Raw genomic sequence first — 52,681 nt, 5'->3', positions numbered from 1 at the left:
TAGTTTATTCCTTGTTGGTGGTGAGGAGTAATTTTATTGTACAGATACACTATAGTTTGTTTATCCATTCACCAGTGAATGGATATTTGGGTTCCAGTTTTTTACTATTGCAAACAATAGCATTCATGTTTTGTATAGAAATATGCTTTTATTGCTTTTGGGTAAATACCTAAGAGTGGAATGGCTAGATCATATGATAGATGTATGTTTACTTACTTTAAACATCTTTTTTTAAATTGATTTATTGAGGTATAAATTATGTACTTTAACATTCATTCATTATAAGTGTACAGTTCAATGAATTTTAATATTACAGAGTTGTATAATCACAATCCAACTTTTGGCAATTTCCATCACCTTAAAAAGACCGTTGGTCCATTAGCAGTCACTCTCTGCTTCTACCCTAAGCTCCAGGCAAACACTAATCTACTTTTCATTTCTATAGATTTTCTGTTTTAAGCTTGAGGGCTGGAGATGGAGTGGGCTGGCAAAGGTGTGTTTGTGTGTGGAAGGACTAGGGCATGCTGCAACAGAACTACCTTGGGGGGGACAGCTGGATTTGGTATGGGCCAGGGCCCAGGGCAAGCTGGGGTGGCCCTACTAGTCCCTCTAGAGCTCCTAGATCATGCTTAGTCCATGCTATCAAGGTGGAAATGGAATGTAAAAAATGGCAATTGCTAGCACCCCCAACCCAGGAGAGAGAGCTTTCCAGCAGTTCCTTGTTTTGCAGATGCTCTAGAGTTAGTAAATAGGTTTCTTTAACTTATAGTCTCATTGTCCCTTTAAACTAGGTGCTCCTTGAAAGTTTTGCTGTGCCAAGATGGGGAAGCCTTATTGACTTGATGTCCCTACCTACTTCAGATTGCTGCCTGGGGGGTGGTGTTCCCATAATTATTGTGTCACCATCTGTCTTACCCTTCTCTCTGTGGTCCCTCTATCATTTGTTATACAGAAACTGTTCAATCAGCCCTCAGTTCTCTTAAGGAGAGATTGCTGTATATGTAGGCATTTAAATTTTGTGTTTCTGTGGGTGGAGAGGAGTTCAGGGTCTTCCTATGCTACCATCTTGGACCACTTCATTTTTTTTTTTTTTTTTTGGCATATGGATATCCAATTGTATGAACACTATTTGTTGATAAGACTTCCTTTTCCCATTGAATTGTCTTTGCAGTTTTGTAAATAATCAGTTGTGTACATATGATTAAGTCTATTTCTGAACTGTCTATGCTCTATCTTTATGGACATACCACATTGTCCACATAAATGTAGCTTTATAGCAAGCCTTGCAAGTAAGTAGTAGACAAAAAAATTTTTTTTCAAAATTGTTTTGGCAATTTAGGCCTTCTGAATTTCCATATAAATTTAAAAATCAGCTTGGGGTTTTGATTGGGATTGCACTAAACCTATATACCAACTTGGGAAAAATGGACATCTTAACCATATTATGTCTTTTTTTTTTAAGTTTACTATTTGTTTTGACAGAGAGAGAGAAAGAGTGAGCACATGAGTTGGGGAGTGGAAGAAGAAGGGAGAGAGAGAATCCCAAGCAGGCTCTGCTGACAGCACAGAGCCCCATGTGGGGCTCAATCCCACAAACTGTGAGATCATGACCCTAGTCAAAATCAAAAGTTGGATGCTCAAAAGACTGAGCCACCCAGGCACCCCAACCATATTAGATCTTCTGACCCATAAACGAAGTATATCCCTCCACTTATTTAGGTCTTCCTTAATTTCTTTCAGTTGTGTTTGGTTGTTTTCAGTTTATAGGTCTTGCACATCTTTGTCATATTTCTCCCTAAGTATTTAAAAATTTTTAATTGTATTATAAATAGTATTTTAAAAATTTCAATTTCAAGTTTTCTTTTATTATACAGAAATACAGTTGATTTCTGTGTATGGATATTGTATCATTCTGCATCCTTGATAAATTCATTAGTTCTATTAGCTTCTTGGTAGATTCCATTGGATTTTTTGCATGGATGATCATCTTATTTTTAAATAAAGGCAGTTTTACTTTTTCTTTTCCAATTTGGATTATTTATTTCTTTGTCTTGCCTTATTGCAATTACTAGAACCTCCAGAAATATTCTGGACAGAAGTAGTGAGACTGACTTCCTTTTATTGTTCTTGATCTTAACCAGTCTTCTATTCAGTCTTAGACTATTATGATTCCAGCTGTAAGTTTGCTTTGGTCTATGCCCTTTATCAGGCTAAGGAAGTTCCCTTATAGATTGTTTTTATCAGGAATGGATGTTAGATTTTGTCAGCTGCTTTTCCTGCATCTAGTGAGATGATCATATGGTTTTTCTCTTATAGCTTATTAAAATAGTAAATTACATTAATTAATTTTTGAATATTAAACTAACATTGTATTCCTGGGATGAACCCTACTTGATCATTATATACCCTTATATCCCTTTAATACATATAATACATATCCTTATATATATTATATATCTACTTTTTATATTTGTGGGTTGATTAACTAAAATTTTAGCATGAAAATTTTTGAATTTTTGTATCTATGTTCATGAAAATATTGATCTGTATTTTTCTCTTCTTGTAATATCTTTGGTTTTGATATCAGTGTAATGGTTGCCTCATAAAATAAGTTCAATAGAATTCTCTCCTTTTAATTTTTTGACAGAGTTTGCTTAGAATTGATATTATTTCTTCATTAAATGTTTGAAAGAATTTACCACTGAACTGAAGTTTTTTTGTTAAAACATTTTAAACTATAAATTCACTTTAAAAAATGAATATAGGGCTATTCATATTGTCTGTTTCTTCTTGAGCAAGTCTTAATATTTTGTGCCTTTCAAGGATTTTGTCTATTTTCACTGAAATTACCAAAATGTTGTCCATAGTATTCTCCTTTTCATCCTTTTAATATCTTTAGAGTCTATAGTAATGCCAATTCTCTTATTATTAATATTGGTAATTTGTATTATTTCTTTTTGTTTTTCTGATCAGTCTGGCTAGAGGCTTATCAATTTTATTAATTTTTCTCTAATATCTAGCGTTTGGTTTCATTGATTCCTCTATCATTTTTCCAATCTACTTAATAGATTACTACATAATTTTATAGTTATCTCTTTCCTATATCTTGAAATATCTGTACTTTATCTTAAAATACTTTTTAATGTTTATTTTTGAGAGAGAGAGAGAGAGAGAGAGAGAGCACAAGGGGGGAGGAGCAGAGAGAGACAGGGAGACACAGAATTCAAAGCAGGCTCCAGGCTCTGAGCTGTCAGCACAGAGCCTGATGTGGGGCTTGAACTCACAAGCTGTGAGATCATGATCTGAGCTGAAGTTGGACACTTAACCGACTGAACCACCCAGGTGCCCCTATCAAATTATCTTTTGAAGAAATATGGGTCTTTTCATTTTTACTATTAAACTTTTTTACTTATAATGTAATATTTTATACTTATAAAATACTATATGTAACTTGTAGGTAAAGAAGTATAATAAAATAAACACCTATGAAGTTGGTGGATTACTTCTATACCTGTCAGATCTCTTTAATTCTGATTCTTATCCTCCCCCAACACACACACTTTATCTCTTACAGGGTAACTTCTATTAAAGTTGTAGAGAAATTTGAGCATGTTTATCTATGTGCTAATTGTACTTAAGAAACATTGTTCTCAGTTAATATCAGTCAGGTTTTCCTGCCTTTTAAAGCTAACATTCACTGAGAGCTTGCAATGTGCAAGGCAATTCTTATCAGTGTCCTAAGAAGCAGGTGTTCCCATCATCTCCTAGTGGTTGAAGTTTGCTTGAAGCCACATTAAAAAGAAAACCAAACTCTAGCTTAAGCACACATGGATTTATTTTTCTCTCTCAATAATAAAGTTTGAGAGGGAGGGAGCCAAAACATAAGAGACTCTTAAAAACTGCGAACTGAGGGTTGATGGGGGGTGGGAGGGAGGATAAGGGTGAGTGATGACTATTGAGGAGGGCACCTGTTGGGATGAGCACTGGGTGTTGTATGGAAACCAATTTGACAATAAATTTCATATTAAAAAAATATATATATAAACAGAAAAAAAAGAAAGTTTGCAGTTAATACTACAAGACTAGCACAGCAGAAAACAATGGCACACATGTCCCGCTGTCTTACATTAGGCTCCCTCGATGTGGACCTGAGTTAGGGATTCATGAGCATGCAATTTACTAAGGAAATGTTCCCAAGAAAGATTGCTAAGGGAGTTGGGCAGAACAGGGATGGGCAGGAATCTAAGTAAGAATGTGATCTCATGCTTATGTCCAGCAGAGGGTAGCTTCAGCATGAAGCCTCTAAGAGAATTTTTGAGTGAAATTTAAGATAGAGTTCTTTGACCCAAGCAAAAACTTCCAAAAGTCTCGTGAGGCTGATGGGAGGAATGCAAACTAGCAGAAATTTTCAACTCTCTGTGCAAGAGGGCAAAGCAACATCAGTACCATAAAAATTCTTGTAAGAAAAACTGTAAGTGATGGATATTGAAAGTGCACAGAAGATGGTGGTGGTGGTGGTGGTGGTGTTTATATGGGTGTATGGTACACACAGAAATGTAATAAAATAATTCAATATAAAGGGATCCAAGGGGATTTGGGTAGAACACCATTATTGTTAACAACACCAGAGTTTTTCCATATTTCCTTCCTACCATTTTTAATGTATTGACCTTTATCCCCATGGTCAGAAGTTGGCTGTTCTACATTCAGCCTCATATAGGTAAGAGGTCTAGGTCTAGGTCTAGGTAAGAGGAAGGCAGGGAGGGTGAAAGACAAAAAGTGCATTTTAGTTGAATATGTCCCTTTAAAAAAGTTTTTCTTGGGGCTCCAGGTGGCTCAGTCGGTTAAGTGTCTGACTTTATTTCTGGCTCAGGTCATGATCCCAAGGTTGTGAGATCGAGCCCCATGTCAAGTTCTGTGCTAAGCATGGAGTCTGCTTAAGATTCTCTCTCTCCCTCTGTCACTCTCCCCCACTCGAGCTGGCTCTCTCTCTGTAGAATAAATAAATAAATAAATAAATAAATAAATATAAACAAAAGTTTTTCTCAAACCTTTATCCTGCCTATATTTTATTGTTCAGAACAGTGTCAAGTGGTTACCATATCTACTACATGGGAGTCTGGGAAGGCGTAATCCTGTTAAGAAAGTGGGGATAGTGGTGTTGGATATTAGGTAAACAACTACAATATTTGGTACCTTCTTACCTTACAGAGAATAAACAGAGATTGAGAGAGTTCACATAATTTGCTGAAGTTGCACAGCCTGTAAGCAGTAAACCAAACCTATGTTCTTTTTTAAAAAAAATTGTTTTGTTTCCTTGTTTCTGTATGTATGTATGTATGTAACATCTACACCCAATGCAAGGATTGAACTCATGACGCTGAGATCAAGAGTTGCAGACTCTCCTACCTGAGCCAACCAAGTGCCCCCAAATCTATGTTCTTACTATGCTGGGTAGTGATTCATGCATTCTTTTTATGGGAATACCATATGGGCTAGGGACTATAATTGGACTTGGACAAGTGTTTCATCATCTTGGCACCTCAACAGGAAGTACCTCATTGATTCTATCTCTACCAATTTGGCTTTAACTTTTACCTCTTGCATCCATTTATCAGAGTCCTAAGCCCCCTAATCCCAACCCTGACTGGAACCTGTAGAAGGAACCTATATAACATAACCTTGAGGATGGATACATGAACAGATCAGGGTGGGCAGTAGGGTAGAGAATTCACTCTTATTTCTCTAATGTGAAACTCACACTGATCTATCTTACCTTTGTGCAAATGTGTACTGCAGAGTTGGAGGTTAATACATAAATTGTACATGTTTTAAGTTCCATGTGGACAAGGAGCATAGTTTAGTTTTTTTGGGGGGGGGAGGTGCTTTCACACTACCTAGCAAAGTCCAATATGCATGACATGTATTAAGGGAGCAACTGCTAGAGGACAAGACTTCTGGGCTGTATAGGTCATTGTATGATGGTGATGGGGGAGGAATTTTGAGTACCCTTGTTTAAGATTTTTCCATCCATCATGCAATTTCTCAGCATGAGGCATAAAGGTTGAAATTGTTTTTATTTTTTGGCTTTTTTTTTTTTTTTTGCAGATGTGGTGGTTATAATTCAATTTTTTAAGATTTTAATCAAGCTGTTGCATTCTTTTTTTAAAAAATGTTTATTCATTTTTGAAAGAAAGAGAGAGAGAAAGATGCCACAAGTGGTTAAGGGGCAGAGAGGGAGACACAGAATCTGAAGTAGGCTCCAGGCTCTGAGCTGTCAGCACATAGTCCAATATAGGACTTGAACCCATGACAGCGAGATCATGACCTGAACTGAAGCTGGATGCTTAACTGACTGAGCCACCCAGGCACCCCGTCAAGCTGTTGCATCCTAATTAAGTTAGCAATTATTTTTTCAAATTCCCTGAATCTTAACTCTTACTTCATTTTTTTTCCAATTCTAAGTCATATTACTTATTCAAATAAAGTTTTCTTGACAGTATTTCAAGGTATCCAATAAATACATAAAAATCTAATGAATATAAATAAAATGAGGGAAAAGTAAGTTTTGGCATAATTGTTATTCTGATACAATGAAATGGAAAAATTCCTTCCAGTTATGTCTGTGTTATCGACCATCAAAACACATGAAAGTAAGTGACAAAAGACCATCACACATTTAAATATTTTAAATAATACTCAGTATAGTGATGGTACAAAGTATTTTTTAGAAAAGGAGAATTGTACATGAAAAGTAAGATAACCAGGTTGAACGATACCTAAATGATCAGAGGTCAGGTTAAATTTCCTTTGGCAGGTATATGTTGGCTGTTTGATTTGGGGTAAAAGTCACCAAATAGCTCATCTGTGCTGGCCAGTATGATGGGCACTGGGAATATAAAGGTGTAAAAGACACAATCCCTTTTCTGGAATATCTTACTTAATTTTGAATGACCAAAAATATCAGACAAATGACCTACTTCATATACCAACATTGGTGGAGTAAAGTGTACTTACTTTCACTTAAAAACTTCAGAATATTGAGTCATTTTATGATAAAAACGTGGCCTCACAGACTTTTGAAAAATACAATTTATTCAAGAACTTAAACAATGTAATAGATATATCTGGTTACTTAAAAACAATAATTTTAAGTATATCATAGAGATGCATATGATTAACATTTAGTGTTTTTCAGAGCGGATGATATAGATGCTGCGTTTATTTTTGTCTCCATAATAAAATTGGCAATGAAAGCATAAGAGACTCTTAAAAACTGAGAACAAACTGAGGGTTGATGGGGGGTGGGAGGGAGGGAGGGTGGGTGATGGGTATTGAGGAGGGCACCTTTTTGGATGAGAACTGGGTGTTGTATGGAAACCAATTTGACAATAAACTTCATACATTGAATAAAAAAGAAACTTGAAACAATATACAAAAAAAATAATAAAACTGGCAATGTAATGAAAGATTTATTATTGTTTATAATTGCTTACCCTCACACAGTAATTCTCAGCCTTTTTATTTTATTTTTTATTTTTTTTATTTTTATTTATTTATTTTTTCAACGTTTATTTATTTTTTTGGGACAGAGAGAGACAGAGCATGAACGGGGGAGGGGCAGAGAGAGAGGGAGACACAGAATCGGAAACAGGCTCCAGGCTCTGAGCCATCAGCCCAGAGCCTGACGCGGGCCGCGAGATCGTGACCTGGCTGAAGTCGGACGCTTAACCGACTGCGCCACCCAGGCGCCCCTCAGCCTTTTTAATCTTATGTTCCACTAGCATTATAATCTAATAGATCTCAACAATTAAAAATTAAAAAGCCTACACTTTCAGAAAAAGTTGCATTTTATAAGTATTGTCATTAGTTTTATCATTTATTGTCAGTGTTAAGCCTAGGAAAAATTATAGTAGAATTAAGGCCTTAAAATAAGCAAAACTATTCCTTTAGTAGTTGAAAAATCTTATATGGTTGAGTATGAATTTTATTACCTTAGTAATGTAAAATGCAAAGATGTTTAATAAAAAAATATTGCTCTTTAATAGGCTTATATGAAATTCTACAACATCAGATAGATGAAGTAAAATAAAGATGGCATCCAGATATCAGGTGATTTGTAATGAAGCTCAGGAGTCACAAAAGGTATATCAAGAACACATTTGGTCAAAAGAATAAAGAAGTAATAAAATTCAAACAAATATGCCATAATAAGTAGGGTAATCGGAAAGCTGGACAAGAAAAACATTTGTATACATGGGAAGAAAGTATTAGAAGAAATTTTGTCCAGGGTGATATGTATATCAAAAGTCATAGATCCCTGGAGAATAGGGTCAGAAAGACATAGTATACTACAAACATCAGGAAGAGTCAGTTATTGAAATTGTGATGTTAATCCTGTGTCCTATCTAGGCTCTAGTAGATTAGAGGATTTCTGAATTCACTGTGGTACTTGGATCCCATGGTACTTGGATGTCCTAAAATAAGTTGTGTCTCAGTGCTTTTAAAAAAACGTTTTAATTTGTTGGATATTCCTAATGATTTCAATTATATGTCTGAACTAAAATTTATTTCATTTCCTAATAGAAGAATGTTTTGCTTAAACTTAACTAAGTCTATAAAAAATCAGCAGTTTACAAACAATTAGAGGTAAAATTATTTACTTTACAAATACTGGATTTATTTTTCTTAATGTTTTGACTGTCTTTGTCATTTCATATATTTATATTATCTGCCTACCTATGTAGGTAGGTATCTGAAGTTTTGGACATCTTCAAACAAATTTGGTGTTTTATTCCAGTTGTGAAATGGTCAGTCCAAATAGATTTGGTTGTCTTTTCACCAATAGCTTTAGTGTTTGAACTCATTGTTTGGAACCAGGGAAAATTATGTCTTTATGTAGCTCTTTAAAATGGATCCCTGTCTAAAATGAGACTTGGATTAAGGCCCTTGCTTCTCCTCAGAGGTTTCAGCTCTAAATATGAAGTTCTTTCTGTACTGAAAGTAGAAAAAATTAAAGTTCAGGTTGTACCTCTTCTGAGGTCTCTTTAGCAATACCCTATTGAATATGTAATGATACAGAAGGAAACAAAATGCAGAAATGAAAGACCATAAAAAAGTATTTACACATAATGAGAAAAACATTCCATAGCATACTAAGTACCCTCCATTTCCCTTGAATGTTACCTCTTTCTTTATTTCTCGATCATTTCTCCAGTGGTAGCTATTTGAGTTATCCAACACAAGATCCACAGCTTTCCACAACATTAAGTTTAAGAGAGTTTAAATATGATATTCTCTGTACTAAAATATTCAGTTTGATCCTCTACTTTAATTAGAGCAAGGTGGTTATCCTTTACTCCTATAAACACTCCAGGGTCATTCTTACATTCAAATGAAACACATTTGGAAGACTTCCTATGAAGGCGGAAGAAGGCCTGGTCTGGCAATGGTTTTTCACATTTTTGTAGCTGAGGAAACAAGAAAGAAAGCAATCAGTACGTGAGTGGGAAATCCATAGTCAACCTCACCTCCCTGTGTTAGAAACTAAAGAGAAATAATTATAACTTGGTATTTCTAGCAAGGCTACTTACTAAGTAGGGGATGGGAATGGGGTAGGAAGAAGCTAGTAGAGGGCTGGAGTGGGGTGGATTTAATTTAATTTACTGATGGTCTACATACTTTGAGATACTTTGTAGCTTAGAATGACTGGATTTGGATACAGCAGCTCAGGATTTGTGCCCCACTTTTTCCATGTACTATCTCTGAGTCCTGTGCACATTGCTTTACCTCTCAAGCCTCAATTTTTTAGCCTAATCTGTTTTCTACATGTGAGTGATATAAATGATTATTATTTCAGGCCAGTAAGTGTTGGGAATGGTTTGTTATGCAGTAATATCTGACAAAAACAATAATTCTATCATAGAATTACTACAAGAATTAAAGGAGACTGCTTGTAAAACATTTAGCATGGTATTTGGCATATAATAGAGTTCTGTATGGGTTAGCTCTTACTACTGAGTAATTATATATGCCAAACACTGTTATATACATCGAGGAGCATTTGTTAAGGAAGATGTGGGGTACCATCCAGTGTTTATGTTAATACCTTACATGGCTGTAGTAGTTAGATTTATAACTTTGTATTTATGTAATTTGTCATCTATATTATACTCTTATGTTTTCTTCCTGGTCTCTATCTTTGGCTTGTTTGTTCCTCAAAATGTTTATAACTCTTCATCATAACCAATATTATACTAACATTTACTAACTGAAAAAGACTGAGTAGAGAATCCTATGATTAGAATGTAGATTATTATTTATAATGATAATTGTAAATCTTGGCAGATGGAAATATTTATGACTTTCCCTTTAGCAGGCTTGGAGTGTAAAATTACTTTTGCATTTGCCTAAGAAAACTATTTTATTAAGAAATGCTTCCTGGAAAAACAAAGTAGTTCCTAAAGCTGAGTAGATAGAATTTCAGATCATTCTGCATAGTAGCACTTTTCAAACTTTAATGCACATATGAGTCTCCTGGAGATTTGTTAAAACACTGATTCGCATTCAGTTCTGAGGAAGCCTGATATTCTGCATTTCTAACAAATTCGCAGCTGATTCTGCACTACTGGCAGAGCCCAGACTTTCAGTAGCAAGGCTATACATGCCATTTCCCTCCCTTCCTTATTCCAGAAGCAAGTTATTAGTAGTAACTGTGTTTTATGTACAATAGCAGAAACAAAACTTTTTCCTTGAACTGTGCCAAACACCCAAATCTGCACAAGAGTGGAGTCAATTATGACAGTTAAGTGCATATTTCTATTACCTCCACAGAGTGTTCTTTGTTATTGGCATGCAGCAGGAAGTCTTTGTCTTTTGTAGGACTCAGATTTACCAATAACATATGGCCATCATCAGCATCACCTTGCAATTAAAAAATATGTAAATTAAAAATAATAAATTAATTTAAAAATCTAAATTATAAAGCTAAGAATTGAACAAGTAAGTTCAATTTAATGAAATGAATTTAACACCTAGGAAAAGAATCCAAGATGTGATGTAAAATAATTGCTTCATTAACCAACATGTCTTATAGAAGTATTTGTACCCAAATGAAACTAAAAAGTCACCGGATAATTTGGGGGTAATGTTAAGCTCCCAAGGAGTCATTGGACAATTTGGGGGTATTTTTAAGCTCCTTAGTTTTCTTATTTGGTTTCTAATTGTAGAATTATGACTCTATTGGTTATTTGTCTGGGTGTCAGCTTCCCTGTCTCCATGTAAAGCCACTGATAGTTTTCCTTCAATATCCCAACTACTCTCCTTGTGTAATAGAACATTTCCCAGTCTGTTTTCTTGTAACTAAGTGTAGCAATGTGACTAAGTTTTGACCAATGTGAGGTGAATGGAAGTGTCACGTGCAACTTCAAGGTTTTGTCCTTAAAGGGAAAGATAATTCATGCATCTGTCTTCCACTGTCCTGCTGATTGGGCATTGCTGAGGTAGCAAGTAATCTTGAACCATGTAGATGTTGGCAGAGTGACAAAGAGAGAAGGATCTTGGTCCCCGGACAACTTGTTGAGCAGCACTGCCATTCTCGTCCTGGCTAAGATAGAAATGAAGTTTTGTGTAGCTTAAACCACTATTATTCTGGATCTTTTTTAAATGTAAACCTTCATCCTAGTTATTAAACTGCAAATGGATGGGATGGAATAAATCCTCTAAGAATCTAAGAGATAACCATGAATGTGGGCTGGAGAGAATCTTCTGAGACTGCCTTCCTTTTTTATGGGGTCTTTTGGATTTGTCCTTGCCCCAAATTCAAGAATTCAAGTACTACAGCTACCTAGTCTTCCAAATTACCTGTTTCACATGAGGGAGGTTGGAAATCATAATAACGGAATAACACCTTATCTGAAAGAAAATGCATAAAATCCCTTCAGTGAGATACAATTTTATCAAAATGTTTCAGTTTTAACAAATACATAACGTCAGACAATATTCTCTTTTATTATACATCAATTAAAGAAATTTTGTGATTTTAAGGAAGGTCTCAAAAATGTATGAATATGCTCTGATGAATTCTCTAACACAGTTATTATTAAAATATTTAACAAATTGTCCATAACACTGGTATATTCTCTTATTTGAGATTGTACTTTGGTGATATTGATAGGACTGGAAAGATATAGCAGGTAATTAGCAGTAGCAAATATATGTGGTCTGTTCATCCATTTTTTTAAAGTTTATTTATTTTGAGAGAGAGAGAGCACAAGTTGGGGAGGGGCAGAAAGAGAGAGAGAGAGAAAGAGAGAGAATCCCAAGCTGACCTGTGCTGTCAGTGTAGAGCCTGACATGGGGCTCAATCCCATGAACGCTGAGATCATGACCTAAGCCGAAACCAAGAGTTGGATGCTTAACTGACTGAGCCACCCAGGAATCCCTCTTCCATCTTTCACAACAGATACCGCTTCTCAATATCAGCATCCTTTCCTATTAAATCCTTACTAAGCTTCTGAATTCTCTTCAACTTAGTGATATTTAGGCATGTCCGCCAATGTATTGGAGTTAGCACACAGTATGAAATCTATGTGTCATGTCTGAAGTAATACATTATTTATGGCTTGGTAAATTTATTTTTTACTTTACTAGTTATCATTATATCGTTATAGACAAAAGGAAATATTCTACCTTTCTCTTGGTCTTTTCCCAAGTCTTCTACATAGATCTCATAACTTCCATCCTCAAAAACGAAAGTAATAGATTGATCATTGTATGTGCTCAGGGAAGCAGAATATTCTGTAACAAGTGAAAAGCTTGCCATTAAAAATTCAAAATATCTTGTTCCCATGAACAATCCTCAGCAATTAAAAAAAACCACTTTGTTTAAGGTTTTTGTTTTTGTTTTTCCAATTTGAGCTGTACTTTGTCCACCATTGTTGGATAGATAAAAGCCTTTGGTGCAAGCTTAACATAGCTCAAAGGCGGAGGTATGTCGCTTGAATGGGATTAAAAATGCTGGTCTCCTTCATGAGGACTATAGGAGGTCATGTTAGTGTGCTTATGGGAGGATTTGATGGAGAGAAGTAAGCTGGAAAAGTGACAGACTTTGCCGGCTTCCTTGTTTCTTATGGTCAAGGGGACTGTGGACAAGAAGGGACTGTATTTTGAGAGACATAGTTAAATGAATACCCATCTGTAAGGTGTGGAGACCCATTCTGTCTTCTGGCTAAATAACAGAGACATTTACAGCAGCACTCTCAACTTTTAAAACAATGTCCCAGCACACATAGAAAATGATAGTATTTCTATGGCACGCTGGGGTAAACTGGTGTAGAATTAGGACTTATGTTGGTCCTTGAAGAAAAAAAATCATTACATTTTCTTTATATTATAGAATTGTGCTAAGAGAAATAATATACAAAATAGAAGAATGTTAAATGTTGAATGTGTATATGAATTTCTGAAGTAAAATTATTTAAAAGTCTTTATTTAAATTTTAGTTAGTTAACATACAATGCAATATTGGGTTCAGGAGTAGAATTCAGTGATTCATCACTTACATACAATACCCAATGCTCTTCACAACAAGTGCCCTCCTTAGTACCCATCACTCATCTAGACCATTTCACACCCACCTCTCTCCATCAACCCACAGTTTGTTGTCTATTATTAAGAGTTTGTCTATTATTAAGTGGTTTGTTTCCCTTTCTTTTCTTACCCCCTATGTTCATCTGTTTTATTTCTTAAATTCCACATGAGTAAAGTCATATGGTTTTTGTCTTTCTTTTATTGACTTATTTTGCTTAGCATAAATTCTTAATGAGAAACTTCAGTATGTTTCTGGAAACTTAAGATATTTATATCAGGAGTTATGCTTGAAATGGCAATATGCCATTCCTGGTCAAGTTTTCTTAATGATCTCCTCATTTCTTGATAGTTACCATCAACTTGGGGTTTACTTGCACAAGTAGGTGATACAACCTAAAACCAATTTAACAACTATTTAAAATGTTTATGAGCTGAAATTATATTTTAAAAATATAATAGTTTTTCATTTTCTTTCATTGTCAAAATGTTGAAATTTGGGGAGGAAATGTGTTTTTTTTTCCCTGAAGGATTATGTATTTTCCCCAGGAATAATGTATATGGGATTCCAACCCATGACAAGCATTTCAAAATAATGATGGAGGGCTAACTATAGAATGCACATATATTGTTAGAGCAGCTACACTGTGACTAGTTTGGATACCACTAAATGGATACAATGACAGAAAATGGACAGAAGTTTCTGTTACACAAGTAGGCATGGACTTGAAGCTGTTTCCTGAAGTGGCACTTGCCATGGTCCTGTGTCTTACCTCCCTCCTCACACCCACACCATGCCCATCACCAGGCATACCTTGGATACTTGGAACATCAGTTGTTCCAAAGCATTTCTGGACCATAGGCACACCAAAGGCTAAGCCCTCCACAGGCCATTCCAGCTGCTGATGACGGGCAGTGAATACTAGATGTTCTTTATACTTTCCAGCTGTAGGATAAGGAGTGGATTGTCAGTACCCACTCTGCCCAAACCCCTTACCCTCACTTTGAGGATTCTGAGTCAAAGCTGCTTGCTGACAGTGATGACTGACCCCAGGGCTTTAGCCACCCTACAGTCTGAAGGGATCAATATTTCCTGGCACACTTATACCACAGTAGGGTACACTCATTGGAGTCCAGATGGGAGAAAACTAGTGACCCATGGTCTCAACACCCAAAAAAAAACAACTGCTATTAACATTTTAGTTTAATACCTTTAAATGAAAAAAAATGTAAAATACTGTAAATATATTTATAATTTAATATCCTCTGTTTTCACTTATTATGACATGACTATTTCTACCATGCTATAAAACTCTTTATATGTCCTTTTGAAAATGGCTAGAAAATAGTTCAGCATCCTTACTATTTTTCAGAAGGAAAATTTGGTCGAGGGAAAAAATTATATATCTAAGATTGGTAAATTAGGCTAATAGATGCTCATTACTATATTGAAAAATTACCAGGAAATGTAGTTTCCCCTTACCTCTTCTTGTTGAATGTCTTTTGGTGGTTTCTTTCTTAAAATAACAGGCTGTCTTTTTTATAAGGCCAGAACGTAGCTGCATAAAGTACATTTGGCAAACTTCTTCAGCCTTCTGCTGGGATTCTAAACAATTGAAAAATTTTGATACTGTTTCATTCCATCCATATTTATCTTTTTACAAACCCTGAGCATAGCAGTCCACGAAAGCAACTAAAGATCCACAGTATCTTATTAGAAAGCTTGGGGCCAATTGTGTTTCAAAATTCAGAGTTTTTTATTTAAAAAAAATTTTAATGTTTATTTTTGAAGGATAGAGAGGCAAAGCATGAGCAGGGGAAGAGCAGAGAGAAAAGGAGACACAGATTCTGAAGCAGGCTCCAGGCTCTGAGCTGTCAGCCCAGGACCTGACATGGGGCTCAAACTCACAAACCATGAGCTTATGACCTGAGCCGAAGTCAGATGCTTAACCAACTGAACCACCCAAGTGCCCCCAAATTCAGAGTTTTTTTTAGATTTTAGAGTTGTCAGGTAGAGTATATGCTGTATATATGTAGTACTCCCAGCAGGGACTAGGGCAGCACTCATAACCAAATATTAATTCATGATTTAAAGTGAAATATAGGAAAATTCATATAAAGTGAAATAAATAAAGACTTCATGTTGGTTCAGGTCAGGATTTAATTGTCACATGAGTTCAGATTGTATTTTATTACCAAATGAGTTATAAAAAATTTTAGGTCCTTAGAAAAAAAATTTGGTTTTCAGAATTCCATATAAGGGAGTGTGGATCTACATCAAGCATATATCAATCTTTGCCTAACTTTTGTGATCACATGAAATCTATAATCTTCTTTTACTTATCTAGAATACACTTTTAATAATTTTAGAAGAATGGCTATAGTCTCTAGAGGTTATTGATATTAAAAATAAGTGACCCATGTCTTCAAGCTTTTTTCCTTTATTTTCTTCTAAGAGTTTCATGTCTAACATTTAAGTCTTTAATCCATTTCAGGTCAGTTTTTGTGAGTTCTTTTACATGCGGATACCCAGTTTTCCCAACACCATTTATTGAAGAGACCATCTTTTCTCCTTTGAGTATTTTTTTTTGCTCCCTTCTCAAATGTTAGCATGTCTACAGTGGGCCAAGCACTGTGCTAGTAATTTTACTTACTGTTTCATTTAATCCTTTACAATAATATTACAAGGAAGTTATTCTCCTCATTTTCCAAATGATGATCAGAGGCTCTGAAAACTCTTAAGAGGACTCTGATACTTATCAGAAGGAGGAATTAGTGAGTCATGAAAAAATATGAATGACAAATTTGGCTTTTGCTAGTTATTTTTTAAGCAGTAAAGGGAATCCCCCCATAACACACACACACACACACACACACACGGCTCCAGGGCACAGCTCTTCACTTTCCTGGTATTTCTCTGTCTTCTGTCTTTTATTTTATCTTAGAATTAGGGGCAGATTCTTGTCTGATTTGTTGCAATGAAAGAATAGCTATTGGTCTTCCCAGAGGCCAAACTGTGTTTCCAAGAGTGCATGTTGTGAACCTTTGGAAGGCATCAAGTTACCTTTATGAGGAGTCTGGGAAAGACAAGCTGGTGGACTCTGGGTCTCTCTAAGGAGATACTCTATTTGGATTAGAAGGGGCGCCTGGGTGGCGCAGTCGGTTAAGCGTCCGACTTCAGCCAGGTCACGATCTCACGGTCCGTGAGTTCGAGCCCCGCGTCAGGCTCTGGGCTGATGGCTCAGAGCCTGGAGCCTGCTTCCGATTCTGTGTCTCCCTCTCTCTCTGCCCCTCCCCTGTTCATGCTCTGTCTCTCTCTGTCCCAAAAATAAATAAACGTTGAAAAAAAAAAATTAAAAAAAAAAAAAAAAAAAGAAGACAGTTGGTTTCATTCACCCATTCCAAATGAAAACAAAACCAAAGAGCAACTCAGCTGCTATTTATATCCACATCTCAACACTAGATTAGTGTGATCTTGGCCAAGCATCTTAACCTCATTGGTCCTTGGGTCATGTGCCAAATCTGTCTCAGAAAATTGCTAAGAGGTTTAGGTGAAATGACTAAGTAAAGCCCAGTTCCTGGCCCATCATGGATTTTCAAACACACTTGCCCAAGGTTACAGATCTGGTGAGAAGTTGTAACTCAAGTATGTCAGGCATCAAAGCTACTCTTTCCATCCACTTCCATCTAAGAAAATGCTACACTGCAATTTTAGGAACTAACATAATACAAATCCAAATTAAGTTAAAGTAAAAAATTTAATCACCTATTTAGTAATTCTTTCATTTAGTCAAAGAAAAAGTCTCAAATAAAAAATTAAATTTTCGGGGCGCCTGGGTGGCGCAGTCGGTTAAGCGTCCGACTTCAGCCAGGTCACGATCTTGCGGTCCGTGAGTTCGAGCCCCGCGTCAGACTTTGGGCTGATGGCTCAGAGCCTGGAGCCTGTTTCCGATTCTGTGTCTCCCTCTCTCTGCCCCTCCCCCGTTCATGCTCTGTCTCTCTCTGTCCCAAAAAAATAAATAAACGTTGAAAAAAAAATTAAATTTTCTACTTGCAAATTCATAAAAGGTTTCTCAGAGTCAAACGGAAAAGAAATTTGTAACATTTGAGTCATGGCATCTCAACTTTTAGTGTTTTGGTAAATGAATTATCAAGCAATTTGTATCAATACACCCAAATTTCAATTATTCAGTGATTCAGAAAATGAAAATTATGATTTTAGGATCCATTCTATGATATATATTTTTTGTTTGCTTATTTATTTTGAGAGAGAGAGAGAGTGAGTGGGAGAGGGTCAGAAAGAGAGAGGGAGAGGGAGAATCCCAAGTAGTCTCCATACTCAGCTTGGTGCCCAATGTGGGGCTTGATCTCATGAAACATGAGATCATTATTGAGCTAAAATCAAGAGTCAGACACAACAGACTGAGCCACCCAGGCATCCCTCCTCCTTTTACTTCTCTAGAAGATTTGTCTTCCTGATATACTTTTGAAAGTTAAGTAAACTTTTGTAACTTACTATTTTGAATTGTCTATATCTTACCTCCAATTCAGATGGGCATCTGCCTTTAGGTATCTTCAACACTCTGAATGGGGCAAGTCCACTTATACTAACATCTACATTGGAACTCCCTAACATTGCATCAAATTTATAAATATCAACTGTAGTATCACATTTACGTAATGCTTTTACAATTGCAAGGATAATTTATAAACCTATGCCAATGCCAGCATTGAACTTAGTTTCCTGACGACTAATTTAATAAAATACTTTATTAAATGTTTCACATTGTCTCTCCAGAACTAAAAGGCATAAGATGATACTGAAGGCATGCTCATTCTTTACATGCTTATCTTTATGTTATATTCAGAATCCCATTGGACATAACTGACAGGCATGTCTAACATTGAGAGTGGACCCTGTAGGGAGCAGGATGTGGGTCTTGGGTAGTTAGAAGTAACATTCATGATATTGAGGAAGTATTATGGGTGTAGAAGAGAGGAGCTAAAGATATTGATGTAGAGGCTATCATCTAGTGGGACGAACACTAGTATAATTTATTGAGGGGTGACTACATTTGAAATATTGAAGACGGAGCACCTGGGTGGCTCAGTCTGTTAAGCATCTGACTTCAGCTCAGGTCATGATCTCACCATTCGTGGGTTTGAGCCCCGCATCCGGCTCTGTGCTGAGAGCACTGTGCTCTGTGTTCAGGGCAGCTGAAAGTATGGTTGTGAGGGTTGTGTTCTCAGACGAGAAGCACAAAGCTGGCATGGCCTTGGGGACTCTGTGGGAGAGAGTTCTCTGCTGGGGTCAAAAGGCCAACTCAAGCTTATGTAAGGGCTGTTGCCACTTCCTATGTCTCTATCCTGCCTGATGTATGAGGGCAGTGTCTCAGATGGTTTTTAAAGAAATTCTCATAAGTAATTTCATCATAGCAACATGATGAAATCCTTCACGCATTTCTGGTGAGTAAATGGGAAGGGGCTTGGAAATCTTTCTGTACTTCTGTCACTAAGAAAGCCAGACTATGGCTGACAGGAACTACATAAGTGAATCACTCATCTTTCATTTCTTCCCGAAACACCTATTTCACCAAAGTCTCTCCTCACTGCTTACTACCCTTGATTTATCTGTGGCATTTGACTTTGGCAACCACATCCTTCTCTGAAACTCTTTCTTTTCTTATTGTCATGTCACCAGTCTTCTTATGTTCTCCTTTTTTCTCTCTGATCATCCATCTCTGCTTCTTTGTTGGTTTTCTCCTTGTCTGACTGCTTCTAAAATATTGGTGTTCCTCAAAATTTGTCCTTTGCCTTTCCTCTCACTCTAGACTTTCTTTCTGGGCAAGCGTGCTCCAATGACATCTTTTTATACACTGATGACTCCCCAAACTGTAACTGTCCCTTAGTTCTGTCTCCTGAGTTTCCTATCTGTTGCTCTTTCTTCTCAGGGTATTTTGACTTAAGTTATCCTACAGCATCTCTGTATCTATCTATGTAGAGCCACCAGAATTCTAGACATCTCTACCTGGATGACCAACACCTACTCCAAATTCAAATATACTCATAAAAAAATCAACCCTTCGTTACCTTTTTCTACCCAAAATATATTCCTCCTGAAATCCTATCTTGAAAAACAGTACCACTTTCTACCATTGTCTGCTCATTCTTAAATCATCCTGAAAGCTGAGAATCATCTATTTTTCCATCTCTGTCCATGCCTCAATTTATGTGGTCTGTCATTAAATCTTATTGATTTCACTTTCTGAATGTATCTGAAATTTAGTTCTTCCTTCCTATTCTGTTGTTTTAGGTTAGGCCCTCATCATCAGTCCCCCAGATTAATGCAGTGGACTTCTAACCCATTTTTTGTTTCTATTCTTGCCCCTTCACTCTATATGCCACCATCAATGTGATTGATCTCTCTAAAATAAAAATATCCAGTGCCTGGGTGGCTCAGTTGATTGAGCATCTGACTCTTGATTTCAGCTCAGGTTATGATCCCAGGTTTGTGGGAGCATCATGCTCCACATTGAGCATGGAGCCTGCTTGAGATTCTCTATCTCTCTCTCTCTCTCTCTCTCTCTCTCTCTGTCTCCCTCCTCTGCTCATGCACCCTCCTTCTGCCTCCCTCCTCTGCTCATGCACTCTCTCTACCTTAAAAAAAAAATCTTGCTATTCCCCAATTAAATGTTTTCAATGGTTTCTTACTGTCCATAGGATAAAGTTGAGCTCCATCACTGTAACAGAAGATATTCCATGGACATAACTCAAATTAAAGGGTGTGACCTCTACTCGCTTCTATTGCCAATTATTGCCATGTAGGGATATGGGCCCAGTGTTGCTAGATTTTCAGATTTTTCAAGATATGGAGATTTTTATGCACAATCTTCTAATTTTTAAATGTTTCCTCAATTAAAAAACAACAATATACTGTTCAGGCCAGATAAAATACTTCTGCTGGATGGATCTGTCCCATGGCTCTCATACTGTGACTGGTGGCTAGATTCACTAGGAAGCTGGATTGTCAGGACAGAGAAAGTGTTGATGAATGTAGGGGAGAAGAAGTAGCAGAGGAAAATGGCCTGACTCTACAAGTAATTTCCTTGAAACTAAGAAGGAAATGAGTTTGGGGAGGGGCTTTTCTCTAGCTCATTAAGTCCTGTATCTTATTGGTACTAGGGATGAAATACTTTAGTGGTGACCAAACTCATATGGAACCTGATTGTATGTATACTTCTAGCCGATAGATATTGAGTTTTCTGGCTTTGTGATTGTATCAGATCCTGCTAGTCCAAAGGAGAAGGAACAAAAATGAGCTATTTCTTTGTTGCTTGGAGGCTCAAAGCAGTTAATTTAGAAAAATAAGATACAATATTACTTGCACCTTGAGTTTTGAGAAGTGCACCTGCCACACACTTTATAGATATCTGTTGAAATTTTATCCAACAGTGTCTAAATAATGAAAATCTTAGTGTTAAACTGAGCAATATTATTGGAAAAGAAGATCTGTTAAGGGACAATGAGAATAATGTGCTGTATTCCAAAGCCATATATATGATTTGGGGATTATCTTTATCATGTTTTTCTAAATGGTATAAGTAAGCTGTTAGGGCCACTGCACCCTTAAAGGAGAGGCTACATTTTAATTTTTGCATCAATGCCAGCAACTCTGGCATAAACTCCAGCCTGCTCCTCCATTCCAGTATCTATAAAGTGGCCACATCTCCTGGTGTACAAAGAAAACACATTCTTTATTAAGAGGACATAGAGTCAGTTCCACTGAGTCACTGTTTCTACACAGAGAGTTTTGATTCAGACACAAATAAAAGGATTAACTTAACTGCGATTTTCTGGCCATTCAGAAACTACATTTAAATTAATGTTTTCCTTGGTTACTAAAAACAGCATGGGTGGGCCACAGCTTTAGGGAAGACAGAAAACGATATTATTTACCACTGCTCTCTTCTAGCCTTAACGATGTTCAAAGAGATGAAGAGAACAAAGAACAAAGATATGCCAGTCCCCACTATCATTCCTCATCCTCTATTTTCTCTCTAGTCTTGCCAGACTTCTATTAACTTTCTTTGGTGTTACCTCTTTTGTATGGAAAACATGAGTGTAAATTTGCATAATTCTTTCCTAGGAGGATTTTCAGGATCAAAGATATTAGCTCTTTCATCTTAAAACTATGGCTACTACCTGCCTTTATTTACCCTTCAATTTATGCCAATTCCTTTGAGTTTTCAATTGGATAGAGTTGAGCATCATTTGATCAACTCCGCTTTATTTGGGGCATGTATTATTCAAATATCTTCACTTATTATTCTCTCCCTTATCAGAAGTTGCAAGTCAAGACCACAGTACACCAAAGGTGTTTTATACATAATAAATGTTTGTTGAATGAAAGAAAATCAGTTTAAAATTTTATTGATCTGGGAAAAAGATTTTGGGTTAGGTAGAAAGAGGTGTGGGTAGAAAGAAGGGATTGATATTAAGGGTTATTCATGTTTATCACTATTAGCAGGTTTAAATTACCTAAACCATTCTTGTCCTGGTATGTATCAAATAAGCAAAAGTTGGCTATATATAGTTTGTCTACAACCAAAGACTGATGTATTACAAACTTATGAGCCATCCTTCCTAATTTCAGCTCTTGTATTCTTAGTAGCTTTTGGCAAGATATCATGTATGAACATCGGAATCATAAAGATTTGATAACAGATGAATATAGTGTGTAAAACAATCAGAAATGCTTAAGTTCTTACTTCCCAACTTGGGAGATTTTACCAAAGCCTTGCCTGCTGAGCTGTTCATCTTTGCTGGGGAGATTTTGGTGGTTGAATACTCCATTTTAGTCTTCATTTTTCAGGCTTCTGTAGGTTAAAATGTAATATTAGTTCAATTGTCTCAACTTGAAAATAAACAGAAACAACTGTGCCAAACTCAATATTAATAACAGCCACATAAGGAAAGTAATTATTTCAATAATATTTGAACATAGTTTTCTGAAAATATATCTATATTGGAATATAGTCAGAGGACAAAAAGAACTGCAAAGAAATCTTAAACTTTACTTACTGGGCTTTTTGTTGGTGGTATTACTGATTTTGGAATTCTGAAACAGTTTTTTCTATACTAGAGTATAGAACAAATAAGTAGATATGTTAATGTTACAGGATTTTTACCACAGGGGAAAGGAGATACAAATATAAAATATAAGAAGCCAAAGGAAAATCTCTGTTGTGTTAAATCTGAATCAGCAGTATCAGTATGCCCATCTTAGTTTCTAAACAGTTTTTACACTAAAAGGAACCAGGACTCTAGATATGGGTTGGGAATGTAGAAGTGAATATGGAATATTCAGTAATGCCAAAAAGCCACGTGTCATTCAAAAATTTGTGAGGCTGTGTCAAAAGGACACAGGAGTCCCCTTAAAGGGTTTCCCACTGGCCAAATTTGGCATAATCTGAGCATCAAAAAGAAAAATGAGCAATTTACTATAAAGCATTTAATGCAAAAAGAAACCCACCAGTCTTGCATTTCTCAAGAATGAATGAATGAGGGATTTATTCATTATAGAAAGAATGGTAGAATTAGAAAAACAGTCTTGTAGCTCCCAATTTAATACTTGATTCAGGCAAGGAATATCAATGGTTGCTGCACCTTGACTATCAAACTGGGTGGCAATATCTTACTGAAAGAATATTGTGTTCTCTATTATAAATTGCAGAAAAACTCAAATTCTTTCAGTAAGGTACCACAGACTGGCTTCATTATCAAGGTAAGGCAGTGGTGCTGTGATTTGTGGAGAGAGCAGCATTTCTCCAGCTTTAAATTCTCCCTTATATTGCCTGAAACTCTGCTAATAGTTATTTCTACTTGTATTAAGCATTGCCCTCTTTTTCCTAGATTACAAAAAAAAAAAATCAGTTTATTCCAGGAGTGGTTATTATTTAAATCCCTTAGAAATTTTATATGAATCTGTTCTTCTAGCGGGGTAAGGAATGAGCATTGGGTTTCTGAATTAGAGGACTCCTTGGAAGATAAACTTCATACAACTTTGTTTTTGTCTCTGGACTTCACATGGGTTGAAATTCCATTGTTTTTGTTGTTGTTGTTATTGTTTAGATGGATAACATTACATGCAACCATCTTATTTACACTGGGTTTCATGAGCAAAATTCTTCAATGGTAAGAACACTTAGAAGCAGAGAATCTTTGATATCATTTTCCTGAGCCCCTAAAACAATGGATGAGTAGGCTAAGACTGAAAGATTAAGTGGCTTGCCCAGGATCACAAAAGAAAAACTGGGACCAGAATCTAGTTTCCTGATTTCCTTCTTTATGCCAGAGTTTCCCACCCTATCTCCTCTCTTCCTCCTCCAAATGTAAGAAGAAAATAATCAAAACTGGGAATTTAGTTTCAAATGCTTGGCCAGTTGTCCAACTTCTTTGAAAATAATAAATTTCTAAATATGGTAGTTAATTTGTAATCATAACATGTGGAATAGTTTGGTATTATTGTAGTTAAATTTTAAATTTATAGAAAATAGTTCAAATAATACCTTGCACACAGTAGGTGTGCAGACAATACTGATAAAATGAAAATTATAACACTCGTTTTTAAGTTTGTTTCCTTTTTTATCCAAGCATCCTTACATTCCAGGAAAAAAAACTACTCCTGGATGGACATAAAAAAAATAAAACCCAAAACAAACTGTTTCAAATAAATGTAGGAAATGTCCCTATTTATATTCCACCTCTTGTGAAGTCAGAACCACATTACCAGAGTGAAGAGGTAAGCAGTCTTTCATTGAAGATTCATAGGTACTTTAGTTTAATTATTTTGGGTAATTATTTGATCTTGTAACTTCCCCCACCACCTCTATTAACAACCCTGTTAACATGGACTATCTTTTAGCATGGGCTAATTTGAGATACATACTTGGAGGAACTCCGCTTTAAACCAAAATTAGCTTTCTGATTTAAGCAACATAGATAAGCAACTGAAATACCAATTTTACAATGCAGTCATTGACACAGAGAAAGTTAGCTGCTTTTTAAGAATCAAATGGTAAGTCAAAAGCATAGTCAGGAAATATTTTCAAATCCTATTCAAAAAGAAAAAAAGCATTTCTTTAAACAACCTACATATCTTTACTCTAAAAAATACAAGCATTCTTTTCACCTTTTTTTCAGACTTAAAATTTACTCTCTATCTTCCTATTTTAAAATCAGAAATATTTCAGAAAATATAACAATATAAACATCATTGGTTCTTTCATGCTGCCTTTCCCAAAAACATAGGCAAATATTCTTATACACCGGTTATGATAACTCACCTTAGTTATAAACGTGAAGGGCTGCTCTCAAATGATGAAGTTTCTTGTCATCAACATTTGGTAGTAGTTGATGCAGTTATATTTCAACTCCACTTATATATACACACTTGGATTAAGCAACATTGGGTGACAGCTTTTGATGAATGAGGCAGTGTAAATAGTGCTAGTTGAATGGGTTAGAATGAGTGGGAGTATATTTTATTCCCACAGCCAAATCCTAAACAGAACTTTTAGATTATTTTAACTGCAGCAATTTCAATGAGTTATACTCAGTTAATCATTAATTTTTATGAAACCTCTATGACATGGACTCTAGGTACTGTTTATTGCTCAATGTAGATCATACAAGGTCACAGACTGTTTCACTGCCTTTCTCTTTTCTTTTGGGAAGTTGAAAACTTTAGGTAATTTTTTTTCTGATTATAAAAATGATGTACATGCTCTCAGAAGATAGGTAAATGATAGGAAAGCATATATGTTGTATTTCTTGACATTCTTTTTCCAATGTAGAAATACTATGCATATCTATTTTTTCATAAAAATAGAATCTTCCAAAAAAATAGAATCTTCCACAAATTTTATTTTATAAGCTGCTTTTTTGATTTTTCAATAATACTACATCATGAATACGTGTCAGAAATATTCTTTTACAGGAAGCATTATAATTAGCATTCAATTATATAAATATCCCATAACCTATCTTTTATTAACACTTTGGTTGTTTCTATTTTTTCCCCTTTCTTTTCTTCTTTTCTAATATCACCAATGTTGCAGCTGACATCTGTGTGTGTGTGTTTGTGTGTGTGTGTATTGTGATTCTTGGTAAACCTTTGTATGTTCGTTGGTAGCACAAATTCCTCGTACTGGGATTGCTGAATCAAAGGGTTCTTGCATCTTACATGTGGATAGATATTTTCCCATTGAATTCCAAATTTTTTCAACAATCCAAGTAAATGCCTTTTCATCATTGTCTTAGCAGCAATGGTGTCATCACCTGTAAGATATTTGCCTTTCTAGTGGAATTTAAGAAACAAACGAGCAAAGGGGAAAAAAAGAGAGAGAGGCAAACCAAGAAATAGACCATTAACTATAGAAAACAAACCGATGGTTACCAGAGGGGAGGTGGGAGAGGGAATGGGTGAAATATGTGATAGGGATTAAGGAGTGCAAGCGAGATCATTTCCAGTGCTATATGGAAGTGTTGAATCACTATATTGTACACCTGAAACTAATATTACACTGCATGTTAACTAACTGGACTTTAAATAAAAACTTAAAAAAATATTTGCTTGTCTAAAGAAAGGAAAATATTTCATGGTTTTGAATTTTATTTAGTGAAATTAAGCAACTTAACAAAATGTATTTGTTATTGGGTGCCTGGGTGGCTCAGTCATTTAAGCATAGACTTTAACTCAGGTCATGATCTCATGGTTAGTGAATTTGAACCTTGTGAGTCTGAGTCCGCTGTCAGCACAGAGCCCACTTTAGATCCTCTGTCTGCCTCTCACTCTGTTCCTCCCCCACTCACACCCATGTGTACTCTCTCTCTTTCTCTCTCTCTCTCTCTCAAAAATAAATATTTAAAAATCTATTTGTCCTCAATTTCTGTCAATTATTGATTTATATGAATCCTTTGTAAATTAAGAAATGAGAGCCTTATCTCTGTGTGAGTTGAAATTTTTTCCATTTTTTGCTGTACATAAATTTTCAAATCTTATGTGGTCAAATTTAATCACTGTTTTAGAATTCCTGGATTTTGCATCCTGCTTCAAAATACCTCCTGTCTTCTAAACTTATAAATAAATTTATTATACCATTTCCTAAAATTATATCGTTTACTACTTAACACCTAAATCTTTGATACACTATTACTTTTACTATGAAGAATAAGGTATTTTTTTTTCCTACAGTGCTTATCTCCAACCTCACATGTAATCCAATTTAGACAAAGTGATGTTTCATGTGTTATGTTGGAACTAACATGCAAAAGGCTATGAATGCAGAAATAAGGAGTTTGAATTTTATCCCATAGCCAACAGGAATCTTCTAAAAGTTTTTTTAAATAAGTGAGAAGTGTTATAAAAACTGTGTTTTATGATTATATTATAAGAACTGTAATTTTATGGTTGTGTCTGGAGGAATGAAAGAAGAAAAGACAGGAAACAAGGTCAGTCAGGAGGTCAATTAAAATAGCCCAGGCAAAAAGCAGTGAGGGCAGGGTCAGGGCAATGTTAGTGAGGCCAGTAAGGAGGGGATGAAGGTCATAAGTCCTTAAATATTAGAGTGATAAAAGGCCCCAGAGATCCCTGTTCTAGCTCCACTAAGTCACTTAGCTTCTTAGTGACTGAGTCAGGATTAAAACCCAAGTTTCACTCTCAGTTCAGGGTTGTGTCCACTACAGAGCCTCCATAGCTTTTTTTGGATGTGTTTGTATCAGCTCTGGACTGGGGTAGCGGGGAGGCAAAGGGAATTGAAGGGGGTGCCCGTGGTTCATGGTAGGAAACTCAGGTGGGGAGTCCATTGTCAAGCACAGGTAATGAGTATAATGTGGGGCAGATGGAGTTTGAGATACTTGAGGTGCACTTACATGGAAATTTCAGCACTGAGCTGGAATTAGGTTGTGGGTGGGTAGGGGAGGCCAGAATTAGCTGTGTGGATTTGTCTTTCATTACAGCATGAGAGTTGATGATGTAGGAGCAAATGAGAACGTCTCAGCTGAATGTGGAACAGGAAGCAGGCTATGTCTAGATGGAACTATAGGAAATCTTACATTTAAAGAGTAAGAGAAGATAAGGAGTTAGAAAAGACTAGGAAGAAAACCAGAAAAAAAGAGGTCATATATTATGAAGACTAAGAGAGAAGACCATCTCAAAAAAAGCAACATTTGGTGATGAGCACTACAGTGACCCAGCTGGGGATTAGAGACCTTTTAGACCATTAAGCGTGGGACTCTCCAAGAAACTGCAGTGGATTGCATAGTGTAGAGGAGGAACTGAGACTTTTTCAAGAAATACAGTAATGAAAGGGAAACAAAGAGACAATGGAATCTTGCCAGAGTAGCATGGAGAAGGGAAAATACTAGTTAGACAATCTTGGGCAAGTTGCTCAATATTTCTAAACTCTCAATTTCTTCATCATAATAATTTTCTTCATAATAATTTGAAATCAGTGGGTCATTGTGAGAATTATATGAGAAGGTATATTTTAAGCAGTTGGGACAGTACCTGGCACATAGTGGGAACTTAATACTTGTTATTATTATTATTATTGATGTTTTTTATTGGAATATGGGACTCTTGGGGATGTTACAATGCAAAGAGAAAATGAAAATGAAAGAGAGAAATGAAAAGGAGAAAACTGATATAATAAAGTCCCAGAAGAAACAGAGTGAAAGGAGAGAGCAGTAGTGGAGGGGTTGGCTTTGAAAAGGAGGAGGCATTCTTCTTTCTGTAGTAGAGGAGGAAAAGCAAAAGAATGGTAGAGATGTAAAGTTTTAAGGGACAAGAACTTGACAGTCTTGTAAAAATGGCTTGAATCTTCAGAAAGTAAGTTGTGAGGAGAGTTACAGAAATTAAGAGAAGTAAACATGTGTTTTAATTTCTGAGGATGAGTAGGAAAAGTCTGAAACAGTTCCTTAGAGAATGTAAAAAAGAATTTACTAAGAAATGGGGAACCACTGTTCATGGATATCGAGTTTCAGTTTTAGAAGATGAAAAATGTTTTAGAGATGGATTGTGGTAATGGTTACTCAGCAATATGAATGTACTTCATGCTACTGCACTGTATACATAGAATGGTTAAAATGGTAAAGTTTACCACAATTTAAAAAGTGATTTTACAGGGGCGCCTGGGTGGCGCAGTCGGTTAAGCGTCCGACTTCAGCCAGGTCACGATCTCGCGGTCCGTCAGTTCCAGCCCCGCGTCAGGCTCTGGGCTGATGGCTCAGAGCCTGGAGCCTGTTTCCGTTTCTGTGCCTCCCTCTCTCTGCCCCTCCCCCGTTCATGCTCTGTCTCTCTCTATCCCAAAAATAAATAAACGTTGAAAAAAATTAAAAAAAAAAAGTTATTTTACAAAGAATTTAAAAATTGGAGTGGGAGAAGTAGAAAGACTGGAGGTTGTTTGTAAACTGAGGAATTTGGGGGAATTCCGAGGAATGTTCTCTATCTTGGAGATTGCAAAGTTCTGATGATAATGGTAGTCAAGATTAGCTTTTGCAGGTGAACTGTAGAAGAATATTAAAGACTCATCAAAACAGGCACTGGAGTCACCAAAGGTGACCTCAATAGAGGCCCCATCAAACAGAAAAGGACGTTAGGGTCTCTATCAACCTGAATGGAAAGGAATTAACATAAGTAGGTAGTTGGACCCATGGTGAGGGTTAGCAAGAGCAGTAAAAAATAAGAAATGTGTCACTTCTCTATTGTCCCTGGGAGATGGGCACACAAAGAAAGGGTGTGGGTTTTGAGAATAGTGGTGTCACCAAGGGAAGCTGCATTTTAGTTAATAAAGGAAAATAGAAGGACCTTTTTAAGGAAAAAAAGGAGGGAGATGACATTCCAGAGGAAATGACACATATTTAAATTATGAAAGAAAAAAAAACCCAAACAACCTGAAAGAAGATTTTAATCTATGAAGAAATAATATCTTGCATGGAAATTCATTAGTTGGTGATTCACATCTGAGCAACAACAAAAATGTATGAAATGTAGTCATTTCTCAAACTGCAGTGTTATGTTTGTCTCTTTGCCTGGCAGTCTTCCAGAAACTTACACATTCAACAAATATCAAGTGCCCATTACTTGCCAAGGACTATGTATTCCAACCCCATTAACCCATGGGACACTGCACGAAAATTTTCATTTCACTGTGTCTTCTTATCTACATCTGATCAACTGGAAAATCATTTATTGAATTACCAACCACCTCTCATATGTCAGGCAATGCCCTTTGATAAGCAATTTCCTTTTTTTAAAATACCAATACCCTTTATAATGTTAAGTTGGCTGTTGGCTTTTCTTTCCTGATTGTGAATTTTACTTGTAAAATAAATTCATTTGATTAGATTGATTTCTTGTGAAGACGCTTGTCATTAACATGTAGAGTTTATAAGAAATTTTTATTAAAAATACATGCTAGGGGCGCCTGGGTGGCGCAGTCGGTTGGGCGTCCAACTTCAGCCAGGTCACGATCTCGCGGTCCGTGAGTTCGAGCCCCACGTCGGGCTCTGGGCTGATGGCTCGGAGCCTGGAGCCTGTTTCCGATTCTGTGTCTCCCTCTCTCTCTGCCCCTCCCCCGTTCATGCTCTGTCTCTCTCTGTCCCAAAAATAAATAAAAAACGTTGAAAAAGAAAATTAAAAAAAATAAATAAAAATACATGCTAATCATGGAAATTTTGGAATACAAAATATAAAGTTCAATATTTGATGCCCTAGAAGGAGCTAAATGCTTTGGGGGGAAAAAAAAGTCTTGGGACATCTGGGTGGCTCAGTGGGTTAAGTGTCCAACTTAGGCTCAGGTCATGATCTCTTGGTTCTTGAGTTTGAGCCCCACATCAGGCTCTGTGCTAACAGCTCAGAGCCTGGAGCCTGCTTTGGATTCTGTGTCTCCTATTCTCTCTGCCCCTCTCCTGCTCTCACTCTGTCTCTTTCTCTCAAAAATAAATATTAAATTTTTTTAAAGAAAGAAAGAAAAGAAACATGCCTAGTAATCATTGTAAAGAAATTCTGCCCTCCTAATATCCCAAGAAAAGTCCCAAATGATGTTGGATTTGTACATGTCTATACTATACCACAGAGTGCTGCCGAGTAATCATAACAACAGTAATAACTCAAACACTTGTCTAGTGCTGCGTTAGGTGCTGGGGTATAGCAGTGAACAAAACAAAGTTTTTCCTGCCTCCTGCAGTTCACTCTCTTTTGGAGAAATAGATGTTGAACAAATAATCATGCAAATAAATCATTTATTTTATTTTATTTTTTAAAGTTTATTTTTATTTTGAGAGACCGAGAGAGAGAGAAAGAGAGAGAAAAAGACAGTGTGTGCACAAGCGGGGGAGGGGTAGATAGAAGGAGATATAGAATTCCAAGCAGGCTGTGTACTGTCAGTGGGGCTCGAACTCATGAATGGTAGTATCATGACCCCACAAATAAATCATTTATAAACAGTAATAAATAAATAAGAACTAGGCTGGTAAAGAAGATAAACAGTAGTATTAAAGTAGTGTGGTCACAGAAAGTGGCATTTATGTTGCACTCCAAGGGTGTGAAGAATATATGGAAGGGAGGGGACAGAGAGTGCTTTCTGGGCAGAGAAAACCCCAGGGTCAAAGGGTCTTACAGAATTTGTCATATTTGGAAATGAGAGGGCTAGTATGGTTGGAGCACAGTGGACAATGAGGAGAGTATAATGTAATGGTGTTGGCAGTAGAAGAGGACAGAAGCCAGGTAGGGCTGGGCCCTGGAGACCAGAAGGAGGAGCTTGGATTTTATTCAAAATTCAGTGGGAAGCCAATGAAGGGTTTTTAAGTAATATGGGATGTGACTTGGTTTTCATGTTTTAAAGACTGCTTTGGCTGTCATATAAGGAATAGATGGAGGGTAGGAAGAGGAAAGAAATGAAATCAGCAAGGAGTCTGCATTAGTTCAAGCTCTTAATAATGGTGGTGGTGATGATAATGGTGATGGCACTTACAGTGTCTTGGAAATCTGTGGGCCAGATGCTTTACATATGTTATCTCTAATTGTTACCATGACCCTGGTATTTGAGTGCCATTTTAAAATTTAGGAAATAGAGACTCAAAGAGATTAAGTGTGTTGCAAAAGACCACATAGCTAGTAAGTAGCAAAGCTAGGATCTGAACTTAAGTCCATCTGGTTATTTCTCTTATTCCATGGGAACCGTTGGTAAAATGAGGTGAAATTAAATTTTGGGTTTTAAATTCCATTCACCACCTTGTAAAGCTTACATACTTTTGCATGAGCAGAAGGTCTATGAAGGTATAGAGGGGTCATCAAAACTCTTGTTGGGTACTAGAAAATTACTGGAAGAAGACAGTGCCCCACAACTTGTCTTGGCTGGTAGGAGGGACAGGAAATGGGGAGAATGATTAAGTTTGACAACGCTATATGATTTCATTCTGGGAGATTTCACAGGAGAGCAGGAGGGAGAGGGTGAGATGGGAGGGTGATCACATTATCCTCTGTTCCCTTGGGTATAGTGGTTTCACTTCTTTCTTGGGGGAGGTCAGAAAAAGTGATGTCGCAGAAGGGGAGGTTGAAATTTGGGGAACAATGAGATAGCATTGTCCTTGTTCAAACTGAATCACTTCCTGTCCCTGACTCCCTGGCACTCTGAAAGTTTCTACACGCCTCTTACCTGGACCCAGGAGAGAACATTTCTCCCAAGGAGAGGAAACACTACAAAGAAATTTGGCAAATCAGTATATGATTCAAGCAGAACTCCTTGTGACAGGAGGGGAGGGATGTTGAGATTTTAGGAAAACTTTCTTTTGTTCTTTACTTAGCATTTGTAAAGCACTTCTATGCTTTCCCACAGTATTCCTGGATGCATTCTTACCCAGTCATTTTTATTCACTGACACTACCTACCCCTTCAACCTTTGTAGCCTCACACAACAGTAACCCCCCTACTCCCACACAGACACACTGTACATTTTATACCCATTGGACTGCTTACTATTCTTCAATTCACCACACACTTGTATACCTCCATGCCTTTGTACAAGCTGTTCCTCTTGCTAGAGATGCCTCTTCCTCTTTGCCTGGGAAGCTTCTATTTAACCCTTAGAGCCCAGTTCAAATGCCTTCATTTCCCTAACCACCCACAATCAAACAGAATTTATTGCTTCCTTTTCTTACTTGCTTATCATATCCAACTAAATTAGTTTTCCTATATCTTCTGCTGGAATGCTAGCTCCTTAGAAATAAGGGTTGTACCTTAGTCATCTTTGTTTCCCAAGAAGTTATTGATAGCAGGCACTCAGTAAATGTTGTGTACTTTGGATCTGTCCTTGCAAAAACCCGAAAAAATAGGTAAGGCAGGTGTTACCCACTGAAGAAATGTGGAGATCTTGTCCAAATCCCAAACATCTACTGAGTGGTAGAGCTGGAACTGTGAGTTGAACAGGATAGAATTGGCACTACTACATTTTGACCTACAAAGATGACAGTTTTATATGACTCAGTCTAATGAAACCCAGGTCTTCTTGTTCTTGGGTCAATGCTCTTTCTAAAGCATTCAAAGAAGCTGACTTTCTGTTTGGTCTATGGCCCTGTGGTTTTAGTGTGGCCAAACATTTCAAATTGTTCAGTTCAATGTATTGTTTTTATTCCCCTCCAGTGACCCTCCCCATGTCTCACATACTTTAGAGATCTAGCTACGTGTTGAACCAAATCTTTAACAATTTTTGAAGAAACAGAAGAAGAATGACCTCCATTCCTAAGCTTACATTCAAGATTTGCTCCCTCTCTGCAGGGCTCTTCAGCTCTCTCGGTCTTAGTTTCCTCTTCTCAAAAATGAAGAGGGTGCATGAAAGCCAGTGTCTTCCTATCCCTTTGACTCCTTCCTGTGCTCCTATACAGGATTCCACTTCAGCCTCTTCCTTCTCCTTTCTCTGGGCCTGCTTCTTCAATACCAGCAGCTGCACCAGCCCATTGCCCACCCAAAAGATGTCAGCCTCAGAAAACTGCACAAGTTCTGCTTCAGCCCTGTACCCTCCTCTTCTCCTTCCACTACCTTACAGCAAATAGCATAATGGGGTTAGACAAGGGGGCAATTAACTAACCTGGGGTCATGTCCTGGCAAAGGCAGATCTGAAATCCAGTTAAGCCATTGATTTGGGTACATTGTGTCTTAGGGCAAAATTATAGGGAAAGAGGAAGTCTATAGAGTCTGTAGTATCTATTTTCTTTTTTATGGATTCAGGAAGCTTTTAAGTGTAGAGGAAAGCAATGTATGGGAAAGAAACAACATGGAACAAATACGTCTTTGGTTTTAGTTAATTCTGAGGTTTAAAGTTGAGATCTTTTTTTGTTTACTTAAAAAAAATTTTAACTAAGCTGGACAAATAATATACAAATTATGAATTTTGTAAAAATTTAGTGGAGCATAAAAAATGCAATAGGAGTATGCAGAGTTAAAAGTTCTGTGTTTTTAGAAATTTACCCTTGTATAGTGTTTACTATGTGCTAAGTATTGTACTACATGCTTTATATAGTTAACTAATTCAATTATCATAGCAATCTTGTCAAAAGTATACTGTTATTTTCCCTATTTTACAGGTGATGAAACTGGGGCACAGAAGGGTCAAGTAAGTTGCCCAAGGTCCCTTGGCTAAAACCTGAAGCAAATGTTTTCAGAATTCATGAGGGGCTCTAGAAAGGCGTTTCTTTTGGATTTCACATCTTCCCCCCGATCCCTCACACCAGAGCAGAAACTCCTTACCCATAGTTGGTTTCTGCTTAAAGTATACTTGGTCAAGAATATTTTGCTACAAGAAAACAAATTAAGGGGGTGAGAATATGGCCTAAATCCATAACACCTGGATTATTTAACCCTGTAAAGGGAGAGTGAGGCTAAAGTCCAATTCGTATACCATCATTGGTGGTCTTGTTGGTGAGGAGATTTAGCAACATCATAAGAAGAAACCATTATACTTTAAGGCTGGAAGAGGGAATTTTCAAAACTTTTTCATGAGTAGAAACCTTGTCTGAAAAAGAAATATTGCTTAGAAACCCCAAAAGGATTTGAAAAATCAGTAATTTACTAATATAAATGTTGTTCATATGTTTAAATTTTTAATATTTGCTCATTATAATGTTAACTAACCAGAGACTTCTCTTTTCAGCATGATGGTGGATTAGTTATTATGACCAATCCTCCTTACTAAAACTACTAAAATGTTGAAAGAAATATTTAAAAAATCTTTCAAACTCATTTGTTGAACTGGAATGAAAGTAAAGAATGTATAGTGTTCAAAATACTGGGAGACAAGAAACCTTGGCTTTTTCCTAAATTCATCTACTATATTCTAGAGACAGGTTAGACAACTACATGAAGTTCAGGGCCCAGGAGATAAATTCCAGGATATGCCTAAAATGGGGATCCTAATAGGAAACTGCATGGCCTAAATCTGAACACCAAAACGGCTACACTTGAAGTGTAAGGGTGGTTGAGATAAATAAACCTCACCTGCAGAAGGGGACTGCTAGGAAGCTCTGGCACTAGATGGAGGGAAAATCATTCTTCTGAGGATGATTCCTCACGAAAAGTCAGCCCCCACATGGGTTTGTAGTTTGAAATCACACTACCTGTGTGTTTCCAAAAGCCTGAAATAGAGAATTAAATATCAAATAGTTTCAGGTTGGTAGGATCCCAAGACAAATGGGAAAGGCAAACACAAATCCTATCTTGATGAACTCAGCTGCAGCCCAAGCCATAAAGTATTCATCCACACAGAAAAATTTCCAGGGCAAATGAATAGTTTGCAGTCAAGATTTATAAAACAAATAAAAATACTTGGCAACATGATGAAAGCCACAGAAGGAACAGACAACAGAAGCCAACCTGAAAATTGATTCATGTATTAGAACAATCAGAAATGACATATTGAACAACTGGTTTTAATATCTTTAGGTAGAGTTTTAAAAATATTGAAAAAATGAATAAGGAAAATTTAGAGTTGAAAAAGATCCAAATAGAATATCTAGAAATAAAAAATACAATGTTGAAATTAAAGCTTCATTAAATAGCAGATTAAATGGCAGATTACACATAGTGAATTAGATGAAGAATCATGAATTAGAAAATATATCTGAAAATATTCATTGGAAAACAATTTAAAGACACATAGAGATGGAAAATATGAAAAAGAGGGTGAGAAACTTGAAGGACGGAATTGGACAATCTAATGTGTATCTATTTGGAATTTTAGAAGAAGATGATAAAATAGGGAAGGGAAAATATTTGAAGGTAAATAAAGATTAAGAAGTTTCCAGAATTATTGAAAGACTCCAATCCTCAGATCTAAGAATCCCAAGCAAGTTTAAAAAATTAAAGAAATCCATTAAATAATGAGGAAGGTTTTAGAAGATGTAATTAAAGCTGAGTCACAGAAAATAGTTCTGGCAGAGCATTCCGTATAAGGTGGCAGAAAAACAAGGTGGGAGCAGATAGATCTAAAATCTCAGCCTGGACAAATGCTTTTCAGAGTCATGCACATGGAAAAAGCAGATGCCAAGCCACAGAATGTGTATTGACTTGAGTCACTAAGTTGTGAATTAGTTCTCAAAACTGGAGATGAAATACAATCTGTCTTGCTTCAGTTCACTGCTTTAGACCTGGCTTGTTTTACTTTTTAAATTTTTATTTGTACCTAGATCCACAAAGGAAGACAACTTGCAAAGCTAGTGTCCCAAGACAAATGTGTATAACATTTGTATATATTTTAAAATATGTCATCTCTGTTCATGAAAAGATAGTAATTGCATCTATGTATATGTATGTATGGGAGATTTATTTCTGAGTCTTGCCTAATTCTCTGCAAATGTGTACCAACAAGTGTTAAGAACATCTCTGAATTGGCAACAATATAAGCAAAACAGATTGCTTAACCAAGGATGAAAACTTGCCCATTAATATTAGCTTTGACTCTGGGGATAGTCCCCAGAATCCAAAGCCTAAAGTAATTTAATATTTTCAAAATTTGAAATCCTAACAAGGATACAAGTCTTTGGGAAGTATCCTAAATTCTATCAAGTGACTTACCATTTGTTATTCAAGAGAAACATACATGAGTTTTAGACAGGCAAAGATTTACATTTTGAAGCACATCTTCTGAGTAAAATGTAATGTATCTTTAACTTGGCTCTAAAGAGGTCGACTTGGCACATAAAACACATAAAACATTGATGAGGAGACATTTATTCCAGATACCACAGATAAATATGTAAAGCCAATGAAATTACACTTAACTTCAATTTCCAGTGCACAGGGATGCCACTTAGATACTTCTGGAATGGATTCTGGGAACTAATAGGCTTCATATGAAGGCAGCTTTGGAAAACTAAGGAATAACAAGAGGAATTTCTAAAAGGATGAGCCAGATATTTATGGAAATGTGGAAAGTGGAACTCAAGTCTCTAAAATTTAGAAGCAAGAGAAGGCAGCCTGAAGCAGCAGCTGAGATAACAAAACTTTGCATTGGTGGAAGATAAATGTAGCAGATCTCCTTTAAAAAAATAAGAAAAACATTTTAAAAAGTTTTCTCTTTAAGAATGGAAATCAACTACTTTTTAATCAAGTGCTTGCTAGCTACATTATGAAGACTAAAGATAAGTTTCAAAAATAGATATAAAAGATAAGTTGCAAAAGATAAGTTTCAGACTCCTGACACCCAGCCAGAAGATAAGAATTGTCCTTGTGCTAAGAAACCAGTCAGCCAATGAGCCTTTACTATTTTGATGTCACATGCAGAATCTCAAGATGATCTGGTTTATCAAATGCTTGCTATAAATTACACAAAGCAGATACTTTGTTAAATTATACATCATTTGAACAATGTTTAAATCAAGAAAAATAATCAGGGTGGATTATTGTTAGCTCATAATGATTTAACAATACTTTAAACTTTCTTAAAGTATGTTGTGTTCAAAGTCTATAAAAAAACTACCTCTTGGGGCGCCTGGGTGGCGCAGTCGGTTAAGCGTCCGACTTCAGCCAGGTCACGATCTCGCGGTCTGTGAGTTCGAGCCCCGCGTCAGGCTCTGGGCTGATGGCTCAGAGCCTGGAGCCTGTTTCCGATTCTGTGTCTCCCTCTCTCTCTGCCCCTCCCCCGTTCATGCTCTGTCTCTCTCTGTCCCAAAAATAAAAAAAATAAAATAAAACGTTGAAAAAAAAACTACCTCTTTCTGCCATCTTGGAGCCTGAGGAGACCTGCTGGGAACAGTACTCCTAAAACGACAGAAGGCTGTAGTCCAAGGCCATTTTTGCTGGCTATCAGCAGGGTCTCTGGAACCAGAGGGAGCACACAGCTCTTCTTAAAATTGAAGGTGTTTATGCTCGAGATGGAAATGAATTCTACCAAGCAAGAGATGCATCTATGTGTACAAATCAAAGAACAACCCAGTGACTCCTGGTGACAAATTTAGTAATCTAAAAAATCCTAGTAATCTGGTAAAAATAACTCACGCTCATGGAAACAGTGGTACAGTCATGCCAAATTCCAAAGTCACCTTCCTGCTAAAGTCACAGAATCCCTGTGATGCTGTACTCCTTAAGGATTTAAATTTACTGAAAAGCAAATAAATAAAAGTGTAGGTTTGTTAAAAATAAAACAAAACAAAACAACCACACAGTCTATCGAAACTAAATTTGTGACCATAGGGTTAAGAGAATAATCCTTTTTTTTTTTTTTTTTCCTACCAAGGTAGGACACTTAAAAAAAGTGGTTCCTGACTTTTTTCCCCCCTGAATCCCAAATACAATATAATGGTTCTTCCTCCCCCCACCCATTAATGCTGCTTTGCAACTGGGACACAAAAAACAAATGCCTCAACCCCAAAATTACAATCTTAGGGAAGATATATATTTTTCTAAAGTGTGTCTGCTAGCTAACTCAAGTCTGGGGAAAAATTACTAGCTGCCCCAGACTGACATAATGCCCGCCTATCAAAATGGCTAAAATGAAGAAGATAGAAAATATCAAGTATTTGCAAGGATTTGGGACAAATGGAATTATACATGGCTGATTAGAGTATAAATTGCTACAACCACTTTGGGAAATAATTTGGTAGCATTCACTAAAGCTGATCATGTGCATACTTTTGACCAAGCAATTCTACTTGGAAGGTATATATGAAAGGCATAAAAATGCCAAAAGACATAGTAAGGGAATGTTCATAGCAGTCTTAGTTATATAACTCTAAACTGGAAACATGGAAAATGTTCATCTACATTATAACAGATAAATTGTAACACATTTATTTAGAGGAATTCTAACCAGTAATAAGAATAAACATATGTGCAACTACACAGAGGGATCTCACAAACATAATGTTGAGTGAAAAGCTAGACACAAAACATATACTGTATGAATTCATTTGTAAATAGTTCAAAAACCCCACAAATTGAATATGTGGTGTTTGATGTTAGAAAGTAAAATACTATTCTTGAGGTAGAAAGTAGTGACTAGAAGAGGGCATAAGGAGACTCTGAGTTCTATACTCCTATTTCTTTAAATAATTACTGAGGTTGGTTTACCTTGTAACAAACCATTAAGCTATACAGTCAGATTTGTGCAGTGTTTGTGTGTGTATGTTATATGTTAATGAATTTTTTTTTTTAAGTTAAAGGAAAGAGAAGACTATCAGTGAATTCTAAAATGTACACATTCCATATTCTTAAATGTGGTGGTCAAAGAGACACTGACAGAATTAAATAAGCCCTCTATATTGTGGTTAAAAAGAATTAAAGCAGTGTCAGTGTCTGTGCTTAAGAATGCATTGAGCTGACTGGAAAATGGTCAGACAGGAAATGTACACATTCTCTTCTTCTCTTTGTACAAAATAAGTGGTTCTGATATGCCTGATTAAAGACTTAGTTTTCATACAGAGAAAGACAGATACCACATGTTTTCACTCTTAGGTGGATCCTGAGAAACTTAACAGAAACCCATGGGGGAGGGGAAGGAAAAAAAAAAAAAAGGAGATTAGAGTGGAAGAGAGCCAAAGCATAAGAGACTCTTAAAAACTGAGAACAAACTGAGGGTTGATGGGGGTGGGAGGGAGGGGAGGGTGGGTGATGGGTATTGGGGAGGGCACCTTTTGGGATGAGCACTGGGTGTTGTATGGAAACCAATTTGACAATAAACTTCATATATTGAAAAAAAAAGACTTAGTTTTCTGACCTGAAAACATTGAAAATTAATCAGATTAAAAGAGATTTTTCAGGTGTTTTTCAGAGTAAGGCAGAATCCTCAGGGTAACTTTGAAAAGAGTTTGACTGCCCTTTGCAGAAGTTCTTAAAAACGAAAAATGGTTTGAGTTCTGCAGAAATCAGAGGATGTCAACAACCTGGGAAGTTATTTGTTACCTAGGATGAATGTTGTTTCTTAGCTGACAAATCTCTTTTCTTTCACCAAAGACAAAATTTAGATATGCAGAAACATAAACCATTCATGGCAATCCTATCTGCCAACAGTGTCTAGGACTAGGCATGTAACCCAGATCTTGCCAATGAGACAAAGGGGTGGCGTATCTGGGACTTGTGGGACAATTTTTCTCCTTAGGAGTAAGAACTTTTTGACTTTTTGACTTTGCCTCTGTGAAGATGTAATTCTCAGAGCTGGGCCAACAATATCTCATAAAGGAAGAGACCATGGACAGTCTGAGGATGGCAGAGTAGAAGGATGAGAAGAGCCTGGGTCTTGGTGACGTCCTTGATTCTTTGCACCAACTCTGGTATTGCCCACTTCAGAACTTCTTGTTAAGTAAGCACCAAGTGTCCTTATATTTTAAGCCATATCTAATTCATTATTATATTTTTGCAGCTAAAGCATATCAAGTGATACAAATTCTCTTTGGCTGTTTTTTTGTTTTTGTTTTTTTTTTTTGTTTTTTTTTTTGTTTGTTTGTTTTTTGCCTAAATGTAATCTACATCGGCTTTTTCTAAATCCTAAAATTAAATGGCAAACAACTAATGTATTCTGGACATTGTCTTAATCGTATCTTTAAATACAGCTGGATTATTTAAGCATTTCCTCTGCCCTCCCCCTGCCATGCTCAAAGTTCTTTTTTTCCTTTAGTTTTTAATGTAGTAAAAATATATATAACATAAAACTTATCATCTAACCATTTTTCAGTGTGCATTTCAGTAGCTTTACTAGGTCTGTTCTGCAGCAGGTATCTAGAAGTTTTTCATCTTGCAAAACTGAAACTATATTCATTGCACAACAATTCCCCATTTCCTTCTTCCCCAGGCCCCTGTCAAAACTGTCCTACTCTCTGTTTCTGTATGTTTGGCTACTGTAGATTCCTCACATAAGTGGACTGATATAGTATACAGTATTTGTGTCTGGCTTATTTCACTTAGAATGATGTCCTTAAGGTTCATCCATGTTGTAGCATCTGACAAGATTCTTTCTTTTAACATTGAATAATATTCTATTGTATGTATATACCACATTTTCTTTATCCATTTATTGGTGAATGGACATTTGGGTTGATTTTACCTGTTGGCTATTTTGAATAATATGGCATTGAACATGGGTGTACAAATATCTCTTCAAGATTTTGCTTTCAATTCTTTTGGATATATATGCAAAAGTGGGATTGCAGGATAATATAGTAGTTCTATTTTTAATTTTATGAGGAACCTTCATACTGTTTTCCATATCAGCTAAACAGTTTAATATTTAAATAATGTTATATTTAAAAAATTATGGCATAATAATATGGATATATAAATCGATATGTTATAAACAATAACATATTGTATATGAGAGAAAAAGCATGGTATGTCAGAAATAGAAAAGATAAACTGAAAATATTTTGTATCAGGACAAGATTTTGAAAACATATAAGTAACTGAGATGCTTTTTAAAAAATAAATTCAGGGGCGCCTGGGTGGCGCAGTCGGTCAAGCGTCCGACTTCAGCCAGGTCACGATCTCGCGGTCCGTGAGTTCGAGCCCCGCGTCAGGCTCTGGGCTGATGGCTCGGAGCCTGGAGCCTGTTTCCGATTCTGTGTCTCCCTCTCTCTCTGACCCTCCCCCGTTCATGCTCTGTCTCTCTCTGTCCCAAAATTAAATAAAAAACGTTGAAAAAAAATTAAAAAAAAAATAAATTCAGATGGCCAATAGCAGTACTGTTATTACTATTTTTACAATTAATTCTATAGATTGCCAATATACTATTATATTATTATTTTTGCAAAACATCAATTGGATTTGTTTACCAAAAACTTTTACATGTATAAATTTGTCTAAATTTGTGTGTAAAATTGATTATGAAAATTACATATACATATACATATTGGTCATTGTGCTTGGACAAATAGTGACAAAATGAAATGACTTGTAAACACTTTGAACAAAGTTAACATTCTATTTATAAAGTGAACTTTTAAACAGGTTTTCATATCATCCAGTAACTAATGTAGCTAACAAAGGGGCAAAAACAACAACTGTCAATAAGGTATTAACATTTTCAAAGTTAAAAAAACTGAAACAATTGGGCCAAAGTATAAATAAAAAATATATTTTTAATTAAAATATTTGAATTTTATTATTTTTTTCAAGTGTAGAATTTCATGATTTATCCCTTATATTCAACATCCCATGCTCATCACATAGTAAAATAGGTAAAAACTCAAGTAGGTATATAATAAAGTGATGTTGGAACTCCATTGAAATTGCCAAAATGAACTCGTGATTTTATATATACAGATTTTCTCCCCTATCTCTGTAACTGAACTAATTTAATGTCAGTAGTAAAATGAAATAATCTACTATATATCCCAGGGCCCATATTTTGTAATCTAATAATGTTCTCCACTAAAGAAATCAAAGTTCTTTGGAGAATAGCTGGTTTCTGTTACAGGTAGAAGACATGCAAGATGAGCCTGAATAAATTGTTGCCTGAAAGCAGTGATGCATTTTGTAGAGTTCTAAGGTGATTAATAAAAGAGCAAATGAACCAGCATAAAAAGGCTTCTATGTGCCAAATAGTGGCAATTTGAGTCAAAACAATAAAAAAATTATAGCTAATCAAAACAAGTTAAGTTTGAAAATTTACAACAATGTCAACAAAAATCATGAGTCCATAATGATGCTCAAAAGAGAAAAGCACTAAAAACTGTTTTCTGTTCAAATTATCATTTCAGAATACCTATATTCGTAAGTTAATTGTAAATATTTTCTCATAATATGTGAAAGTTTTTCCTTGTACAAAGATTGAAATTACTGCTTGCATAACTTTTATAGGAATTTTCTCCTATGTTTGGGATATGTCTATCAAATAGTTACAGAAATACTGGCCAAATTATTAATACTTATGTAAAACTTTAGATATTCCACACCACCCTCACTGACACATTATCTCAGATTAGCTGGTATAGTCCAAAATCAGAATGAGAGTCCCTTCTAATGCTGATATTCAGCGGGCATGCTGAATATGCTCCATGTGGCTGGTTCTTTTATTTATTTCTGCTTATGCCATACCAGAACATCAGAACATGCATGAACATCATCACCCGTGGATAAACCAAGAGATATTTTTCACAACCAAATAGCCACCTAGTAATAAACTGTATCATATATTAGATGATATTAAATTTGATTATTAAGAGAAATTTAAAAATTAACAGTATGGTAGCTTTCTTTCCTTTCTTTCCCTTCCTTCCTCCTTCCTTCCTTCCTTCTTTCCTTCCTTCCTTCTTCCTTTCTTCCTGCCTTCCTGTCTTTCTTTCTTTCTTCTTTCTTTCTTCTTTCTTTCTTTCAAATTACATTACATTTGAAACTTTTAAAAATCACTCTCTTTAAGAAAAAAAATATATAAACTGCTTGATAGCATTTCTTACTGCCACTGATAGAGCAACAGGCTAAGAAGTTAGAGTGGTTGATATTGAACACAGCAGAGATGCAAAACAATGAACCTCTGTCAAACTCTTTAAGAAAGCATTGAATCTTTGCTAGGAAATTCAAGAGAAGTAATGAGCAAAACATGATTGCTAAATGTCTCAGATGCACTAGTATTGTGAGGGAAAATTGTGGCAATCATCTAATTTTTGAGGTGTTCAGAGTGAAGAGGAATTAGATGTAGACTGTTGTGCTAATTAAAAGTGAAAGCAATCAGCCAAGTTTGAGGGTTCTGGCAATACCAACGGGAATGGCAAAAGAAAGTTACATAAGAAAATGGTGGCTGGCAGGGAAACTTCTTCAGATGGCAATGAATGTAGACCTAAAAAAATAGGTGGAAAGTTTTAATGTCATCTCACTAATGTTTCTGTATTTGGAAATCATGGAAACTGAATTGAAAATCGCTTTACAAAAAGATTAAGGTCATACTAAATGAAGTTGTTTGGAATCCATCTTCCTTCTTGGTCCTTTTCCTTCATGGGACTTAACTCTGGATTTTAACCTCTGGTTTGAAATTTGCTGACTGCGTTATCTTGGGTTAGTACAATCTTTCCAAATCTTACTTGTTTAACTTTATAAATGGAGAATGTTATTATCTTACAGAAGTGCTGAGGATTAAATGGGATAATGGGGGGAAAATAACTCATTTAGTACATGTTCAGTGATTAATAAAGTTACCTTTAATGACTACTTCTGGCTTGCTTTATCTTTATAGGTATCAGAACACCTCTCTAAGGTAGGATTTTTTTTGTTGTTATTATTATTGGTTTGTTTATTTTTATATCTTGCACCAGAGGAAAAAAATTCAGGGTCACGAAAGTTAAGATCCAAAATCACGCAGGTAGTCAATGATAGATGATGGATTTAAGGCCTGTCTGGCTCAAAAAATATGTGTATTTTTACTATTACGCTATATTGCACTCTTAAAGCAAAAACAAAAACAAAAGTGTTCACAGATATAGCATGATCTACCAATAGTAACAAGGCTAGCATGCGAGTATCTGCCAGGAGTCTGTTACAGGGAGGAAGTGCTCCAAACTCCTTATTTGCCCATAACTATCCTACAATAATGAACTTTGCCTGCCCTGTGAGGCTGTTTCCTCTTAAAGCTTTCTTTTGCATGCAGATGTCAACACCAGAGAACCCAGAGGGAAACTGAAAAAAAGATTAGAGGTTTTTACCATGATTTCCTGAAGTCCTTGAACCAAGCATCATTTTTTTTTTTTTGAAGGAATTAAGATTTCTTTCTGCTCTTCAAGGAGATTATTTTTGGTCTTGTTTCTAAATGTCCCTGCTATAAGCTGTGACATAAATAAGAAAGATTCTGACAGACGCTCTTGATTCTTACCATGTCTGCCAAAATTTCAACTTGTTGAATGAAAGATACATAGATTTTGGCACAGTCACACTCACATCTCCAAAAATGACCTCATGCTATCAGATTTACTGGCATAAAAATTCCCTGAATTTTCTTCCTCCCAATGCTGTCCCTTCTGCAGTACTTCCCTGTAAAGATTTTTTTTTTTAATTTTTTTTAACGTTTATTTATTTTTGAGACAGAGAGAGACAGAGCATGAACGGGGGAGGGGCAGAGAGGGAGGGAGACACAGAATTGGAAGCAGGCTCCAGGCTCTGAGCCATCAGCCCAGAGTCCCACGCGGGGCTCGAACTCACTGACCACGAGATCGTGACCTGAGCTGAAGTCGGACACTTAACCAACTGAGCCACCCAGGCGCCCCTTCCCTGTAAAGATTTAATTCTGCATGAGTATCTCCAAAAAGGCCTTGTTCTGTCAAATACTCACATAAATATTCCTTGGTGTTTATTTTTTCTCCCTTCTGTGCTTCACATACACACACCCAACAGTATTTGCTTGTAATGATTTAATTCCCCCATGAGTGAACCTTTTACAACTGAATCTCAGACACATTCCCAGAAGTTAGTTGTAAGTTCTGTTTCTTTAACCCTCTGCAGACCCTAACCAGGAGTGGCAGTTTCCATTTCTCAGTCTCTTGCCTTACTTTTAGCCCTGTTTCAAACCCTAAGTAAAAATTCTCCTAAGAATTCTTCCCTCTCTATAAATGGGAAAAAGAAAGAGGTACATTCTGGCTGTATATATTGTAAGCTAAACAGTGATGGGAAATCGAAAAATATCTAGGTCATTGCTGAGAAAATGCTTTATGTAGCTACCAGCCAAGGTTTCATGGGAAATCTAGGATCCTTTCAGAGAAGAATGGAGAAAATGTGAAATTTGAGCTGCAGAGTTATGCTTGTTCAGAGAGTTAACTATTTAAGCATACTGCTCAATTATGTGATTCTTCTCAAGCACCCTAAACTTTGGGAAATAGAGGACTCTGAAGTTTTCTGAACACAGAGCCATGCCCTTTTGGGGCAAAATTTAAAGAGGGGCATCAAGTATTCTAAAGACAAATGTGAGAAGCAATAGGTAGGGATATTGGGAACGGCATAGGACCACAGTATACAGGGATGATTCAAGCTGAAGAAGCACAGGGCTGAGGAGGGAGTGAGGGTCAGGAAGATCCAACCACACTTAGTCCTAAACTCTCAAATTTCCAAAGACCTTCTAGAATCAACTTTGTGAAGCAACAGTACTTTTGGATTTGTGCCATTTTCTTTATTAAAATAGTCTGGAGGTATGTATTCATGTGTGGAAAGATAAGGCAGAGAAAAGTGCAAGGAGAAAAGAATTGCCACAAGGCAGACAGTAACAAATAAAGAGAAAAAAAATCTTTAAATGAAATTGTCTAAATGAAGAATAGTAGCAAAACTAATAAGCTTTTGAATTTACCCATTTAGTCATTTAGGATGTAAATTACTTATTTTTTCAAAAAATTGTTTATTTTTGAGTAGATGATTTTGAAGGGATGACCCCTCTCGGTTCTTCTATTTGTCCTCCTTTTTTGAAACCACTGGTAAACAATTGGGAGTAGGTTTGTCTTGGAAGTACAGTTATCAACTTGTTTTATGAAGTTTTGTGGTAGGGGAGAAAAACTTACTATAAAGACTATTAATAACCAATTTTAGCAATTTATTAATGATTTTCCAAATCACCCAAAGGAAATCAAAGTGGAATTATAAGTTAGTAGCAACTATCATTATTATCAACTTTTACTAGTTTTGGCAATAAATAGCAACAATTCAGCCTAATCCTTTACTTTATAAAAATAAAAAATAGTTCTCCATGGTTCCCAAGATCTTATTTTGCCAAACCTGAGAAAAAAATCTACCAGAATGTTAGTCTTATTCTTACCGTGTAATCTTGTTTCGATTTCTCCTCTGAAAAGCAGCAGTTCTGTGTTCAGAGGGCTTGCAGATTCTATTTATTACTCAAAGTTTGGCAGAGAATCAAATCGCCAAAGGAGGGAGATCTGAGTGGGTGAGATTTTGGCAGGTTTTAATTGCATGTAAAGAGCCAATAGAATTACAATCCTGTCAACATTCAAGATTCCCTACTTTCTGCCTTCTCCTCATCTCCATCTTAAAATTTAATTAAACAATTATGGATTTTACGTTTTGTGGTTTTTTATTTCCAACTCACATCAGAATTATCTCACATGCAATCCCCACTCCCATCTGCAATTTACAATCCTCTGCCCCCACACATTACAACTTGGCTCTCTTCAAAGTTGAACTTCACCCCCAGCACTGTTCATACTGAAATTTTTGGAAGAAGTTTTAGGTGATGATGAGAAGTTCCTGAACTTACCTTCTTCTTCCATGAACACACCAAATCTACAGCTATATATGGATCATTTTCTTCTGAAATAGATATGAAAAGTAGATGAACTGCTCTTCAAAACAAAGAATAGCAACAAAAGGATACAACAAAGATAAAAAGACCACATAAAGATGGGTAGGAGAGGCAAAGACACAGTCTCACAAAAACCCCAACCCCTGGCATGGCAACACAGAACAGGAAGGGATATCACCAGATTAATGTGGAGTTATCAGAAGAGTGAAGGGTTAGAATCCAATACTGGGTGCTCCAGCCTGTGGGATCTACATGGGAAATACAAAGCCCCAGGAAATCTACAAGTCCCAAAATGCAAAAAGAAACTGAGATTCTCTTCTTGGAGAACTCACATGTGGCCTTACTTGCCCCAAGACTCAGTAAAAAACAAAACAAAACAAAACAAAACAAAACACAGCAGTTTGAAAAGCACCTAGACTCTATGTGAGGACATCCATTTGCTGATCTGGAAGTATTGGCTGGAGGGATGGGATAATTGAGGTGTCTCCTGGAAATGGAGACGCTGGTGGATACAGTTGTTGCATTCTCCACATAGCCTGCAAGCACAGGCAGGTGAGCTCAGATACAGCACCCTCTCACCAACTTGTGTGGGAGGGAGGAGGAAAATGGTTATAGCACTTGCTTAGGCCAGAGAGCGCAGGCAGTTGTAGTGATTCCCCACTTCCTGGCTGGAGTGAGCAAGAGCAAGTAGTTACCACATTCCCTTTCAGCTTAAAGCTGGTGTGTGTGCACAGACAAGGCACTCTTGCACTACATTCCTAAAGTATGTAGGGGCATGCAGTGAAGACATTTGCCCGCTGCATTTCTGAAGCTGGTGAATGTGGCCTACCCCCTATACTCTCTAGCTGCCTTGCCCAAACCAATGGGCATGTGCAATCCACACAGGGGACACACTTTAATTGCCTGGCCCTGGTGGCCAAGACTGTAACAATTGGAAAGACAGTTCTTGGCAGGCCATTAGCCTTGGGCACTGCAAAGACAGAAAAACCCCAATCTTCCTATGAAAAAGGCTGACTTAGCCTGGAGCTTCAGCCTGAGGGACAAGTTTTAGTATCCCACACATCTAGAGGGTAGGAGTGCTTTCAGGGAATATAAGCAGGGATACAAAACCCTTGCACACCCCCTTGGCCTTGCTAGAGGTTGGTGAGACTTCCCAGAAGCTAATACACTTTAAAAAAAAATTTATTTATTTATTTATGTATTTGTTTGTTTGCTTTTAATTTACATTCAAGTTAGTTAGCATACAGTGCAATAATGTTTTCAGGAGTAGATTCCAGTGATTCATTCCCTATTTATAATGCTCAGTGCTCATCCCAACAAGTGTCTCCCTTAATGCTCCTTACCCAATTTGCCCATCACCCCACCCACAGGCCCTCCAGCAACCCTCGGTTTGTTCTCTGCATTTAAGTCTCTTCTGTTTTGCCCCCCTTCTTGTTTTTATATTCTTTTTGTTTTCCTTCCCTTACATTCATCTGTTATCTATCTTAAATTCCTCATATGAGTGAAGTTACATGATATTTGTCTTTCTCTGACTGACCAATTTCGCTTAGCATAATACTCTTTAGTTCCATCCACATAGTTGCAAATGGCAAGATTTCATTCTTTTTGATTGTAATACTCCACATATATATTGTGTATATATACCACATCTTTATCCATTCATCTGTTGATGGGTATTTGGGCTGTTTCCATACTTTGGTATTCATAGCACTGCTAAAAACATTGGGGTGCATGTGCCCCTTTGAAACAGCACACTTGTATTACTTCTGTATATACCTAGTAGTGCAATTTCTGGGTCATAGGGTACTTCTATTTTTAACTTTTTGAGGAACCTCCATACTGTTTTCCAGAGTGGCTGTACCAGTTTGCATTCCCACCAACAGTGCAAAAGAGATACTCTTTTCCCACAACCTTGCCAACATCTGTTGTTGCCTGAGTTGTTAGTTTCAGCCATTATGACTGGTGTGAGGGGGTATCTCATTGTGGTTTTAATTTGTATTTCCCTGATGATGAGTGATGTAGATCATTTTTTCATATGTCTGTTAGCCATCTGGATGTCTTCTTTGGAGAAGTGTCTATTCATGTCTTTTGCCCATTTCTTCACTGGATTATTTGTTTTTTGGGTGTTGAGTTTTATAAGTTCTTTATAGATTTGGATACTAATAATCCTTTATCTGATATGTCATTTGCAAATATCTTCTCTCATTCTATCAGTTGCTTTTAGGTTTGCTGATTGTTTCCTTCACTGCGCAGCTTCTTATCTTGATGAGATCCCAATGGTTCATTTTTGCTTTTGTTTCCCTTGCCTCTGGAGACGTGTTGAGTAAGAAGTTGCTGCAGCGGAGGTCAAAGAGGTTTTGCCTGCTTTCTCCTCTAGAATTTTTATGGCTTCCTGTCTTACGTTTAGTTCTTTCATCCATTTTGAGTTTATTTTTGTGTATGGTATAAGAAAGGTCATTTTCTGCATGTCTCTGTCCAGTTTTCCCTTAATCATTTGCTGAAGAGTCTTGTTTTTGTTCCATTGGATATTCTTTCCTGCTTTTTCAAATATTAGATGGCCATAAATTTGTGGGTCCACTTCTGGGTTCTCTACTCTGTTTCATTGATCGAAGTGTCTGTTTTGGGGCCAGTACCATACAATCTTGATTACAGCTTTGTAATACATCTTGAAGTCCAGGACTGTGATACCTCCAGCTTTGTCTTCTTTTTCAGGATTGCTTTGGCTATTGGGGTATTTTCAGGTTCCATACAAATTTTATGATTGTTTTTTCTAGTTCTGTGAAGAATTCTGATGTTATTTTGATAGGGATTGATTTGAATATGTAGATTGCTTTGGGTAGTATCAACATTTTAACAATTTTTGTTTTCCAATCCAGGAGCATGGAATGTTTTTCCATTTTTTTGTGTCCTCTTCAATTTCTTTCATAAGCTTTCTATAATTTTCAGTGTATAGATTTTTCACCTCTTTGGCTAGGTTTATTCCTAGGTATTTTATGGTTTTTGGTGCAATTGTAAATGGGATTGATTCCTTGATTTCTCTTTCTGTTGCTTCATTATTTGTGTATAGAATTGCAACCAATTTCTGTGTATTTATTTTATATCCTGTGACTTTACTGAATTCATGGATCATTTCTAGCAGTTCTTTGGTGGAATATTTTGGGTTTTCCATATAGAATATCATGTCATCTGCAAAGAGTGAAAGTTTGACTTCCTCTTTGCCAATCTGGATGCTTTTATTCCTTTGTGTTGTCTGATTGCTGAGGCTAAGACTTCCAATACTGTGTTGAAAAACAGTGGTGAGAGTGAACATCCTGTCATGTTCCTGACCTTAGGGGGAAAGCTCTCAGTTTTCCCCATTCAGGATGTATATTAGCGATGGGTCTTTCATATACAGCCTTTATGATCTTGAGGTATGATCCTTCTATCCCTACTTTCTTCAGGGTTTTTATCAAGAAAGGTTGCTTGTTGTCAAGCTATGTCATCAAATGCTTTCTCTGCATCTATTGAGAGGGTCATGTGGTTCTTGTCCCTTTTTTTTTTTTTATTGGTGTGATGTATCACATTGATTGTTTTGCAAGTATCAAGTCCTGTATCTTAGGTATAAATCTCATTTGATCATGGTGAATAATTCTTTTAATGTATTGTTGGATCCGGTTGGCTTCATGGAATGAGTTTGGAAATTTTCTTTCCATTTCTAGTTTTTGGGACAGCTTCAAAAGAATAGGTGTTAATTCTTCATTAAATGTTTCGTAGGATGCCCCTGGAAAGCCATCTGGCCCTGGACTCTTGTTTTTTGGGAGATTTTTAAATTACTAATTCTATTTCTTTATAGGTTTTGTGCCTGTTCAAATTTTCTGTTTCTTCTTATTTCAGTTTTCGTAGTTTTCTATGTTTCTAGGAATTTGTTCATATCTCCCAGATTGCCCAATTTATTGGCATATAATTGCTCATAATATTATCTTATACTGTTTGTATTTCTGCACTGTTGGTTGTGATCTCTCCTCTTTAATTCGTGATTTTATTTATTTGGGTCCTTTTTATTTTGTGCCTAACTGGCTAGGGGTTTATCAATTTTGTTAATTCTTTCGAAGAACCAGCTCCCGGTTTCATTAATCTGTTCTACTTTTTTGTTGTTGCTTTGTTTTTGTTTTCATTTCGATAGCATTGATTTCTACTCTAATCTCTATTATTTCCTGTCTTCTGCTGGTTTGGGGTTTTATTTACTGTACTTTTCCCAGCTCTTTAAGGTGTAAAGTAGGTTGTGTATCTGAGACCTTTCTTCCTTGTTTAGGAAGGCCAGGATTGCTATATACTTCCCTCTTATGACCACCTTTGCTGTTTCCCAGAGGTTTTGGGCTGTGCTGTTATTATTTACATTGGCTTCCATGTACTTTTAGTTTCCTTTTTAATTTCTTCTTTAGCCCATTCATTCTTTTTTTTATTTTAATATGAAATTTATTGTCAAATTGGTTTCCATATAACACCCAGTGCTTATTCCAACAGGTGCCCTCCTCAATACCCATCACCCACCCTTTCCTCCCTCCCACACCCCCATCAACCCTCAGATTGTTCTCAGTTTTTTAAGAGTTTCTCATGGTTTGGCTCCCACCCTCTCTAACTTTTTCTTTTCCCTTTCCCTCCCCCATGGAATCTTCTGTTACATTTCTCAAAATCCACTAAAGAGTGAAAACATATGGTATCTGTCTTTCTCTGTATGACTTATTTCACTTAACACAACACTCTCCAGTTCCATCCACATTGCTACAAAAGGCCATATTTCATTCTTTCTCACGGCCATGTACTACTCCATTGTGTATATAAACCACAATTTATTTATCCATTCATCAGTTGATGGACATTTAGGCTCTTTCCATAATTTGGCTATTGTTGAGAGTGCTGCTATAAACATTGAGGTACAAGTGACCCTATGCATCAGCACTCCTATATCCCTTCGGTAAATTCCTAGCAGTGCTATTGCTGAATCATAGGATAGATCTATTTTTAATTTTTTGAGGAACCTCCACACTGTTTTCCAGAGCAGCTGCACCAGTTTACATTCCCACCAACAGTACAAGAGGGTTCCCGTTTCTCCACATCCTCTCCAGCATCTATAGTCTCCTGATTTGTTCATTTTTGTGACTCTCACTGGCGTGAGGTGGTATCTGAGTGTGGTGTTGATTTGTATTTCCCTGATGGGGAGCGACGTTGAGCATCTTTTTATGTGCCTCTTAGCCACCTGGATGTCTTCTTTAGACAAGTGTCTATTCATGTCTTCTTCCCATTTCTTCACTGGATTATTTGTTTTTCAGGTGTGGAGTTTGGTGAGT

General features: G+C 36.5%; 1 protein-coding gene across 12 annotated transcripts; it reads right to left on the bottom strand.

Moving 5' to 3' along the window:
* Positions 1 to 7,074: 7,074 nt before the first annotated feature.
* Positions 7,075 to 46,924, bottom strand: IL33 (interleukin 33). 12 transcript variants are annotated; one of them, XM_086685223.1, is made up of 12 exons: positions 35,141 to 35,594; positions 24,933 to 25,095; positions 22,669 to 22,725; positions 22,389 to 22,463; positions 15,071 to 15,193; positions 14,402 to 14,533; positions 12,691 to 12,798; positions 12,330 to 12,389; positions 11,863 to 11,913; positions 10,826 to 10,923; positions 7,761 to 9,470; positions 7,075 to 7,517 (listed from the first exon to the last, which is right to left on the bottom strand). In XM_086685223.1, the coding sequence occupies exons 4-11, from the start codon at positions 22,450 to 22,452 to the stop codon at positions 9,273 to 9,275; spliced, it is 834 nt and encodes a 277-aa protein (XP_086541349.1). In that variant the 5' UTR covers positions 22,453 to 22,463; positions 22,669 to 22,725; positions 24,933 to 25,095; positions 35,141 to 35,594; the 3' UTR covers positions 7,075 to 7,517; positions 7,761 to 9,272. The 12 variants fall into 12 exon arrangements, with proteins under 12 accessions (XP_086541349.1, XP_086541342.1, XP_086541345.1 ...); XM_086685216.1 differs by having other exon boundaries at positions 22,356 to 22,463; positions 35,141 to 35,585; XM_086685219.1 differs by lacking the exons at positions 24,933 to 25,095; positions 35,141 to 35,594 and adding an exon at positions 46,854 to 46,924 and having other exon boundaries at positions 22,356 to 22,463.
* Positions 46,925 to 52,681: the final 5,757 nt, after the last annotated feature.

The sequence above is a fragment of the Puma concolor genome, chromosome D4, assembly GCF_028749965.1.
Source record: "Puma concolor isolate L17-30 chromosome D4, mPumCon1.1.hap2, whole genome shotgun sequence".
Taxonomy (NCBI): Eukaryota; Metazoa; Chordata; class Mammalia; order Carnivora; family Felidae; genus Puma; species Puma concolor.
Note: the sequence above shows the minus strand (reverse complement) of the source record. Positions and strands in the feature narration are given on the sequence as shown.

Bases quoted from the DNA above. Each gene is read 5' to 3' on its own strand.
- IL33 (XM_086685219.1), bottom strand. From the start codon at position 22,452: ATGAAGACTAAAATGGAGTATTCAACCACCAAAATCTCCCCAGCAAAG. The intron at 11,914-12,329 runs GTCAGCTTGGGA...ATTTTCTTTCAG, and splicing joins GCTCTACACTGACAGCACAG to ATAAGGTGTTATTCCGTTAT. The intron at 9,471-10,825 runs GTAATAGAAATA...TTGTTTCCTCAG, and splicing joins ACAAAGAACACTCTGTGGAG to CTACAAAAATGTGAAAAACC.